General features: G+C 45.1%; 3 protein-coding genes across 7 annotated transcripts in view; 2 read left to right on the forward strand and 1 right to left on the reverse strand.

The window, feature by feature from the left end:
* camk1ga (calcium/calmodulin-dependent protein kinase IGa) overlaps window positions 1–10,298 on the reverse strand; it is a 19,101-nt gene extending 8,803 nt beyond the window's left edge. The window contains exons 1-4 of the mRNA XM_026169175.1: window positions 10,152–10,298; window positions 7,001–7,101; window positions 3,344–3,469; window positions 3,141–3,215 (exon numbers count right to left, since the gene is read on the reverse strand). Coding sequence (XP_026024960.1) covers window positions 3,141–3,215; window positions 3,344–3,469; window positions 7,001–7,101; window positions 10,152–10,283 — 434 coding nt within the window. The 5' untranslated portion in view covers window positions 10,284–10,298. The remainder of the gene's footprint in view (window positions 1–3,140; window positions 3,216–3,343; window positions 3,470–7,000; window positions 7,102–10,151) is intronic.
* Window positions 10,299–14,809: 4,511 nt separating this feature from the next.
* Window positions 14,810–45,730, forward strand: usp48 (ubiquitin specific peptidase 48). Of its 5 annotated transcripts, none has more exons than XM_026169165.1 (27): window positions 14,812–16,079; window positions 16,645–16,765; window positions 16,905–17,046; window positions 18,139–18,266; window positions 19,490–19,614; window positions 21,491–21,599; window positions 21,762–21,895; window positions 24,002–24,087; window positions 24,545–24,724; window positions 28,348–28,485; window positions 28,595–28,744; window positions 32,902–33,102; window positions 33,970–34,081; window positions 34,171–34,307; window positions 35,015–35,089; window positions 35,217–35,341; window positions 38,218–38,340; window positions 38,453–38,514; window positions 38,656–38,766; window positions 39,134–39,264; window positions 42,229–42,335; window positions 42,425–42,532; window positions 42,976–43,158; window positions 43,242–43,367; window positions 43,487–43,535; window positions 43,621–43,647; window positions 45,014–45,730. In XM_026169165.1, exons 1-27 carry the CDS (start codon window positions 15,946–15,948, stop codon window positions 45,034–45,036), a joined length of 3,147 nt encoding a protein of 1,048 aa, XP_026024950.1. In that variant the 5' UTR covers window positions 14,812–15,945; the 3' UTR covers window positions 45,037–45,730. The 5 variants fall into 5 exon arrangements, with proteins under 5 accessions (XP_026024951.1, XP_026024950.1, XP_026024947.1 ...); XM_026169163.1 differs by having other exon boundaries at window positions 14,813–16,079; window positions 34,171–34,313; XM_026169162.1 differs by lacking the exon at window positions 45,014–45,730 and having other exon boundaries at window positions 34,171–34,313; window positions 43,621–43,939.
* Window positions 45,731–47,448: 1,718 nt separating this feature from the next.
* Window positions 47,449–60,468, forward strand: zbtb40 (zinc finger and BTB domain containing 40). Its single transcript, XM_026169172.1, is given in 13 exon segments — window positions 47,449–47,580; window positions 48,004–48,186; window positions 48,499–48,923; window positions 49,269–49,411; window positions 50,564–50,777; window positions 50,951–51,322; window positions 52,020–52,226; window positions 54,142–54,306; window positions 54,958–55,172; window positions 56,389–56,545; window positions 58,505–58,616; window positions 58,618–58,687; window positions 59,748–60,468. Coding segments are annotated over 12 exon segments (2,445 nt in total). The 5' UTR covers window positions 47,449–47,580; window positions 48,004–48,034; the 3' UTR covers window positions 59,961–60,468.
* The last annotated feature ends 480 nt before the right edge of the window (window positions 60,469–60,948 follow it).

Below are 60,948 nucleotides of genomic sequence, written 5' to 3' on the forward strand. Positions count from 1 at the left end.
TTTTAATCATACAACACTGTCAAAAGTGTTCATTTAACACTCAAAAGAGTGGACACATATAGACACTCTCCAGTGTTAATGTAACACTGGAGATTTTGCGGTGTAGCTTGTGCAAACCGAGCTGGCTGAATGCCCAACACACACACACCGGTGCGTCCTAACAATCTGGAGGGTCCCACCCAGCACTGTTACAACCCCAGTCTGCAGTGGGACCTGTCTTCTTTGCTGAGAGATCCAGAATGCCTCAAGGGTCCATGGCTCCCCCTGTGTCTGTGCCTGAGCGCCCTGAATCCATGGTTCCTGCTCCACCAGTGCCTGTGGATCCCTCACCACCCAACCGAGACCTGAGTGGTCCCGTCACTTTCTTTGCCAGTGCCAGGCCTGGTCCCCTGCAAGCCACTGAAGACATCCCGTCTCCTTCGCCTCTCCTTTTGCTGCTGGTGATGCGGCCAGCCCCCTGTTCATGAGTGGATGACTGGTCCACTTCAGGGGATATTTTGTGAGGCTCAGTAGTGCAGAGTGACCTGAGGCCCCTCTCATGGAACCATGTCTACATTCAGAAGTCCTCCATACTGAGACATTAAACATGAAGAGGACAGAATGAAAGACAGAGAGGGGGCTGAGGGAAAATATGTGCATTATAATTATACTATTAACCTTACCAGCAGCAGCAGCAGCAGCAAGCAATAGATTGTGAAGTACTACGTAGCTGAATTCTGTGTATGCATATTCCCATTTCCATATCCATCACATGCAGGTGCACATAGGGATTATCTATAATGATCTAATAGAAGATCATTATGCAGGTGTCCTGGGATGAACATTGTGAGGAGACGTGGTAATCTAGTATTACATACTTCACATCAGACTTTGCACAGACAGAGGTCATGTTCCAGATGTGATACGGGTATTAATGTAGTTGCACACAGTTGTGTAAATGTTGGGTTTTCTTTGGACTGGTAAGATTTAGCAGTTTTTACTGCTGCCACCTGGTCCTGCTCCACCACAGCTCTCCACGCCACTTTGTCCTGCTCTGCCAGAGGTCTTCACAATGTCTGGTCCTGTCCCACTAGAGGTCTCTGCACTGTCTGGTCAGGCTCCACCCGAGCCTGAGGTAATCTCTTACCTTCAGGTCCTGCTCTGCCCAGGTCAGAGGTCACCGTGTGGCCGTCTGGCCCTGCTCCACCCGTACCAGGGCACCTCCGTCTGTGTCGGGTCCCTGCCTCTGCCGCCTTCGTCAGCCTCCAGTTCTGTCCTCCGAGGGTCTCCGCCACCATCACCAGCCTCCAGCCAAGCCATCTGAGGGTCTCTGCCTCCACCCATGCCTGCCACGCAGGGTTCTACATCTGCTCTGCTTTCGTCGCTCAGACTTGGTAGTCGACCATGACAACAGAAACCTTATAGGTGCTCCACGTTCCACGTTTAGTCGGCCTTCTCCTCATGTCTATTTCTGTCCTGTCCCAGCATCTTAGTGTTTGTCTCTGTGTTTATTGTACTTTCTGTTTTATTTTGAGTCTCTTGTCCAGTCTTCACTTTTGCTTCTCCTGTCCTGTTAGTCTGTATAAGTTCCAGCTGTGCTCCCACCTGTTGCCCATCCTCTCGTTACCCTGTGTGCATTGATGTCCTTAGTCTCCGTCTACTTGTTGTTGCATTGTCATGCTGCGTATTCTGCAGTTCTGTGGTTCACCTGTAGGTGCTAGATTCCACATTTCTATGTTTTCCTGTTCTTTAGCTCAAAGTTTTCTTTTCTTGTGTGTTTATGAGTTTCCTTAGCACAGCAATAAAGCTGAGTAATTCCTTTGATTTTTCCAAGACGTGAAGCTTAATGTTTTATTGTTGATGATGAAGTCTGAGGAGGCTGAAGCTGTAGAGCAATGAAAGCAGTGGTGTTTGTGGATAGATGGGCTGATAAAGTGCACGTCTCACTTTCTAACCACAGTGAATTGGACTGAGGGTAAACAATGTGTTTTAAGGTGTTTGACTCTATGTTCGTGCTTGTAGACCTCCTTGAGATTTGGGGTTTTGTAAAGTGTAACGTTGAATGCACAGTGTCACGGTGGTTAGCAGTGCCTCGCAACAACAAGGTCCTGGGTACAAATCCTTTCTGTGTGCACTTCTCCCCATGTCTGTGTGGATCCTCTCCACATACTCCAGCTTCCTTCAACATGCAGTTAGTGAGCTCAGGTTAATTAGTGATTCTAAACTGGCTGTAGGTGTCTGTCTCTGTTTGTTAGCCCTGTGATAGACTTGTCCAGCATGTACCCAGCCCTGTGGTGGCTGAGACAGCCTCCAGCACAACTGGGATTGTTGAGATAAGATCATTGATTTTAAGAAAGCCATTTAACTGTTGCCATCCATCCACAGAGTGATATGCAGAGGCTGATCCAGCAGTTTAAATCATCTTTTCCCGACTTATGCAACAGAATAAAATTAAGGCTGAACAACTCTATCAGCTTGGAGGAAACACGGATTTCTAAATATTTAAAGTTTCTTGTGTAAAGATAGTAAAAGGTCTGCTACAACCGCCTCATCCATACAAGGTGGTAAAATATTGGATTTGGACCCGTTTATTGACGAGTTGTGGCAGCAAAGAATGGGGGTCCCTAAGGAGTAACAGCACATCATTAAGGAGAACTGGATGTTCTGGATTAAACTGCCAGCTGAAGACATCTCTGTCTTATAGCAGCCGCAGTGGTTCTGTGAACAATGCAAATAGAAATGGAAAGAGAAGAATGTGGATATTTGATTAAAGATTAAAGCCGACCTTTTTGTTTTTGATTTGAAATATAACAGCTTGGTGTATTTTGGAAAACAGCCAATAATGAGCAAAGAATGGTAATAATACAAGTTATCAGATGGTTCAATAAACTCCATTTAAAAAAATCATTTTAGCCTTTAAGGGGTTAAAGGCTTGGTGGCATGAAGGAACGACACATAGCTATATTAGTTTGTACCAATATTATTTATTCAATTTGAACAATAATTCAGCCTATTTTAGCAAAAAAGGCTGAATTGTTACTGTTCTGTACACACTGTGTACTCGCATTGTTAATGTAAGATTATACTGCAGTAATAATTGTCAGTGTTGCATTATTTCAAGGTAAACATTAATAGAAAGTCAGCTAAACAGTTCCACTTACAGCTGCATGACCAGGTAGTAGTGTGTTCGACTCTCGTAGAAATCCTCCAGCCCCACCACATTGTCGTGCTTTATCCTGAAATAGTAAGAAACAGGAGGATAACTCGTTCTTATTCTCTTTAACCTTTGACATGTTAGGCAGCAGAACTAGTCACCGCTAGACTTTATTCATTACACATTTGAATAAGTGTGTGTGTTTGTTACCTCCTCAGCACATTTATTTCATTTTCTAGGTTGCTATGGGCGAGATGTTTTTTCTTCAGACATTTCAGAGCATACATTTTCCCAGTTTTCTTCTCTCTCACCATGAAAACCTCTGAAAATGAGCCCCTGTGCAAAAACATCAAAGAGGATTAATGACAGCCTGATCAAATGCTAGAAACAACTTTATCTTGGTTAACAGTTTTATTTTGTTTGTTCTTACAATCCTCTCAGAGATCTACAGAAACATCTTCCCAGGGTGATGGATCCAGCAGTACTACAGACCCCTGGAACAAGCAGGGGCTAGCTGCTCAAACATAAGCTCCACGACTTCTTTATTACCTCATTTGAAAGCATTTATACTGGGTTTGCTTTTTAACAGGTAAAATTCAAAGGGGTGAAAGAAATACTAAGTTTAATTAGGACAGTGGCAAGCACATCATCCAAGACCAAAACCCTTTGATCATATCATTTCATAGAAAGCGATTCAGATGAGCACTAATTGACACAGTGGAGGAATGATCTACTGCACAGGTGTCCACCCCCAGGCCTGGAGGGCCGGTGTCCTGCAGGTTTTAGATGTGTCCTTGATCCAACACAGCTGATTTAAGTGGCTAAATGACCTCAACATGTCTGGTAATGAACTAATTATGTGATCAGGTGTGCTGACCCAGGGTGAGATCTCAAACCTGCAGGACACCGGCCCTCCAGGCCTGGGGTTGGACACCCCTGACCTACTGTAAAGTAAATACCATCTGGTGGTATGTTTGAGAAACTAACATTAAAGCAACAATTACCTCCTTACGTTCACACTGATGCCAACCCCCCACCACCACCAGACTGAACTTTAACAGCAGCAAAGTTCTGGTTTCGAACCGTTCCTGCGTTTCCTGTGTGGTTTTTATCCTGGCTCCACCATCCAAACATGTTTGTTACCTGCTGATTCTAAATCAGCTGTCGCTGTGGCTATGAGATAAACACTGTTTAATGTGTGTGTGTATGAATCAATAAACACGTCTCATACAACGCGGTGCTTTGAATGATGACCGAGGCTAGAAGAATGATGTATAAACACCACTTCATTTGACTTTGTGTACAACAAATCTGCTCTACATTTCCTGAGGAACAGCACGTGTTGACCTGCACACAGACGCCGACACCTGTTCATAACACCTGCCTTTAAGTACATTCAGCACATCCATTCACAAGTGTAGGCAGCCAGACACTTAATCCTGTAATGAAGCAGTGCTAGGATGTTCTCAGACTGACGTCTCACACACAGGAGCCTTACTCATGCACTCTGTGACGGGTTTATTAACTCGCTCTTAAACAGCTCCTAACGTTAATTTAATACGTTGCTGCTCTTCACTGATTTAGTGAAGCCAGTATCCAGTGTTGGGGAGTAACGGAATACATGTACCACCGTTACGTATTTAAAATACAAAATATGAGTAACTGTATTCCGTTACAGTTACCGTTTAAAAAGGTGGTATTCAGAATACAGTTACTTTGTTGAAATAAATGGATTACACTGCGGTACTTGTTTCATTTTGTCGCGGGTCAGGACTGTTTGGGTTTTGTTTGACAGCTACGTTCTTTCGTTCCAGGCGGCAGCGTTACGGTTGCCATGGTTACAGGGCGACGCTCTCTCTCTCTGTGACTGTGTGTTTCCTGGGTGAGAGAGCGCCTTTTCGTTGTTGTTGTTGTTGTGCTAAGCTAACAGGCAGAATGCTACAAGCATAGCTCTAAAGAATGTAGCATCATGGGCAGTGTAGTCCGTGCTGCAGGGAGAATGGACTGCCATACACGTTATGGGTCTGTGAGCGCGAGGAGGGAGAAAAAGGGGAGTGGAAAGGTACGAGTTGTCATCGAGGAAAAACGGGAGCTGGAAGCATGTAAATATAATAATAACCACTTCAGCCAAGAAGAGAGCCTGACGAGCCCAGCTGTAAGTAAGCTGTTAAGACTCGACTGTACACCGTGTTCGTGTTTTCCTCCGAAACAATAAGTTTCGTTGGAGCAGCCTTTCAACGCCTCTCTCTGTCTCTCGCAAGAAAAGTTGACCCAGACAACAAAGTAAAGCTATTTTTCGGCTACGAGCCGACAGGGACCCCGCCGTATTAGTCAGAGGTCCCTTTACTACAGTTCGGAGTCGCGGACCTTCAGTAATAGTAATAAATCACACAGCAATAGTACATTCACATTGTTGTAAAAAGCATGATAATATATTAAGCAATCCAAAGTATTCAGAATACGTTACTGTCATTGAGTAACGTAACGGAATACGTTACAGAATACATTTTGGGGCATGTAATCTGTAATCTGTAATGGAATACATTTTAAAAGTAACCTTCCCAACACTGCCAGTATCTCCCAGGTTAGCAGCCAAAACACTTTTAAACAGTATGAGAAACCTTTACAACCAGCTGTCTTGTATCCATTTATAACTTTTCCATTCGGGTTTGTCTATGAAGTAACCATTTCAGAGTGTGGAAACAGTAGCCTCAGCCTAACCAGTAAATACTGGGCATGTGGAAAGCATTCTGCCTGCTTCCTGCACTGAGGCAGCGCTGTCAGAGCTTACAACTATCCACCAGTTGCCCTCAGATCACATGAAGGTGATACAGAGATGTGGCCTATGTGGAACAAGGGGAAAACAGTCTTCACTCTCTGCACACCAAATCTGGGAGTGGGTGACACAATTATCTGCATTCTGCAGACAGCATACTCCCATCTGGATAGTAACAGCAGCACAGCAAGGATCACCTTCTTTCATTTCCCATAACATTGTGTTAACATTGTGTATTATTCACAGAGAACTGTGGAACTGAGGCACATTATAGCGCTGTTCTGGTCCTAATGATGACCAAAGTTACATTTCATTTACTGCATACATATTCAACACTTTATCAACCTTACAGACAATTTGAAATCACCAGTAAATGTAACATGCTCACCTTTGTACCAAAAGGAAGCCCACACAGGTGTGTGGAACATACACACTCCACACATAAAGGCCACAGCCAATCCAAATGTCCCAACCCAGAAGCTGCATATCTAACAGTACAATAGTAACAGGTTCACACATGCACTGCAGCCCTGAGCATGACTGGGATGTACCTGAGAGAGGTTAATGAAAGCAAATGCATCCTGTCTCCTGTCAGCTCCACGGCTCAGCCTGTTTCCACTGGTGACATCAGACCAGTTCCTACATCATCATTCTCTGTTCATGTGTTTGTGTGGAAAACCAACTTTGGATTTATTAGCTCCTGTTACTAAACAACAATATAGAACTTTTTCAACTGAGAAGGAAGTGAAAATATATATCGTCTTCACATAGATTACTGATTGGCAGAGCTAGCTCGAAATTTCAAGTTAATAAGCGGAAATTTTGAGAAAGATAACTCAAAGTTTCGAGTTATGGATGCTTTTTTGTGGCAGAAACGGCTTCCGTAGTCTGGGGTGCCTGCAGCTCAGCAGATAGAGCAGGTCTTCTGCTAGGCAAGATACTTTGAATATGTGAGAATGTTAGCTAGAAAGCTAGTTAGCTAGAAACACAGAAGCAGGGCTTGTGTGAATGTTGCATAAAGTGTGTTGAGTGCTCCGGGAGGCTTAGAGGTTCCTCACACAGAAGCATCACCATGAGTGAAAAGTACTCACGAGCCCATCTTCCCCTTGAAGTCAAACACGTCCTTGATGTTACTGGTGCTTTTCTTCCAGCTGCAAACAATCTCCTTCTGGCCCATCTTAGCCGTAGTTTCCTGAACAACCACAAATCACATCAGTTATTCATGCTGACAGTGGAAACATGTACTTATACATTACACCACGCAACACATGTGAAAGTGCTGCTGAGCCAAAGTTTGCAGCATTCCAGTTTACTCCGGTGTCTACATATAACTAAGTGACTGTAGTTACTGTGTGCACTGATGCACTGTGCCTCAGTACACAGAGTCAGGTTTGAGTCGATATGATGCTGAAATAAATCATTACAGTAAGTGAGGTTTCATTTATTCAGCTATACAAAGGAAAAATACCAAACGTCTGCGTTTTCATTTGATGCACTGTAGCATCAAAGCACATGAAACCTATGTGTATAAAGGACAGTTCTTGTGTGTCCTTGTGTCCGTCTGTCCTCTGTGTGTGTCCTTGTGTCTCTGTCCTCTGTGTGTGTCCTTGTGTCTGTCTGTCCTCTTTGTGTGTCCTTGTGTCTCTGTCCTCTGTGTGTGTGTCCTTGTGTCCGTCTGTCCTCTTTGTGTGTGTCCTTGCATCCCTCTGTCCTCTGTGTGTGTCCTTGTGTCCGTCTGTCCTCTGTGTGTGTCCTTGTGTCCGTCTGTCCTCTGTGTGTGTCCTTGTGTCCGTCTGTCCTCTTTGTGTGTGTCCTTGTGTCTCTGTCCTCTGTGTGTGTGTCCTTGTGTCCGTCTGTCCTCTTTGTGTGTGTCCTTGTGTCCGTCTGTCCTCTGTGTGTGTCCTTGTGTCCGTCTGTCCTCTGTGTGTGTCCTTGCATCCCTCTGTCCTCTGTGTGTGTCCTTGTGTCCGTCTGTCCTCTGTGTGTGTCCTTGTGTCTCTGTCCTCTGTGTGTGTCTTGTGTCTCTCTGTCCTCTGTGTGTGTCCTTGTGTCTCTGTCCTCTGTGTGTGTGTGTCCTTGTGTCTCTGTCCTCTGTGTGTGTCTTGTGTCCTTCTGTCCTCTGTGTGTGTCCTTGTCTCTCTGTCCTTCTCTGTGTGTCCTTGTGTCCCTCTGTCCTCTGTTTGTGTCCTTGAGTCTCTCTGTCCTCTGTGTGTGTCCTTGTGTCTCTGTCCTCTGTGTGTGTGTCCTTGTGTCTCTCTGTCCTCTGTGTGTGTACTTGTCTGTCTGTCCTCTGTGTGTGTCCGTCTGTCCATCTGTCCTCTGTGTGTCCTTGTGTCCCTGTCCTCTGTGTGTGTCCTTGTGTCCCTCTGTCCTCTGTGTGTGTACTTGTCTCTCTGTCCTCTGTGTGTGCTTGTGTCCCTCTGTCCTCTGTGTGTGTCCGTCTGTCCCTCTGTCCTCTGTGTGTGTCCGTCTGTCCATCTGTCCTCTGTGTGTGCTTGTGTCCCTCTGTCCTCTGTGTGTGTCCGTCTGTCCCTCTGTCCTCTGTGTGTGTCCTTGTGTCTCTCTGTCCTCTGTGTGTTCTTGTGTCCCTCTGTCCTCTGTGTGTGTCCGTCTGTCCCTCTGTCCTCTGTGTGTGTGTCCGTCTGTCCATCTGTCCTCTGTGTGTGCTTGTGTCCCTCTGTCCTCTGTGTGTGTCTGTCTGTCCCGCTGTCCTCTGTGTGTGTGTCCGTCTGTCCATCTGTCCTCTGTGTGTGCTTGTGTCCCTCTGTCCTCTGTGTGTGTCCGTCTGTCCCTCTGTCCTCTGTGTGTGTGTCCGTCTGTCCATCTGTCCTCTGTGTGTGCTTGTGTCTCTCTGTCCTCTGTGTGTGTCCGTCTGTCCCTCTGTCCTCTGTGTGTGTCCTTGTGTCTCTCTGTCCTCTGTGTGTGTCCTTGTGTCTCTCTGTCCTCTGTGTGTGTCCTTGTGTCTCTCTGTCCTCTGTGTGTGTCCTTGTCTCTCTGTCGTCTGTGTCCCTCCCTTGTGTCCTGCCCCGTCTCCCTATGTCTGCGTGTTCCACGTCTCTTGTTGTCACAGTCTACATCTTTGTGTGTGTTCATGTGTGTCAGCTGTGTCTCCCTCTGCTCATCATCTGTTAACTTCCCAAGTCTCAACTGTTCTTGTATTTTCTAGTGTTCCTGGTTTTCGTCTATTTCGTTTTCCAAGTTTAGGATCTTGTGATTAGTTTCTCATTTAGTTGGTTTTCATGTTTGGTTAATGTTTTGTTTTCGGCCATAATAAAAGGCACGCTTTTAGTTCCAATCTAGTTCTGTTTCCACGTTTCGTTCGTCTGCCTTTGGGTCCACTCCTGTCCACTCCACGCCGTCTGTCAGTGATGTGTATTTGTCAGTCCTTCTCTGCTTTGTATTACCTGCAGCAAATTTTATTTAAGACACTCAGGTGTATGTCCTGTGTCTTCTTCCAGGTGTGTTTCTGTTATTTTGTGTTTAAAGGTTTATTTCAATATGTTGTTTATTCTTTTTGAAATAGTATATTGGTAAGATTGACTAGTTCTTGTCTAACTGAGAAATTTTATTATCAGCATGTAAATATGCACATTTAAACAACACATCTACTCGATTATGAGAGAGTGGTCTGAAAAGTTCATTTCTTAGCCTGGGGATGGGGATGTACATAGAGTTTATACACATCTGATGCTTTGGAGAATGGAGGACTGAACCCTAAGCCTATCTAGTCCTTTGCAACCCTTAAGATGTCACCCCAGTTCCCCCGTGTTACATAAACAGTTGCATGTCCAAGCCTGAGCTCACTTCTCACTGGCAAAGCCCATTTCTACTTATCAGGGCCACAGGATTCAAAAAGGCAGAGGATTAGAGCGATAAATACCTGTGCTTACTTAATCTCCCCGTCCAGCCTGCCTTCTCCTGCACTCCTGCCATATCCCCTGACAAACACTGCTTGTTTTATTATGTGGACTTGAAACTGAGCTTCCTTGAATATTGGCAGTGCATACTAAACGTCATATGTTAAATTATGACATGTGTATATTTCATTAGTTTTCTTGTGTGGAAAATTTGATAACATACAATAACTTAACATTTCACAAGTGCTAATTATCTATGCTGGAGACAAGAGTGTTTTATTAAATGTAAAGTTACATTTGTTTTCCTATTTACAGGATAATTCTTTTGTCCAGTTATTAAACGATTTGTAAACAGAGAGAGAGGATAACTGAAATGAACGCTTACCTTAATCACAGACGTGAAATAAACGGAGCATTTGCCAGAGGACCTGTGCGCAGTTGGTTGAGGTATCCCGGTGGTGACCCGACTGTTTCTGGTGGCTCCTCCTCTTCTTGAGCAGGGGCGGGGCCTCCCCATTCATCTCTTCCACAGTGCTGCATTCACAGAGCCATGGGGCTTACATTACAGCGCCAGGATTGAGAAGATGATGAGACTGCATAATTAAAGTGATAGTTCCAAACGAATGAAACTGCTGCATCCAGAAAAATCACACTTTACCTGTTTTATTCAGTACAGTGCACGAATGCAGGGAGGCAAGTTCTCCCACCCTTCCCTCCCCTCAGGGTAAGAGTTTGGGTGTCATACTTGATAATACTCTTTCATTCCAGTCTCACATTAATTCCATAACCCGGTCTGCTTACTTCCGCTTGCGTAATATTAACCGACTCCGCCCCTTCCTTCCTCCCCATGCTGCTGCCGTCCTTGTCCATAGTCTTATTACGTCCCGCATTGATTACTGCAATTCCCTCTTATTTGGTCTCCTTAAAAGGTCCCTTCATAAACTCCAACTTCTCCAAAACTCTGCAGCTCGGGTCGTAACTCCTACTCTGTCAAGAGCTCATATTACAACAGTTCTTCAGCAGCTTCATGGTTGCCCGTAGAAACCAGGATAAACTTTAAAATCGTACTTCTCACGTGTCCATAAATCTGCTCCTTCATATTTGTGTGAGCTGCTCCAGATCAACACTGTTTCCCGCCCTCTCAGATCCTCATCTGCTGTTCATCTTACTGTTCCATCCTCACGTCTCATCACTGTGGGGAGCAGAGCTTTCAGTCGCTCTGCTCCTCGCTCTGGGACTCTCTTCCTCCTGCACTAAGAAATATTGACTCTCTTTCCATATTTAAGTCACAGCTCAAAACACATCTGTTCAAACTGGCTTATTCGCTTTAGTGCTGATTTTATCTGTTGTCAAGCTCTGCAATTTTAACTTATGTATTTTATGACTATTGCTCCTTTTATTAATGTTGTTCTTTTCTAAGGTGACCTTGGGTTTCTGAAAGGTGCCCTCAAATAAAATTTATTATTATTATTATTATTAGTATTATTTCCTAAAACAAATGTTTTCAAAAATCGTAGCAGTTTGAAATAATAGCCAAATATGTATGTTTTGTGTTAATGTCTGGTTATTTACCCCAAACCAATGCAATTTACTGAATTTACTGCATCCAGTTTCTTCATTCATCCACTGCTTATCAGGGTCACGACTGCAGCTGCCATGGAGCAAGAGGCAGGCTCCACCCACAGCAGGGCGCTAATCTGTCACAGAGCTAACTCATAGGCTGCGTTCACTCTGCAGGTCTTGATGCTCAATTCCGATTTTTTGATCAAATCCGATGTTTTTGTCTGCTCGTTCACACCACAAATAAAATGTGACAGCAAACGCGCTCTAGTGTGAACGCTCAGAGCGCCCGCATGCGCAAAAGAAGACGTCACACACAACGCGCTCTGCTTAGACCCAGAGCAGCAGTATGTTTGACTGATGGCCCTTAATATAAAGACTTCGGACTTTACGTTTCCCAATTTTTGCTTTATTTTGTTATTTACATAATAATGTGAATAACCTAATAATGATCCGTACTGCTGCTTCAGAGGATAGCTGCAGATTTCTGTCAGAATCTGCAGATTATACAGTACAAAGAAAATGTTCACGTTGTCTTCCCAACAGTTTCACCGGATGGCCAGGAAGCCTTCACGATGTCTCCTCCGGCGCTGATAATTGGTGTCTGTCTTGTGTCAGTGACGTAAAAGACCTGACCGTAAACCAGCAGTCGCTTTCTAAAACATCGGATATGTATCGGATTCAGCACCACATACGAAAGTGACCCAGATCGGATTTGAAAATATTGGATTTGTGCCGTTCACACTGTCACACCATGATCGGATATGGGTCGCAGAGGGTCAAAAACATTTTCGGATTTGAAAAATTGGGATTTGATGCGCTTTCGCCTGCAGTGTGAACGCAGCCTAAGAGACTGAAAGCTCGTTAGACAAAGGTTAAATGTGAGCATAAAAGATATGCGTTACCCGTTAAAGGGGGCGAAGAAACCAGGACTGAGTTTAACGAAGAAACGAGGTAACTTTTTAAAGAGGAAACAGGTTAACTTTATAGAGGCTGTTTCCAAACCAGTGACAAAAGTAAAGTAGGACCTTTTACCAGCAAAAGCTCATTTCATCTTTTTGGAGTTACAGTGTGCGCTGAGGGAAGTCAGTTTTAAACTGGGATTGAAAGAAAATTAAACTGGGATTCTAGTTGAAAAGGGGGTGAAGGACATGGGTTTAGGGCAGATCACAGCCTTGTGTAAATGCAAGGTGCTGTCTCACAATGTGATTTATTTGTTTCATTTATTAATTGTGGATAGAAGTAATTATGACAAACTAATGAGGAAACATTGAAAACATACAACCCGTTGAGGGGACAGGTAGGGTTGGGCAATTGAAAGGCTTTGTTTTGTTTAGCAGAATCACTTATGTTATATTCTAGGCTTTTAACATGTAAGTAAATGTAATGGATAAATAAGGGATTAGTTCATTTCTCAGGGGAGAAATGAAAAAGGGGGACTGTTAAGAGATAGATAGATGTTTTTAATGCGTATCTGCTCGTTAGATTGTTTTATGAGAGGCCCAGGGCTGGTTCCAGGGCTTGAATGAGACCTAACCAACATTGACACACATTGCACTTGTTGTGTTTCATGTTTGTCCTTTAGTTTGTCACATGTCTGTATATTCTGACATGACAAAGGTCTACCCACACATCTGGAGATTTGCACACAATTCCCCTTCTCCACGTATGTTTCAGCTGTGTCAACATCTCAGCTCTGCTGGGTCATGGTTACTTCAGCAGTGAGAGACGCAGCTCAACACAATGTTTCTCAGAGGCAGGATATTGATAGCACAGATAAGCAGATTATGTATGTGTGAATAGCTAATGCAAAGAGCTGCCCAGTAAGCTATTTTACTGCATTATTATAGTTATCCTAATTAGATGAATATTCACAGAGACAACAAGAGAAGGCATAAACGAAAACAACTTAACACAAGAGACTGCTGCTGTTACACAGTGTTGTGGTTTAAGTTAACAGGCCAGGTCCAAAGAGATCACTGTGACCAGCCAAGTCTCCGGAAAATAGCATCGCTATTCCTCGAAGATGAGATGATGAGATGGCCTTTATTTGTCAGTTGCAGGTCTTTTGCCCACAACCGAGATGACAGACCTCCGACCGTACATACAACACAAACATCACATTGGGGAGACAGGTCAGGCCAGGTAGCGAGGAAAAAAAACATTGAAATGTGTAACACAGAAGGATAATACAGGAATGCACAGATATCAACACATCACAGCACAATAAACACAGACAGCAACATGGGAAAGAGTTCCAGTGTGTACATCTGATCTGGGACCGCTGCAATCTTTCGACTGCGCCTCCAGCTGACCCGATGTCCACATCATGGGGGAGGTAAGCGTTGGAGGTGGCGTTGGATCCGGGGTAGGGAGGGTGACGCGTCAGTGAGTGCTTATCAGTATCAGTATATGTCTGTGTGTGCGTGTCCAGAGTTCAGCTGAGACAGTGTCCTTCGCCCTGCCAGGCTAAGTAAACAGTCTTCCAGCCAACCCAGGTGGCCTTGCATGGAATGGGAAGGAACAGACTCAACACAGTCGTTATCAGGGAGTTGTTGTTCGGCTCCAGCCTTGAGCTGGCGCCGAAGGTAATTGAGAATTTCAAGCTGTTTTTTAACACTCGACACTGGTCTCTCAGTCTCCCGTTAATAGCTGCGAGCTTCTCCGTGATGTTATTAGCCGTCGATTCTGTGGTCAGACAGCAAGATCCCTGGGAGGATTCTAAGTGTCGTTAATACGGAAGCTCTTTTCTGGCCTTATTAACCAAACTGCACGTATGAAGCACTATTGATACTAAATTATCCTTTGCAAAGCCGCAGTTCACTGTGATTGGTCAGATGTTGCCAATGCCACGCCCATCACGACTAAGAACCATTAACCAGCTTCGTGTTCCTGACTACTGATGTTAGGGTGAGCCAATCAAATGACAGTAAGAAACCCTGGCTTTGTAGCACAGGCCCAGGTCACATGAACACCGTCTGTACACAAAGGAGAATCCCGTTCACTACTTTGTTACTGTCAAGAGAATTTTCAAATACTTGTAAATCTGATTGTGAGTTTTCCCTAAATCACCGTCTACGGTGTAGGCAACAAAAACTGTTTGCTTTACATTCGCCTTCTTTATCTGTGCTCATGTTCTACATAACTGATTCACAACAGGGGTAATTAGACAGAGGTACAGTTTCTATCAGGTCACTTTTATTGTCACATCACATTACTGGTACACTGGTGCAGCACATGTCAGTGAGATTCTTGTGTGCAAGCTTCACAAACAACAGTGGTGTCCAAAATATAAGAAACATAAAAAATAAATAAATAAAATATAAGAAATATATTTAAAAAAAAGCAATGAATGGCATGAATGTATGTACAAATAAAAAGAATGCATGCACATATATACATACACATGTGTATATGTGTGTATATACATAAGTATAACACAAGAGGAAGTGGTGTGAACAGAGTGTGACTGGATGATCCTCCCTGCTTTCCTCAGGCTCACCTCCAGTTATCCTTTTGGAACACAGCACCATATACTAATATCATTTTATTAGATTAATACAGCACAAGGTTCCGTTTTGCACAGAAACGTCCTACTTTTTACTTTCTTTGACTATTTTTCACAACCTGCACTTTCAGTTTTACTTGAGTAAAAAAGTTAAATCAATACTTTTACCAGAATGTTTTAATAAGCATGTCACCTCCTACTGAAGTATATAATGTCTCTTTTTGGCCACCTCTAACACACACAGACACACACGTATCCCACATTAGCCCCAGGCTAAATAACATCAGTGCCAAACACGTATCGCAGGCTTGACAGGCTTCGGTCCAACTATATTTACAGCGCGTTTCCATCCGGCTGGCTTTTCTATTACATTCAGACAGACAGCGAGAAATTTCAGAATTACAGTATCCGAGGAGTAAACACCGCGTCGACAACACAGGCAGCAGCTTATTGAAGTGAAACTCATAACTGACGCTTTCCCATCATTTGTGCAGAGAGCAGGCCCCTCCTCCTCCGAAGAGTAGCGACGTCACATTTTGACGTCGTGTTGATTTTGAGCGGAGAAGTAATTTATTTATAAACTGACGCAAGGGCGCTAAATCTAAAATAAACCGTGAATAAAATGTGAAAATACATAAATACTTTTGGTGAAGCAGCTGCACGTATGAACGGTTCGAGAAATTTGACCTTAACACAATAAACTTGCTACGTTAGCGTTAGAGAGCGTTAAATAGAAAGTACAGAGGAAAATGACTTGCTAGCACAGCCGGTCGGGCTACATTTTAGCTAGCTAGCTAGCTAACCGTAGTAAGAGTGTTGTTTTTCTGGCGTTACCCTGCAAATACTGTTAGTGGTAGTTTGTCGTCTTTTATTAACCCTTCCGTTGTTACGTTGTGGACTCATGGACTTACAACTATGTTCAACAGGGTTATGAGAGAACGCTAGCATTAGCTGGCTACCTGGAGGTTGCTCAAGAAACAAGCCACGGCCAGCGATAACTCCGGCTAGCCGACAGTTTTAGCATTCCTGTTTCCACTTTAGTTAACTTGAGTCTTTTGGGGGGTTTTTCGTGTCGTATGTGTGGCAGAGGTTAACGTTACTCCATAGAATTATGGCGCCTCGCGTACAGCTGGAGAAAGCGGCTTGGCGTTGGGTGGAAACTGTGAAACCAGAAGAAATCAGGCAGGAGCATATAGAGCTAGCATATCGAATCAACCTCCCGGCCTGCAAAAGAGGTGCCTGCAGGTACAGTATCAACATTTCTAAACAATGTTTGTTGTGATAGCGCATGTTAGTGAAAATACCCCATTTGTTGAACTACATTATATTCAGATTAGTTAAAGGCTTAATGGTCGGCTGTTCCCTCGCTTGCGGACAAGCATCAAGTCTGTGGAGCAGTTTTATAGACTGTAGGAAAGCTAATGAAGACCCACTCTCGAATTTGACATTGCACAACTTAGCTCAGCCTAGCACACAGACACTTTGCTAGTGTCTTGTTAAGGTCCGCACTGTTTGCTATGGTTGCGCTACAAAAACCATTATTGGTCTCACCCCGTGGCCCCTACCTGGATACAAATATATCTATATTATTGCTAATATATGTGTAATATATCTATATCGTGGCTAAAGCGCTTCTGGATGGATGCAAACTGCATTTCGTTGCCTTGTACCTGTGACATGTGCAATGACAATAAAGTTGAATTCTATTCTAAATGTGTGGGTGGCTGTGTTTGTCAGCTGTGCGTTGTTTAAGAGCCATGTAGCCAAAGTGTGAACCAGTAAAGTTAATAGTATTCATTTGCTTTTCCAGGAGGAACTGCAAAGGGAATCCCAACTGCCTGGTTGGTATTGGTGAACAGGCATGGCTTGGAGAAATTGATGAAAGTGCTTTTCACAGTATCGATGACCCAAATTCAGAACGTCGAGAAAAGGTACTGCAAATGATTTTCTCACATGGCCTTTTTTTGGCTGCCTTGCTTGATGATTGACAGTCCAAGTCCTGGCCACATGTAGAAACAGTATATGTAAAGATAAGGTTATGTCTCTCTGTCTGTCTCTGCCCCTTTCTAGAACACATTTGTTGGGTTGACCAACCTTGGTGCAACATGTTACGTCAACACATTTCTGCAAGTATGGTTCCACAACCTGGAGCTGCGTAGGAGTCTCTATCAGTGCCAAAATTCAAGAGCAGAGGAACATGACACTGAGTCTGGTATAAGTCAAAACTAAATCCTGGGCTGCTTCTGTGTTTTTATTTGTTTTCCAAGTAAACTCGGCAGGTTTTAGCCAGATTTGGAAAGGTGTTGTTGCTTGTTGTACATATAAATAACATAGTACACACGTCGGTATGCAGTAGTTGGCACTTGTTCTTGTGCTTTCATAGATTCCTACTGATACTGGTGGCTGTAGCTCAGGTGGTAGAGCAGGCAGGTCACCTACCAACTGGAAGGTTGGTGGTTCGATCGATCCCAGTCTGTTCCAGTCTGCATGCCAAATATCCTTGGGCGAGATACTACCCCCATGTTGTTCTCCGATGCGTCCATCGGAGTATTAATGTTGTGCGAACGTTAGTTAGAAAGCACTTAGTAACCTATTAGGGAAAAGTGCTTGTGTGATTGGGTGAATGAACAAGTTGTGTAAAGCACTTTGAGTGCTCAGAGTAGAAAAATGCTGTATAAGAACCAGTCCATTTCCCATACTGGTTCCTACCCAAAGTACAAACACAGGGTTGGTTGTTAGATTCTAAATTGGCCGTGTGTGTGATGCAAAAGTGTCCAGAATCAAGCTGTTTGTGAATGTATGAGTAAATGTAACTTTTCTTGTAAAGCACCTGGGTCTTCTACCAATCCCAGTGTTGGAGGATCAATCCCTGGTCCTGCAGTCCTGGTTTCTCTGGTCTGTGTGGTCTGTATCTCGGTCCTTGGGCGAGATACTGAACCCTGAGTTGCCCCAGTTGCACCTCGCGGTGTGAGTGTGTGACAAAAAGACTGATCATTACATGCACCATCACTTCACGGAACAACCAAAACGGAGGAGAATACAGTCATCTCACTCACATTCAGTCTGATGGATGCATTGGAGAGCAGCTTGGGGTATTTGGCAAGCGCACAGCAAAATTCAAACTTTCTTGTGTGAAATGTGAAAGGCCCAATGCTCTGCTGGACTAGTACTCATTTCTACTGTTTTGAATGTATTTTCAAGTAACTGACATAATTTGCTTAAAGCAAAAGTTGACTTTTTATGTTAGCTACTGTGACAGTGCATATACAGTATACTGTGAAGGCTTATCCTCTGTCTATTTCAGATTACGAGCCCCAGTCCATCTGTGAGCATCTACAGTATCTGTTCGCTCTCCTGCAGAATAGCAACAGAAAGTACATCGACCCTTCAGGGCTAGTGAAAGCACTTGGTCTGGACACAGGACAGCAACAGGTACATTCAGTCCCATTTATCTATGTGTCCAAGGAGCCAGGCAAAATGATCTCACAATATCTTTTGAGACAATCTGAAGTTCTTTGTTGCACACTGCTTTTGTTTCAGTCCAGTCTTTGTACCTGAACATTTTCAAAGGAATGTTTGTTAAGCCACTAAACACTGATCTGTGAATCACTCGAGCATTAAAAAGCACACGTAACTTACAGGATGAATCGCTGTTCTGTACACATAACAGAAACTTGGCAAAACTGTATTTTTAGCCATTTTGTTACTAGAAGCCACAGTTGGTTCCCATAAGAGGCATGTACAAATGACATTATAATTGAATAATATCAACACTTAGCAGTAAATCAGGAAGAAAAACCCAGATATAGTCAATTATTGTGCTGTACTTTATGTTTTTAGGTGTTTGGGGTTTTTTAAGGTTTTTTTGTTTTCAAGGTAAGTCACCTCGAGAACTGTGGGCTGTATTACAAAGTCAGGTCAACCAGTGTGTGGCCTGGATTAACTCCCTAACACTGCCAAACTGGATAAACAGTCAAATGAAGCTACGGTAGTTATCAGCTAGTTAACCGAAGGTTTCCCCTGTGTGTGGCGTTGACATCATGTGACCAATCTAAAACAGCTACTTCATGGGTCATTGGAGGCTTCCTCCACAGAAAATGTGTCACCTACTCCAGTCAGACATTTTCAGAGAACCGAGGTCACAAAATACAATACTGCTGCAACAAAGCCCGTGCAATTAATGCTGCAGAAAGTGGCTGTTCTGTTGATTTAGCAGACAAAATGGTCAGATAAACATTTTAATTCCAGTGAACTAGTTCATGGCCGAGTGTGTATTTTGGTGCTGCTGTTGGCTGCTCATGGCTGCACATCTGAGCTCCACACTTTAAACTGGATCCATTCAAACATTAAAGCGCACTGTTCCATAGATGTGGCCATCGCGTTGGTTTGTTGCAGGTCAAAGTGAAATGAATTTTACTCGTTGAACATTCTTAGTGGGTGTTCTGTGTTTCAGTAGCTGCAGCTCTAGCAGTGCAAAAACGACGAGCAGCCGATTACAAACACGTATACAAATGACACTCAGAGAAAATTTGCCTAAGAGTTGAGAATGTGTTGAAGAATAAAGGTGCTCATAGCAAATATTGGCTTTCAAGCTTGTTAGGAACGTGCACACACTCTGCTTTTTGTCCTACTGACTTCAGAGCCTTTATTTTCAGGATGCCCAGGAGTTCTCGAAGCTGTTCCTGTCCCTGCTGGAGGACACACTGTCCAAACAGAAGAACCCGAACCTGCGGAACGTCATTCAGCAGCAGTTCTGTGGACAGTTCTCCTATGTTACTGTGTAAGGCTTCTTATTACTTACACTTGTTTCAATAGACTACTGCTGTGTGTGGATTTGTTTTTCACATGTGACATAGTACTAACACGTGTAAATGCTCACCTCAGAGCTCTGCTGTCAAAGCCTGACGCAGATGGAGCTCTGTCTGTGAAGCTGAAGCTCTAAGTGCTTAACGTTTGGAGAACATGTTCTTAGAACATGTTTAGTGTCAGTACAGAACATTACATCACGTTACATTGGTTGGTAGAAACTCAGCATACATACACTTCTTTGCTGAAGATTAAGTTTTCCATCAGTCTGTATCCCTGCTAACCCTTACAGAACTGTAGTTTGAACCCCAACTGTGAGTGAGTTGTTGGGCCTTGGCTCATAAGAACGGTATACAATGGCTTTTCTGACTTTGACACAAAACTACACAGTGATTTGGACATGGCACATTTGTGTGTCAGGCTGGTTCCTGTCAGAATGCAGTGATGAGGAAGACAGGAAGGTCTCCTGTTCCACACAGATGTGCTGCTTGTTTATGTTTACAGTTCTTGGAAAATAGTTCTTTATCTTATGTTTCTGCCGTTTGCTACATAGGAGGGGTTTCACAGGTGTGGCTTAGTGTGTGTGCATATTTATTTCATATTAGAGTTAGCATTTGGACTGCAACATGAATCATTCAAATGTGCTGAGTAGGGATGGGGATTGATGAGATTTTCACGATTCCGATTCCATTTTCGATTCTGTTTAACGATTCGATTCTTTATCGATTCTCTTTAAAAAAGGAGAACACTTGGAACTGTGTTTTATATCTTCTCTTTGAACAAGATAGAAATTTAGGAGTAACATGGCCTTACAAACCCAACACTGAGAGCTTCAGAGATCCAGCCTACGGCTCTTCAATGGGGTGTCACAGGGTCCCCAGGAAAAAAAATTGTAAATGTAAAATAATAAAATAAATATTCTCCTGTAGCAATAACAAAGTTTAACATAAATTATTCTGTAGCAATTACACAAGAATACCCAGTAATGTCCTGCCTACAATTAAACACATTCACTTACCGAAAATCATCTGCTGTGGCAAACGGGTGCAAGCCTTTGACCACAAACTGAGTCACTGCTCGGTGACATTCGTCTATCCTGCCTGAAAGGAGACGCTGCCGGTAGACTGCAGCGAGAGCTGCCAGCATCTGAGCCAGACTCTGTCTGTCTCATCATGGTCACCTAAACGCACAGTAATGGCAGGTTTGTAATAAGGCAGATCGCGCTAACATAATATGCACTGTTAGTTGATTATTTACCTGCCGCATTAACGGGAGAGGACGTGCAAACGTTACCGCTGCTGCAGGTTGAGATTCACGAGTCCGGAGCGAATTAAAAACACGACATTCATTTAAGGTCATCGCGTGTTTTGTGAGCAAATGCTTTTGCATATTCGCAGTGTTTCCTCCCTTAAATTAAATCTCTACTTTGCAAGTATTGCAAGTTGCCCTGTTGTCATCCGTTCTCGTAAAGTGTAACCAAACTTTTGAGCGTTTGAGCCGCCGTGTTTCCTGCCAGGTAAATGACGCTCCGCAACGTGGTGACGTCATTCGGGGCGACTGGAATCGATAAGGGAATTGTTTGCCATTTTTGCAAACGATTCCAAGGAACTGAAACAGTGGGAACCGGTTCTTGTTGAGAACCGGGTTTCGATACCCATCCCTAGTGCTCAGCAGTTTTATGGTTTTGGTTTGAAGAAGAATGGGATGCTTAGTAAGTATTTAAAAAAAACTGAAAAACTTCAGGACTTTCCCCCCAAACTTTAAAACATTCATCTCAAAAATGACCCAGCTGGCGTTTTTGAGAGTGCATAAAGCAGAGGTGGAAATCTGTTGTTTTGGCTGTTCATCAGGTGTAACCAGTGTGGACGATCATCTGCTCTTCCATCGCGGTTTTACGAGCTAGAGCTGAACATCCAGGGCCACAAGAGCCTGACTGAGTGTGTCACCGAGTTCTTAAAGGTATCTGTCATTCAGCTACACGCAGTTTGTAGATGACATTAGTGAATTAGTTTATTTCAAATCAGAATCAGTCACATGTTAGCATATATTAGATCTGTCCAGTTTGAATTGAATTGCCTTTTAAATGCTCTGACTTTATTTTCCTTGCTCCTCACTCTGCAGGAGGAGAAGCTGGATGGGGAAAACCGCTACTTCTGTGAGACGTGTCAGAGTAAGCAGAATGCCACCCGAAGGATCAAGCTGCACAGCCTTCCTCCAACCCTCAACCTGCAGCTCATGCGCTTTGTCTTCGATAGGTCAGCCATCACTCTGCATTTCTCTGATCTGTAATTTTTATGGTGGTTTCATTTAAATGGGGGCAGGATATCAACTAAATATTAATATTACATAAAAGTAATCAATTGATTTGGATGTCATTGAATGAATTAAGTACTTAATCTCCTACAACCCAGCTAGAATAGAAGGCAGCAAAGAAGTGGGTAAAGAGAAGCACGGTCGTGGAGTGCACTCGCCAGCCTAAAGAACTCAGTCCTATAGACGATCTGTGATCTGAAGCTTTGAGTTGACAAGGGGCAGCCAAGAAACCTAAAGGATTTAGAGTTTCTATAAAGAGAAGGCTGAGGAAAATGTTTGTGTGCTGCTCACTCATTTTGGATCGCAACAAATGAAAACTTAAGTTTGGTAGATCCTGATCACATTATGCTTTAACAAGTAGGATTATCCATGAAATGCTGAACACAGTTTCACAGGCCGGCCCACTCTTCCACGTTACATCTGTTATGTGTTTTAAACCAAGATGGCACTCACTCACCTTGAGACTTCAGAGTCGAATGGATGATGCTGGAGTAGCTGTGTTCACCTTTTGTACTGTCTCAACTAGAGCTGGGCGATATGAGATTTTTTCATATCACGATATGTTTTTTTCATTTCAGACGATAACGATATCTATCACGATATCAGCCAAATAACTATATTTGTAAGATTTAAATGTGCCGTTGCTCACAAGTAAAATGTGAAATAATCAGCAGCTTGTTTTTATTTAAATATTTATTTCCCATAATAAGTTCAACAGGGTAGATGTACTTAAGGAACATGAGACTTTTTCAGATAGATAAAGGCAAATATTGCAAACTACACAAAAGGCAGCCGCTAAAGCGTTTAAGTTTCAAAATAGAACAAACAAAACAGACTAAACTGTCAATTCCACTTAGAAACAAAATATTAATTCTAAAAATAAATCTTAGTTTGTTTTACAGAAGAACAGACAAAACTGACTAACTTTTGTCAATATCAAATAAACTGAGAACTAAAAGGAAATTCTCAATCTCTCCTTGTTGTATAGCTGAGCTTTTCAAACAGTTGTAACAGTTACGTTAGTCTGACAAAAGCCGAATGACGAATTAGCGCTTCCAGTCAGAGACTGAGGCTACGTCCACACGTACACGGGTATTTTTGAAAACGGAGATTTTCCGTTTTCGTTTTAAAAAAGAATCCCGTCCACACATAAAGGCAGAAATGAAGGAAAACGCTGCTATGAACATGCCAAAGCAGCAGGTGGCGCTAGATTCCTAACCGTGCAGAAATGTTGGCCAATCAGAAGTCTAGAAGCCTCGGTGGGAAAAAGTAAACAAAGCTGGGGCATAGAAGCAGAACCGAGTCGTATGTGTGGAGGGACAGTAACTGTGTGTATATGTAAGCATTTAAACACTGCAGAGAGTAGAATTAACAGTATTGTAGAAATTCATTTCACCGAAACAATAACGTGGCGCACAGTGTGACGCATGCACCAGTTTATTGTATTTCCAGACTTGCTTTCGGCACAATTTACAGTGCACGCTACTCTGTTTTTAGTCAGACTTGAAATAGCCGAAATACCTTCACACTACGGAACTTCTGTGGCTCTTCCGTTCGACAATCTCTCCGGCGTTGGAACCATCATCTGTTTTCTCTTCGGTCACGCTCGGTTGATTTTTCTAGTCGGCACACTCATTTCCTCCATTACCCGCTGGCTGCTTCCCAAACAAACACACGTGCGGCTTGGCACTTGTGCTGTACGTAACAAGTCACGCTACGTGACGCTGCGGCTGTGATTGGTTCGGCTCTGCGCTACTTAATTTGGATTGGCTGACCTTTTTTTTTTTTTTTTTGAGGACAAGAGCGGCGAGCTCTATCGCGATAGCTTAATTTCACTATCGAGTAAAAGTTATATCGCGATACATATCGTTATCGTTCTGTCGCCCAGCTCTAGTCTCAACTAAAATACATAGCAGTATTAAAATTAATCTTTTTTTTAAATCTCTTAAAGTCACTTTTTTAAGGAAACTAGCTGGAATTAATTAATTAAACTATTTATGTCATTGGTTTCTTCTGCCTTGAGGTCAGACATGTGTTTTCTCCTCCAGACAAACAGGCCACAAGAAGAAGCTCAACTCTTTCATCAGCTTTCCAGAGCAGTTGGACATGGGGCCTTTCCTAGAAGAAAAGCAAGGTATGAGCAGTTTCTCCGTGTGCCACAGAAAGTAGCCGCACCGATTCAACAGCTTGCACTGGCTTGTGGCAGCTATACAACAGGAATGTGGTCCAGCTTATAGATACAACTGTGTCTTGAGGGATTCAGTTACACGTTGACAGCTACATTAGTTCACACCTAGTCATAGCATAGCTCAAATGTGGATTGCACCTATGTATTTGAGGTACCGAAATAAATACATCATCTGTTGTCTGCCAGTTGTTGCACTTTAACAAAGTGACATGTGAAAAAGTTCACTTGCAGCCTGTCTCTAAAGTGGCCCCAGACTCATTGTGTATGTAGACACTGGTAAACTAAAGGGGCCCAGCACAGACCATCTCTGAATCTGGGCTGAGTGATTACATCTCCTGTATGGTTGAGGACGGTCTTACTACCCAGTAACATGAGTTATAATGTTATGTCTCCGTCTCGCCAGATGAGAAATGTGTCTATGAACTGAGCGCAGTGCTGATTCATCGGGGAATCAGTGCCTACTCCGGCCACTACATCGCCCACGTGAAAGATGCTCGTACTGGCGACTGGTACAAATTCAACGATGAGGAAATTGAAAAGATGGAAGGCAAAAAGCTACAGCTTGGTATTGAGGAGGACATTGGTACGTAGTAAGTAGCATGGAAATGGGGGCACTTCAGTAGTACCTTTGTGAAATCCCCATGTAACGTTGTGTTATTGTTGCCAAATATTATTTCTAATGTATAATGTTCTTCCATCCGTCCATTTTCTTCTGCTTACCTGGGTCTGGGCAGAGAAGCCCAGACCTAACCACCTTCTCCAGCTTGTCTGGGGGAGCACCGTGGCATTCCTCGGTAAGCGATTATATCTTACCGAGATTATATATATATATATAAGAGATTATATCTCTCCAGCGTGTCCTGGATCTGCCTCGTGGTCTCCTCCCAGTGGGACATGTCTGAAACACTTCACCCAGGAGGCATCCTTTTGGTGTGGAGCAGTAGCTGCTCTACTCTGAGCCCTTTTGGATGGCCAAACTCCTGACTCTGTCCCTAAGGGAGAGGCCAGACACCCTTCAGAGGAAGCTCATTTCTGCTTTTTGTATCCACAATCTCGTTCTTCCAGCCACAGCTCATGACCACAGCTGAGGGTAGGGACATAGATCGACCTTTTACACTCAGCTCTCTCTTTATTGTGACGAGCCAGTACAGCATCTGCATCACTGCAGCTGCAGCACCAGTCTGTCGATCTCCCACTCCTCTCTCCCTGTACTTGTGAACAAGACCGCGCGATACTTAAACTCCTCCACTTGGGGCAGCAACTCATGTCTGACACAGAGTGGGCACTCCACCCTTTTGAGGAGCCTCTATCAATCTTGGAGGTGCCGATTCTCATTCCCGCCGCTTCACACTCGGCTGTGAGCCGCTCCAGTGCGAGCCAGAGGCCATTATGAAAAAAATCCTTGACAAATATTTTTAGTGCTGTCAGCGTTAATGTGACTAACGCAGTTAACAGTTAACCCAACCCATCTGGAGCGCAGACTGAGTCAAAATCCCTGAAAAGTCTCTGTCAACGCATTTCAGACAGTTGGTCCAAAGTTTGTTCATTCTGCGCTCCAGATGGGTTGAGCGCGTTAAAAACTTTAATCATGATGACGGCATTAACGCTGACAGCCCTAACTTTGGAGGGAAATTAGTTTGTCCAGGTGTGGACTTCTGTCTTGTAGACGCCCAAATCAGTCCGTGCATGATTACATTACTCCGCCATTCAAAAGGTCTGCGCATGCGTGAATGTATCACTCATCATCGATTATTGGACTGACGATTGTCGGTTGGAAAGTTTTTACATATCGCCCCACTCTAGTCCAGTGATCTGTGACCAGGAAGATAACAGAACCTGGGATGCTCCTGTGTCCGAGGTTCAACTAGGGGAGGGAGTCTCCTTTCCAGCATCCTGGCATAGACTTGCACGGGAGGCTGAGGAGAATGATCCCCCCTATAGCTGAAGCTTCTGGTCCCCCTTCTTAAAGATGGGAACCACCACGCAGGTCTGCCAATCCAAATGTACCGCCCCTTATCTCCACGCAACATAAGATAAGATAAGATAGAACTTTATTAATCCCTCGGGTGGGTTCCTCTGGGAAATTCGATTTCCAAAAAAGCACAGCACCGACAGAAGTTACAGAGTTATACACACACACATATATATAAATATAGAGACAATATAAATAAAATATACAAAGGGGATAAATAGAATAAATAGGAATAAAAAATAAAAATACAAGTGAATTGCACATTTCAAGTATTGAGTCTATTGCACTGTTGACTATTTACAAAAGTATTGCACAAAAGGTATTGTACAGTGAGGTGAAGAGGCACTACAGCTTAGTTGTTCCCCCCTCCTTTGTCCTCCTGTTTCCCCTCCCTCTCCCCTCCAGAGAGGAGTTAAACAGTCTGATGGCGTGTGGGACAAAGGAGTTTTTAAGTCTGTTAGTTCTTGTCTTTGGGAGAAGCAACCTGTCACTGAACAGACTCTTCTGGTTGTTTATGGCCGTGTGCAGAGGATGCCCAGCATTGTCCATAATGTCCATCAGTTTCTTTAATGTCCTTTTCTCTGCCACTGTCACCAGAGTGTCCAGCTTCATGCTGACCACAGAGCTAGCCCTCCTGATCAGTTTCTCCAGCCTGGATGAGTCCTTCTTTGCTGTGCTGCTCCCCCAGCACACCACAGCATAGAAAAGTACTCCAGCAACCACCGACTGGTAAAACATCCTCAGGAGCTTCCTGCAGATGTTAAAAGACCTCAGCCTCCTGAGGAAGTACAGTCGGCTTTGGGCTTTTTTATACAGGTGCTCTGTGTTGCATGACCAGTCCAGTTTATTGTCCACCCACAGCCCGAGGTACTTGTACTTGTTGACCACCTCCACCTCCTCCCCCTCTATCTGAACCGGCAGTGGACCTGCTCTAGACCTCCCGAAGTCCACAACCAGTTCCTTAGTCTTTGAGGTGTTGAGTTGCAGGTGGTTTGTGTGACTCCATGCGACAAAGTTCCTCACCAGACTTCTGTACTCCTCTTCCTGATCATCCCAGATACACCCCATGATGGCCGTGTCATCTGCAAACTTCTGAATGTGGCATAATTCAGAGTTGTAGCAGAAGTCAGAGGTGTACAGGGTGAAGAGAAGAGGGGACAGCACAGTTCCCTGTGGTGCTCCTGTGCTGCTGACCACTGTGTCAGACGTGATGTCCTTCAGCCTGACGTACTGTGGTCTGTCGGTGAGGTAGTCGGAGATCCAAGCCACCAGGCAGGGGTCCACCTCCATCCTGTTCAGTTTTTCCTGAAGCATACAGGGCCGGATGGTATTAAAGGCACTGGAAAAGTCAAGAAACAGGATCCTGACCGTGCCTTTTCCCCCATCCAGGTGTGAGTGGGCTCTGTGTAGGAGGTACAGGATGGCATCCTCCACTCCGACACCCGCCTTGTATGCAAACTGTAGTGGGTCCTGGGCATGTTGTACCTGTGGTCGGAGGAGGTTGAGGAAGAGCCGCTCTAGAGTCTTCATAAGATGTGACGTCAGTGCCACCGGTCGGAAGTCATTCATTCAACAGTCAACATTGTGGAGTTGTCAGCCAAGACAGTCCTATAACATCCAGCGCCTTAAGGAGCTCAGGGTGAACGTCATCCAGCCCAGGAACTCTGTTAAACTTGTTTAACAGTGACCTCGCCCCCGGAGATAGTCAAATCGTCCCTCTCGTCCCCAGACTCTGCTTCCACTACAGAAGACATGTCAGTCGGATTAAAGAGCTCCTCGATGTATTCCTTCCACTGCCCAAGAATATCCTCAGTTGAAGCCAGCAGAGCTCCACCCACTCTATACACAATGTGGGTTGAGCACCACTCCTGAGTCGCCTGATGGTTTCCCAGAAACTCTTCAAGGCAGTCAAAGTGTTTTTTCCATGCCCTCTGCGCCACCCAGTGCCACTGCGCCCAGCCGGGCCCATGGCACTGGCCTCCGGGTACCCCAGGCCTGGCTTCAGGGCGGGGCCCCAGACAGAGTGAGCTGTTCACTAGAGTTGTCACTTATAGGGGTGTATAATGTTCTTTACTATTAAAAATGTAAACACAAGGTTCCTAACAACAGTGGACCAGCTTTTTTGTTTGTTTGTTTGTTTGTTTGTTTTGCAAATGTATTGTCAATTTTACCACCTGAGGGACGTATACACTTTCTTATAGTTGTTTTTCTTCTTTACTCCACTTGTTTCCTAGCTGAGACGGTAAAATCCCAGACAAAAAAACCAAAGTGCAGTAAAGGCTATCACTGCTCCAGAAATGCATACATGCTGGTGTATAAGGTCCAGCAGGAGGAAAGCTCAGGTCCAATCAGGACTAATGTGGAGGTGCCAGGTGTGTCGATTTTGAATTGGTTTTTGCATGACCTCTACAATTGGTAAAAACAAATGGAGACCTCTGGGTGATGCATGTCTGATTGTCTTTTCTCTTTTCTGACCAACAGCCTTTCTTCAGAGGTTGGTAGACCAAGACAACCATAAGTTTGAGGAATGGTGCAGTGAGATGACTGACATGAGAAAACAGAGTGTGGATAAGGGCAAGGCTAAGCATGAAGAGGTGAAGGAGCTCTACAAGCTTTTACCCGCAAGAGACGGTCGGTAAAATCATGCCTTAATCATCCACAGTCCACTTAACAGAAACACTTAGAGTGTGCACATGTTTGTTACAGTTCAAAGTATTCTTACATGCACACAGTGTAAACTCTACTTCGTCAGGCTGTTGAGGTATATTATTGGCTCCTCGAGCATCTTCATCCTCTGAAACAACACGATGGAGTCACAAAAAACCATACCACCTTTAGTCTCTGGTGCCACTGTTGGACATATTCCAGCTCTACTGTGTCAGACTGCAGCTGTCAGTATTAGTCTTTATGTTCTGTGTCTATTGCCTAGAAGGTCAACAAAGAAACTCAAGCAGGTGGAGAACTTGTGCTGTGCTGCTAAACAAGGTTTGCTCTTGATAGCTGCAGTCCAAGGCAGTGGAACTGCCTGATTATTTTTGCATCCTTGTTACACAGTGCATGTGACGTGTGAATAATTATTTATGCGTACATGCACACACACAAACACGGCCATGTCAGGCCACGAATAGGATGTGATTTGTTGATCTCACAGTTATTAGTACAACAGATTCCCTCCCTGTACTGTTAAGACACACATGTCTTGGGATATAGCAATGGGTGGTCTGGACGTTGGCATGCTTTATGCGATGGAGCCAATGCAGCGGGCTGTGATCCAAACACAGTGTGAAAGGGTGGCCCAGGAGGTAATAACAGAGTCAACCACCCACCAGCTTGTCAGCACTCCTTTTCAGTCGTGCTGTCCCAGGGTTCCTGCTCTGACAGCTTCTGGCTGATTTAACCGGGCGGACCCACCCCCTCCCCACCCTCAGGAGCAAAACTGCCTACGGCGCTCTATTTGAGGTGTCAGTCTGCAGAATAAAAGGGAAGGAAAAGTTAGGAGTGTGGAGCAGGGGCTTCCCACAGAGAGCCTTCTTCCCCTGCACAAATGCCACCTGGCACCGCTCTGTCCACTGGACCAGATCTGTGGCATCCTTTCGGGTGAGACTGGGGGCTGGTCTGGTCCGTGAAGTTCAGCACGAACCAGCAGTTGTAATCAGCCAGGAACCGTCTCACCTCTTTTTAGGTCTTGTGACATGGTCAGGATGCGACAGTTGTTGTTTTCGCACCTGTGGGTACAACTGCACACCTCCCAAGTGGTTACCCCAGATACTGTACCTTCTTCCATTCAACTTCAAAACTTCTTCGGGTTGCTGGTGAGCCCCGCCTGCCTCAAGTACTCCAGGACTGTGGGCACCTGCTGTACATGCTCCCCCCAGGTGTCACTATGGATGTTAATGTCATTCGCATAGGCAGAATATGCAGCGAGCGGTCCATGAGACATTGGAAGAAGCCTGGCCTCCAAACAAGCCGAATGGAAGTGTGACAAACTGGCCCAGGAGCTTGTTGAGCCAGGGCATGGGATAAGCGTGCGACTCTTCTATCACTCCTATCTTCAGCATTTCAGTTAATTCCTTCTGAACAATTTAACTGTTATGTTCAGGCAGCCTGTAGGGTTATGAACACACCTTCACACCAGGGCACATTACAGAATAGTGCTCTATGAAACTGGCATATCTGGGCATGGGGGAGAATATATCTGCAAAACACTGTTGCAATGAAAAACACATCCGCTATCTGATCATCACAATGGAGGGAGGAGGTAATGGTGGAAATTGGCATCTCCGGCTCCAGGGCTGGCAAAACAGAACATCTCCCCCACCTTCGTCCCTGGGCACTGTTGACGAACGTCTCCTGGTCGCCCGCACCTGCGACATTCCTGCCCCGATGTACGTGCAGCTCCCGGTGAGTGGGGTCCAGTGTCTGTAGCCGCTGAGACCAATAAAGAAACAGCAGAGAGAGACGGGGTATTCTGTGCAGGCAGTGGTGACCACAGTGGTGTTATCTCCCGGAGCCACCTCCTTGGCACTGGATCCTGACGATGTCCTGCCACCTGTTGTGGCTCCCTAACCGATTGTCTCGCCCGTTACCACGATGTTCCAGTTGGCTGGTCGACATCAGTGGACGCACTCCAATGTGTCTGCCAGGAGTAGGGCTGCTCAATTAATCGAATTTTAATCACGATTACGATCTGGGCTTTCAACGATCATTAAAAATGACTGAGCCGATTATTAGCCCCTCCCTCATTTATCCGCGACACCTTAAAGGCCGGTCCGTGAAAATATTGTCGGGCATAAACCGTCCGTGGCGCAAAAAAGGGTGGAGACCGCTGATTAAGAGGACCCGAGGGAAGCTCGGAAAGCTAAGCAGAAGTTATTTGGAGAGTGACTGCTGTTGGTTGAAAAGAGTTTAAAAAAAAAAAACTTCAGTGGTGTTGCACACTATGTTATATTATTTTTTTAAAGTCATTGTTAACCCTTTAAAGCCGGTCAGAGCAGCACGCTCCGTTTTGCGTAACTATTTTTAAATCCCTGTAGAACCTGAACCGTGTAAGCTAGCGCAATAATTTGTTTTGCATATGAAACCGGAGGAGTTGTACTTACATCTGATGCCATCAGCTTGTCCTCGGTCACGGTTTCCTTCCACATTTAGCTTTGCAAAAATTGCATAAAAAGCGCTTGCAGGAACAAAAACATAGTATTCCAGAAACATGCTTTGCCGATCCATCAGCTGTTCGTAACACTTCCCACAGTGAAATGATGCACATGCTGTTTTCTTTGCAAATTTGCATCATAGGATTGTTTTTTGTTTTTCCTGCAGTATATAAAAATTGGTGTATCTCCAAAATAAAACTATGAAGACACTCAAAATAAATTTCCTGTTGTTGTAAACTATTTTTTGCAACTTTATTGTATTTAAAGTTTTGAGGGATAAACCTCTTAAATTTCTCCAAGTAGAAATATATGTAAACAAAACAAAAGCGATTTTCAATTTTTTTTGTAGTTTATTGCACTTTTTTGCAATTTATGTAATTACTATGCACTTAATGCATACATATTATTAAAATATGGGCTATAACAGTTGTATTGATGTATAGCAACTTGAAATGCTCCCACAAATGGCTCTATAACATGTAAAAAAATAATATAAGCTCTGGTGGACTTGGTTCTATAGTAGGTCTTAAAGGGTTAAATAAATATCGTCAAATAATCGTGATCTCAATTTCAGTGAAAATAATCGTGATTATCATTTTTGCCATAATCGAGCAGCCCTAGCCAGGAGCCCCTCCATGAACTGCTCAAGCACAGTCCAACTGCCTAGCTTGCCAAGTCGTGCAGCCACCTGGAATAGGCCGGTTCCTCCGGCCACATTAGCGCCTTCCGGAAGCATCAATGGTGGTCCTCTGGGAAGAGCCACAGCCAATCCACTATTGCTCATTGGACGTCTTAGAAGCTGACTTTCGCCGCTGCGGATAGGCTGAGAGCCAAGGCTTGGGCTTTCCCAAAAGGAGTGACAGCAGCCGCAGGACCCACTCCACCTCGGGCTACTAACACACCTCCACTGTGACTCAACAAACCAGAAAGCCTGGGGGTCACCCCCCTCCCTGATCCAGTAGAGTCCCACCGGAGCCAGGGGGAGCAGCAGCGGTGCCAAAGGAGGCAGGCCAAGCAGCTAGCCTCTGCAGAAACTGCGTCCAGGATTGGTAAATGGTAAATGGCCTGCATTTGTATAGCGCTTTCTCTAGTCCCCCCTAGGGAGGACTAGGCAACCTTCCGATTACAAGGCGAACTCCCAACTCTTGAACCACGATTCAGCCTGGTCTTGCAGCTTCTCCGTTTGCATCTGCCACATCACCACTTGCTCTTGCTGCAACGTTGCTAGGTCCACCACCGTCTGCACCAGTAATAGGACTGGGTGTGCAGGCTGTGTTCCCACATGCCTGCCTGGGTTTTGGCACCACTGAGACACATGTGTTCTGGGACCCCAGCATCACACACATACAGTCAGGTTTACAGGCCAGTGATCATTTATTTGCAAAGGTGATCTCTGGTGATCTCTTGCAACTTTCCAGCTGCAACGGTGCCAGCCTGCCTTCCCTGGCACTGTGCCTCTGAGCCTGTCGGTTTTTGGTTTTGTTTGTTTACGAAACTGAAAGAGTAATTTTGCATGTGTAACATGATAATGTTAACACATGTATGTCTGGGATAAGGTACAGGGAACCTGCTGTTACCACAATAGAAGCCTGGATTTTTCTCCTTATGGTTGTGTCCCTCTGCTTTCTCTGTGTACAGGTGAGCCGTATGAGTTTATCCCCCTTGACTGGCTTAAGAAGTGGCTTGATGACTCCACTGCCACTAAAGAAATTGACAGCTCCCGCTTCTTGTGTTCTCATGACAAACTTCACCCAGACAAAGTGGGAGACTCCAGGAAGGTTTCCATGCAAGCTGCACAACTCCTGTATGAACGCTATGGTGGAGGGCCTAGACTGAATGGTTAGACTTTTCAAATCATGAGCTTCTGCACCCGTCATAGTTTCATTTCTTCAAGTTACACATCCATCGTTGTCATATTTAACCATGTCAGACTAATGACAAAGTGAACTAAGAGTTTCAAATTACACTCAAAATGATCTTGTTTCAGCACAAACTGTGTCATTGCAACACATTTACCACTGGTAAGGATGACAAGTGCAGACAGCTGTCAGATTCACCTGTTCACTTTGAAAAAGGTTTATTAAATGTGTTTTAACAGTTTTTGATAGGGTGTGCCTGAGAATGCAGCAAACCGATAACATTTGTTTAAAAAAGTTTGTTAGAATAGAATTCAACTTTATTGTCATTGCACATGCACAGGTACAGGGCAACGAAATGCAGTTTGCATCCATCCAGAAGTGCTTTAGTGATATAGATATATTACAATATATATTAGCAATAATATAGATATGTAAGTATATTACAGAAATGGGTCTATTATGGTATGTTATAATGTACACGGTATGAAGTATGTTGTGAATATTCTATAACTGTAAGTATGTACAGGCTGTAGTGAGTACAAGCTATGAACAGGCTATGAACAGGATATAAATATGAAAAACTATACAGAATATGAAATAAATAACTTTACAGAATCTGGGATATACAGCTATACAGAAATGGGAACTATGCAAGTTGTAAACAGTTGTAGGATTAAATATCATTGAATGTGCAGACTGATTATTTACACAGAGCTATACAGTAGTGCAGTTATTGCAGAGGTCAGTAACCTCACGAGTATGCTAGAATATGAAAATACTGCAGATTAGCTCTGTCTATAGTGTATGTTCCGTACAACAGTATAGGTCACTTTGTGTGTTTGTTTAGAGTCGTCTTTGTGCAGAGAGTGTGTTAGCCAACGATGCAGAGTGCTTCGGCTGAAGAACCAGCTCAGTGAAGATTACAAGGAAATCTCAAACCTGGTGAAGCGCACATTCAGGTAAGCACACTCTGGCTAAGCGTAGGTTGGCGAATCAATGTCCTGACTTAAGTCCATATAAAAGTACATTTTATTGCACTGTGTATCAGTGGTGCAGGTTTCTGGGTAGGCAAAGCATCTCTGCGGAGCTGGAGGCAACTGGCTTTGGAACAGCTGGAGGAGGATGAACATGAAACCGCACACAACAACAGCCAGACCAATGGACAGGGACCACACACCAACAACAGTAAAGGTTCCAATAACCCTTACAATTGTATTTTTTCTTCTGCCCTCCACTTCCATTATTGTGTTTTTGTACCTGTCAGCCAAGCTGAAAATAACAGACATTTACTGTGTTTCATTCAGTCATCATTTGCAGATTTGCTGCACATAATATTCCTCATATTAATTACATAATAAGTATTGATTTTGACCTGATTCTGATGCTTGTCCTGTTTTTGTTTTCCCTAAAGAGACCTCCCCAGGGTTGTTGAGGCATTCTTTTGTTTACTTGTTCATAAAATCTTTTTCAAGTGGCCAGAAAAGCCAATAACATTCATAGATTTTTGTTCACAACTGTAGACAGACTCTTGAATATACTCAAAGGCCATTTTATTAGGTACATCTGTTCAGCTGCTTGTTGACACAAATGTGTAATCAGCCAGTTCCTTGGCAGACACTCGTGGATTTAGCCATGTGGACGTGGCCGAGACAACCTGCTGACGTGCAAACCAAACATCAGAATGAGGGAGAAAGATGAATTTACTTTGAGCGTGGCATGTGCACAGGGGCTAGCCACGCTGTTCTGAGTATTTCAGAAAAAGAGAAGCTTTTATTGTAACCAGCAAAGTGTCCAGTGACTATGTGTGTGCACCAGTCATGCTTTGCATGTGCAGCCACGTTTGGCATCTGCGACCATGGTTTTGGATATGAACATTACCTGTTTGTTTGCAGAGTTCAGCTCAGAGCTGTCGGAGTGCACTGAGGATGAGATGAAGACTTTTAATGAAGATATCGCCTGCAGTCACGGTATTTGCCACCATCAGCAGTAATTATTAGATATGCAGATGTTTTAAACACTTTAAAAACAAAACAACGTTCGCTGTTATGGCTGTGCTAACATCCATAATATAATTCTTATGTGCCTACTGTGTAGGGGGTCTGAGTATTCTGGAAACTGAACGGAAGTTGGTGTCGCCTGAAGTTTGGACCAAGTTTCGGGAATACTTCCCCAAAGCCCCAGAATTCACCCAGGACCAAGAGGCCTGTCAGCAGTGCCTGGTTAGTGCACAGCAGTGCGTCACTGCAGCTACATTATGTTTGAAGTATATTTTCTTTAAGCCTGCATCACAATTTGTCAGACACAGTTCATGTTGTGTAGATGGATGGTTCATTAACCTCCTCAGACCCGAACTCTTCCACGGCAGCATTTTAAATTTCTCTTTGATATCTGGGCTGATTGGGACCTGATGAATGTAAAAACAAAGAATTACCTGATTTTTGTTTCTAAAAAATGAGAGCCACATATGAGGCTATTCATGTAAAATTTCAACAGAACAGTAGCAGTTTAACGTCCTCGTAAGTGGATATCAGGCCCTTGCAGAGCAAACTTGAGCATGTTGGTCTAAATAACCCAAAATGTGACGTCCACATATACGCAGGTCCTAGGAGGTTACACATGAACATTTGTTTACAGTAAATGAAATGGTTTGGTGTTACTAATCCACACAGCTCCAGATGAAACTGGCATTGATGTGACCCTTAAATTAAAATCAGCTGGACAGCCTTCATGATTAATGCACAGAAATACTGATGGTTTCCACCAGTGTATTGGTATTCTATATTCAATACGGCAGCATGGTGGCACAGTGGTTCGAGTCTTTGTGTGTGGAGTTTGCCGGTTCTCCCCGTGTCTCTGTGGGTTCTCTCCGGGTACTCCGGCTTCCTCCCACAGTCCAAAGACGTGGAGTTAGTGGGATAGGTTGAGTGGTAACTCTAACTGTGAGTGCGAGTGGTTGCCTGTCTCTGGGTGTTGGCCCTGCGACAGACTGGTGACCTGTCCAAGGTGTACCCTGCCTCTCACCCCAGGACAGCTGGGATAGGCTCCCCAACAGCCCCTGGAAAAGAATGGATGGATATATTCAATACGTATGATATAATCATATTGAAAAATGAATATGTTGTCCCTCTGATGATAACCACAGCTGACAAACTTCCGTCTGTTAATATTGAGCTACAAATGAATAGAGCTTGGTATCACATTCAATTTCTAGATTTGATTCCATTTAGACTCAGTCAGTCAGAAATATTTCTGATCACTTATCAGTACAGCTTCATATTTTTACATCTACGTATAAACCAAAGCTGACACTGTGAGAGCGTCACAGCAGGCGCCTCTGTGTCAAAGTATCGAGGGTAAAACACAGAAGCAGGAAGCAGATTTGCCTGGCCTTTTATAGCACATAACCTTAAAAATATTCTGCATTCGATCAAAAACTGAAGAGAACCAGGAATCAGCACCTGAACATTAGCTGATGCTGCTGAAGCAGAGCAAAGTTACAGAGGTTTGATTGCAGACACGGGTAAGTGTCTTGCAATTTGTGATCATTTTCAAAAGTTTAGATCTCTTCGTTATTGAACAACAGAAATGAGGCTTTAGTGTGAGAGGTCAGTTTTGAAAAGAAAAAGACAACGGCAGACTGGTGTGTAATAAGCAAGCGAACAATGCAGAAAACAGAGTTGAAACTGGTCTCTGAGCACAGAGCTGTGCAGGAAGTGTGATTTTATCATGGTGGAAACAAAACAGGCAAAGTCAGAGTCATGATGATGTTGTGTAACGGGATGAAACCTGCAGCGTCAGCTGTCGGCTTTCAGCCCGACGCCGTGCCTGTGTGCCATCCACACTCTGAGTTTACGTCTTTGTGTGGAACTCGTGTACCTGCTCTCATTTACTGTTTCAGCTGTTTGGAGGTTGTTGAAATAGTTTTGTGAGCTTTAAGCTGAGAATCTGGCAAAATACATTTTTATTCACTAATCATTTGAGGATTTAATGAATTGATATCACTTTATTAGTGTGAATGCTTGAAAAGCACAGTGTTGTTCTTCTACATCTGTATTATTGCCACAAAGGCATCCACACTATTGAGTTCCTGTTTCTCTTTATTATTCTGGTTGCTTGCGCACGTTTTACTCCCTCAGCTTTGGTGCTATTTACACCGTTCAAATTCTGCTCTTTCTGCTATGACTTTTGGTGCTCCGCACTTCTATGCTTTTTGAGATATTGAATTTTTTATGCAATATTTTTTGCCCGTTTCTTCCACATTATCCATGGGGTGACTGATTTTGCTTGCCGGGATGAGCTGTGTTTTAGCTCAGTGAGATGAGCAGCCGTTCTCAGACTGGGAGGCCCGGGTTCAAATCCCGCTTAAGGCAACAATTTTTTCAGTTATCAGTTCAACTTATTTAACTCTTATCCACCCCAGCACCTTTGCCTTCACCCCTTTTCAGCACAAATCCCATCTTTTTCAGGTGTTTTCAGCAGAAACCTTTTTTCAGCAGAAATTCTGCTGATTCACCTCTTTTCTGCAGAATTTTTAGCCCTTTTGCCTCTTATCAGCACAACTTCCAACAACTTCTGCTAATTTCAGAAGCATTGTCAGTCTCTCAGTGAGATGAGTAACGGTCTTGAGATCAGAAGGGCCAGGTTCGAATCCTGCTCCTGGCAACATGTGTTTTCACCTCTTTTTAGTACAAATTTCAGCTTCTTTACCCATTTTCAGTAGAATTTTTTTGCTTTTCACCACTTTTCAGCAAAAATTTCTGCTTCTGCACCTTTTTTATAGCAGAATTTTCGGTTTCTTCACCACCATACAACTTTTTGCACCTTTTTTTAAATCTTTTTCAGCTTTTTTCAGCAGACAGCTTCAGCGTTGAGGCATCCACACAGCATTTTCGCAGGAAATGAACATTTTTCTAGTTGTGTGGATGCTTCAAAGGCATCCACAGTTTCTTCAGAAAATGCACTTTCTAGTTCAAACTGAAATACATTTTTAAACCCACCCCTACAAATGAACATGGACCTCTGCACCATTACCAGGCGGTGGTAGATGTGCCATTTGGTCAGCTGAGGAACTGAAAGATTTGTTTTCTCTTTCCAGACGATGGAGCAGGAGGAAAAGGACAATGAGGCCGTCAGTAAGATGATGGCCCTAGACCAGAAGAACCAGCTGCTCAACCTCTTCCATGAGAAAAATCGACCAGCGCTCACCAAATGGCCTCAGGTAAGCCGAGCAGCGCGTACTCAACACCAATCCCTCTTCATATGAGTAATACTGTTTGAATGATGATGACAGAAGGTAAATACAGACGCTGTTTTCTGGTTTGTGTACCCAGGGCACAGATGTGCTTTATGTAGTTCCTCTGTTTTTTGTGGATGAGTGGAGAAAATTTATCAGGTATGTTTGTTTTGACAGTAAAGTGATTATATGATGATACAGTTTGACTGTATGCACCATTCACAGCTGATTTTGAATCCTTGCCATTCTGCAGTTTCACTTTTACTTTCTGTTTTTCTCTCTTCTGTGTGTTTTACACAGGAGACCTACGAAATCCTCCCCCGTGTCCAATGTTAGCAACACGTTGCTGCTCTGTCCACACGGAGGCTTCATGTTCACCTACGACTCGCTCATTAACGGAGAGGCACAACAGTGAGTTCTGCCTACATGTCCCAAAGTTGTCCTGTGTCTTGCTTTTAAATTTGGGTGTGTGTCGTTCTTACCGAGGTGTTCATTGCATTACCTTCCCAGCAGTATATTCATGGCCAAAGTGTGTTGTGGTTTTTCTGTTTGGAAACGTCCGTGAGCTCCACACGATCAGCACTTTGATTGGCAGTCGAGATCAAAGAAGTTTTAGATTGTCTCTGCAGGATGGCCAATTAGAAGTCAGCATGCAGCTAACGAATCATAATGCTTGGTTAATGGCTCAGGCCTTACCCTGCTGCCATTCTTCAGCTGTTGGGCTGTTTGTTTTTCATGGTGTGTTGACAAAAATGATTTTGTTGGTTGTTTCGCACAGTGTAGCTCTGCTGTGGCCAAGCGAATGGGATGTGATCAGCAGACTCTTCATCGTGGACCAGCCAATCTCCATCCACTGCTTGAAACGGACTACACCAAGTGGCTCCACCACCCAGTACACCACTCAACCTGGTAAAAGTCCAAAGTGGGGTGAAGTATGTGGAGAAGAGGGTCGAGCAAATTGAAGAGAAGAATTAAATTCCACTGTAATTTTTCTAATGATCATATAGAGCTGTGGATACTGCATGTGGACAAACATCTGAGGTAGAGCTGGGCGATAGAATGATAACGATATGTATCGCGATATAACTTTTACTCGATAGAGAAATTAAGCTATCGCGATAGACCTCGCCGCTCTTGTCCTCAAAAAAAAAAAAAAAAAAAAGGTCAGCCAATCCAAATTAAGTAGCGCAGAGCCGAACCAATCACAGCCGCAGCGTCACGTCGCGTGACTTGTTACGTACAGCACAAGTGCCAAGCCGCACGTGTGTTTGTTTGGGAAGCAGCCAGCGGGTAATGGAGGAAATGAGTGTGCCGACTAGAAAAATCAACCGAGCGTGACCGAAGAGAAAACAGATGATGGTTCCAACGCCGGAGAGATTGTCGAACGGAAGAGCCATAGAAGCTCCGTAGTGTGAAGGTATTTCGGCTATTTCAAGTCTGACAAAAAACAGAGTAGCTGCACTGTAAATTGTGCCGAAAGCAAGTCTGGAAATACAATAAACTGGTGCATGCGTCACACTGTGCGCCACGTTATTGTTTCGGTGAAATGAATTTCTACAATACTGTTAATTCCACTCTCTGCAGTGTTTAAATGCTTACATATACACACAGTTACTGTCCGTCCACTAGGGCTGGGCGATATGACCCAAAATTCATATCTCGATATTTTTTAGCTGGATGGCGATATAAGATATATATCTCGATATTTTTTTTTTAAAGCCATAAAGTTAGAACAAAAGGGGAGTTCTTAGTCAAAGCTGTGTCCCAGATGTCACACAGGCACTTTTATTAACATAGAGCAGATGTACATAAAATTTACTCAAAAATAAATTATGAGCATTTATTAAATAATAATGCTTCATAAATAAAAGAAAACAATGTTGTTTTTGTGCATAACAAAAAGCTCACAAATGTGCAGTCAAAATGTAAACTAAAAGACGAGCACAATAACAAAGACAGATTTCACAGCTGCTCTGTTCCCAACTTCTACTCTGTGACTGACAGCATTGAGTTTGTAATCCGCTTCGCAACCACGTCTCTTGGTGCCATTTATGGTCCTTATACACAGTAAGGTAATATTACGTTGAAGCACAGTACGTATCACTCCGCGAGGCTCAGCCGTAATGCTCCGACAATCCATCAAGCGGTGCAGCTCCGTAGCTTACCAAAGTCGTACTAAAACATTTTTGACAGATTGCTGAGCGCCGTGTTCCACATAAAATCGGTTCGCGGCCATCAAGCACAACCAGAATTCATACATAAGGCGCGCTGTCAACTTTTGAGAAAATGAAAGGATTTCAGTCCGTGCAGCACCTCTGGGCTGCATGGCGTTAGCGTGGTTAGCTCGTTAGCGTGGTTAGCTAGCTAACACGTTGACGCCGTCCAGCCCCACGCACGGGGCGATGCGCAGTAACTCATTAACGGAGATTTTCCGTGTCCATCTTGTCGCTTCCTGCAGGTGAAGCGATGGGGGAGGAGGGGGAGTTGTGTTCAGTGAAGGAGAGGCGAGGCCGAGTAACGTTGCGTAAAGACGAAAGTGGACAAAAGAGAGGCAAACTTGCGGCTCCACAAGTATAATTATAACGTAACATAGACTATATCGATATAAAGGATATGGTCACATCTTATATCTCGTATAAAAATATATCGATATTTTTTAAAAACTCGATATATCGCCCAGCTCTACCGTCCACACAGACGACTCGGTTCTGCTTCTATGCCCCAGCTTTGTTTACTTTTTCCCACCGAGGCTTCTAGACTTCTGATTGGCCAACATTTCTGCACGGTTAGGAATCTAGCGCCACCTGCTGCTTTGGCATGTTCATAGCAGCGTTTTCCTTCATTTCTGCCTTTATGTGTGGACGGGATTATTTTTTAAAACGAAAACGGAAAATCTCCGTTTTCAAAAATACCCGTGTACGTGTGGACGTAGCCTCAGTCTCTGACTGGAAGCGCTAATTCGTCATTCGGCTTTTGTCAGACTAAAGTAACTGTTAAAACTGTTTGAAAAGCTCAGCTATACAACAAGGAGAGATTGAGAATTTCCTTTTAGTTCTCAGTTTATTTGATATTGACAAAAGTTAGTCAGTTTTGTCTGTTCTTCTGTAAAACAAACTAAGATTTATTTTTAGAATTAATATTTTGTTTCTAAGTGGAATTGACAGTTTAGTCTGTTTTGTTTGTTCTATTTTAAAACTTAAACGCTTTAGCGGCTGCCTTTTGTGTAGTTTGCAATATTTGCCTTTATTTATCTGAAAAAGTCTCATGTTCCTTAAGTACATCTACCCTGTTGAACTTATTATGGGAAATAAATATTTAAATAAAAACAAGCTGCTGATTATTTCACATTTTACTTGTGAGCAACGGCACATTTAAATCTTACAAATATAGTTATTTGGCTGATATCGTGATAGATATCGTTATCGCCTGAAATGAAAAAAACATATCGTGATATGAAAAAATCTCATATCGCCCAGCTCTAGCCTGAGGTTTTCACAAACTGTGGATGCGTTACTCCAGATGCCCGATCTTTATCCAAGTTATCACATATTAGGTCACAAAAACGTGCATGAAAATGAGATCATTGAGGCAGTTTCATGTACAGAGTGCACCTCACATCTGGTTCATTCCACAGCACCTTAAATAAGGCAGGGCAGGCTATAATACAGGAACAGTTTAACCAGCTCATTCAGCTAAAGGACCAGTGAGCACTCGTGGTTGTCTGCCCGTCCAAAAATCACGACCCAAACTGTGCTGAAGGTCACATTGGTTGGTTCGTAGGCACAGTTCACCCGTGAGCCCGATCAGATACTTCATCAGTGATGCTCTGACTTTTGTCCTCGATTTATTTCAAATGGATGTGTTTGTGTGCAGATCTGTGTTGGGAATGCAGAGAGAGCTTCCTTTTCCAGCAGCAGAGGGACCTCAGAGAGTATACCCAAGCCACCATCTATATACGCAAAGTTATTGAAGACAAAAGAGTAAAGACCTTTTACCTCAAACTTTTCACAGCTGCTGCGCTGACTGTGTCTAACAGCCTCTCCTGTCACATTTATTTACCTGTGCGTAGATGATAAAGGAGGCTGCTCCAGAGCTGAGCGTCAGCAGCTCTGAAGCAGAGGAGGAGAAGGAAGAACATCCCAAACTGGATGGTGAGAAAGACCCCGACTTCAGCCAGGTAACCACACAAGCACCACGCGTCTGCAAGAGAAAGGTCTCAGTAATTACATTCAGTGGCAGGACGTCTCGGCTCAACAACGAGCGATGTCGTCAAAGCTGTCAGCAGAGAAAGGCTACAGCAGGTTCTCTGCACTAACACGACTGAGAAATATGAATGAACCCAGACAAAAATATCTCATTATAGTGCAAGTCTGCTAAGCAGCTACAAGAAATGTCTGAGTAATGATGCTGCTGCTAAATCTAGGAGTTTGTTTTTACAGTCACTTCTGCTGTGACGGCTCTAAAACCTCACGTGACCTTGAAGAAACCCATTTAGTTTGCTAGTCCTTTGCTAGCAGCACGCACAGATGTCCCTGAGTCTTTTGGGGGGGTTTCCCCTAAGACTTGTATCTTTGACTCAAATTCATCATCTGTTACAAATGAAGACTTTGTTTCTTTCAGTCACAGGACGGTGCAAAACGGCTAAAGTTGAGTGACAGCAGTGTGTCCACAGCTGCTGCTGGTGTTGTGACCAACGTGGCCAAACCAGGTGGAATCAGGAGGAGCACCCGACACAGGAAACTCCGAGGAGAGAAAGCGCTCATCGTTTCAGCTAATCAGACTCTGAAAGAGCTGAAAATACAAGTGAGGAATTCAGATTATTGAACACAAAGTAGTGAGTGGGCCAGTTTGACCAGACTAAATCCACTGTGCCTGTCATTGTCCAGATCATGCACGCCTTCTCTGTGGCTCCATTTGACCAAAATCTCTTCATTGATGGAAAAAGTCTGACAGATGACTCAGCCACACTGGGTAGCCTGGGAATCATCCCGGAGAGCATCATCTGTCTGAAGGTACACATCACAGTTTCCTCATCCTGACACAACAATCGCTAGAGCGATAATCTGACGTCTACAGTGGGATCCCGTACGTTTTCCTTTTCCTCCAAATATGTTCTGTTGTTTGGCTGCAGGCTGATGAGCCAATAGCAGATTACGCTGCAATGGATGATGTCTATCAAGGTAAGTAGGCCTGTGTTTGCTTCCACTACAGCTGGATTAAAAGAAGGACTGCTTTCTTAAATTGGCTGTTCCTCTTTGTTCACAGTGAGAATGCCTGAGGAGGGATTTAAAGGTGAGCATGTTTTACTTCAAACATAATAGTGGTGGGTCACAGTGTAGGGCACAGAGCCACTGCAGCTGGGATATGGAGCAGGTGAAGGAAAAAAGTGAAATACGTTAGTTGGAATGACACCAGTAAACTCTTTCTTACTAACAAGCCCAAATGTTGGGAATAGGAACCACATGTGGGCTGTCCCAAGTTCTTTGTGTCTGAAACAGGCTGTATATACGTCCTCTGTCTAATAGCTGCAGGAGAGCCACAGGTAGTGCTGGCTGTAGGTCAGGGGTGGGCAACTCCAGGCCTGGAGCGCCGGTGTCCTGCAGGTTTGAGATCTCACCCTGGGTCAGCACACCTGAAGCACATGATTAGTTCATCACCAGGCCTCTGGAGAACTTCAGGACATGTTGAGGAGGTCAGGGACACGTCTAAAACCTGCAGGACACCGGCCCTCCAGGCCTGGAGTTGGACACCCCTGCACTGACTGGATCCCTGGCTGCTCCAGTCTGCATGCCAAAGTATCCTTGGATACTGAACCAGCTGATCGGAGTATGAATGTGTGTGAATGCATAAGCGCTGCTGCTGTATAACGAGAGACGACGTGTTTGTTTTCTAATGATGAGCGCTGTTACAATCCCAGCCTAACCCAGCGTGTTATTAAAGACAGGCCTACCCGCCTCAGCAGGCAGCCAGTGTCCTTGTTTTCCCAGTCCCATCCACAAGTTGGCAGCAGCAGAAAGCATAAAGTCAAGTCTAATGAGCTTGGAAAGCTCGTTGAAGACGAGAAGCTTCCTCAGAACTGAAGAAGCTTCTCGGATGAGATCTTAAAAACGTCTTTGAGAAACTTAAAGAAGTCCAGACGCTTTTCTCTCCAAGCTCCTTGGACTATGAGGACGTGGACGACTGAGATCCTTCACAGACATAAACCCAAGGACTCACAAACAGCTGGTGTTAGGGCTGTGCAATGTGACCAAACTCTCATATAAGACATTTCTCATCCTGATAACCACACGTCACAAAGTAGTGCTTTCACTGTAAACTCTGTGATCTCGACCTGTGTGAAGTGTTTCCAGCTGGGCGTCGAGTGTGTTGGCCCACGCATGAAGCTAACATGTTTAGATGTGAGTGTTTATTACACGGCGTGCTGCGGGGGAAAGCCTGTTCTAACGTTTGAGTCTGAGCTTTATTTGGAGCAGCTGACGGCTCTTTCTCGTACTGTCACGTGATTCTTGTGGGGGCGGTAGAAGAGAAAGAAATATTGCCATAAACTGTATTTTGCCACGATGTGTAGTTCATCATATCACTCGTCATACAGACCTGTGACACAGCGTGTGACCGGACAGTGTTTGTATTTCTTTCTAATCACTGTGACCTCCTCTAGGCACCGGGCTGCTCGGCCACTGAGGACAGCTGTTTGTAGCTGTGCTTGAACTGGAACGATGACGGATGGAAAGTTTAAAAAAGCTTGAATATGTTGTGTCCATATAAATAAGCTCTTAAATTTGTTCTGTACTTTGTTTTTCTACCTTTTGAGTAGGCTTTCTTTGATAAAACTGTGACTATGTTGCAAAGTTCCTCTACATGAGGTTGTCTGGCCTGTGATACGAACGTTTGTAAAGAAAGCAGGTTGGAGACGCTGCACTCTGAGACCTGGCTTCAGCTCAGATCTGCTGTGGGTCAAGAAAATGTTTTATTTTTCAATCTTTTAAATTATGACAGAAGACAAATTGAAGATGATGCTCTTTCTTTCTGTTGTGTGTAAGCTTATCTTGTAACTGCAGCGTTTTCAGGTTTGTCAGAAGAATGCACTAGTTACTGTTAATTATTGCAAATATACTGGCTCATAAATCTTAGAACATGTATTACCTCCACACAGTCATTTTATATATACATATATAAATGTATATGTATGTGTATATATAAGCATATGTGTGTGTTTGTACACACACACTCGATGTGGCATTTGCAGTTACATAGCTACAAAGTATGGAAATCATACGCTGGAGAGAATGAAATGGTGAGAAACAAATGTAAGCAGTGACACGTTGTCTTCTTTTCACTGTTATTTCTTATAAACAATAAAGTTATTTTCAAAGCACCCTGCCTTCATAATGTTGAGTTCATTCAGGGCCTGACACGTCTGTGTCAGTTCATGGGATACTTGCTGATCAGTGTTCACTAACAGCAAATGAATGAACTTGCTCCAGGTTGCAGCAGCAGGTCGTCTGCGATCATATCGTCCTGTTCCGAGCATGGTCTGTTGTTACCTGGCTGGACTGCATCCCTGTGGTCTTCCTCTGTGGTCTTCCTCTCCTCCTGCCTGGCAGCAGGTCATGTATAAACCATGCCAGCCGCGCCTCTGTCTCCAAACTCCCGCCTGTGCTGTCCCTTTCATATCTTCATCACTCACTACAAGCATCTCACGCCCTGCAGCTCCGCCTCTCGTCAGTGCTGCGTCTCGGGCCCAAACATCAGAGCGGCTCTCGCTGCCATCTTGTAAACCTTCCCTCTCAGATATTACACCAACACCTCTCCACCCTACCTGCACCTTCACCTCCTCTCTTGTGCACTGTGCCAGCGTTGGGCTTTTGACACCAGGAATTTAAGCCTGCCCACATTCACTACTTCCAGTTTCACCTTTCCACCCGCCTCATGTTCTTTTACCCATTTTCATTGGTCTTTCTGTACAGACACTGTAGCTCAGTGTAGCTCAGTGTCTGTGGGTATCACAGGCCATACAGACTTCATCTGTTACTCCCACCCTCACTTTTCTGTGCTTCCTAACTTCCTCACACAGCATCACGGGTCTTGCCTCAGCTCTATTGTATATTTTCTGTAGATGAGACGGTGCAGCAGCTTTTTGTTTTCTTGATACTTCTGCATGAATAGAAAGCAAATATCACATTTACTACAGATGTCCAATAAGTCATCTACTACGGCTGCTCATTGGATCAGACATGGTCTCAGTAGTTGAAACCTGCACCGTTATTTTCCTGTCAAAATGTTCTTGTTATCTCAATTCTAGTGAACCACTGAACTAATGAGTTCTTGAACTTGGGCCGAAGATAACTGAAGGACTCTTTGTTAAACTGTTGTTGTCCTAGTCATGCTTTGGTTTGCATCGAGTGCTCTCTGAAACATCCCACAAATGCAGTGAACTGAGAGGAAGTCAGAAATGTTCAAAGCAACAGTCGCTGTGGTGAACATCGAAACCAGCGGTGCGCAGCCTCTTGTGCTCCCCGGACGGTTTAACGTCAGACCGTCACGGAGCGGCCTTTAAGGTGTGGCGGACAAATGCAACAACAAAACGATACGACCGAGAGAACCGCGGCGGTATTTTGTAAATATAACAGTAAACGTGAATTCACTGTCTGTTAGCAGCGTGCTGCTGAAACGCGCCAACACTGACGGTAACGTCCTCTCTGCCCCTTAATGCTCTCTGGTCGCTATAGTAACGGGTACGTATTTCTTTCAAAATAAGACGCACCCACAACACGACAAACCCCCTGGAAACCAGACATTTCACACCCGAGCTTCAACTCTCGCGGCCCGGTGCCAAACGACTCACGGACCGGTACCGGTCCAGTGCCCGGGGAACATCCGCTGTATTACGAATATATAACAGATTCTTGTTCCAGGCAAAAGCTTTTATGTATTTGTCGTTAATTTAATAATTTTGAGAGAATATATTTGTAATGAACTGTGGAGCTGTTGTTTGACACGAGCCCACACCGCACGTCCCTGAATGACTGCTCCGGTGAAGGCCCAACGGTCATACAAACAGATTTAAAGCGAACCGCTCGCTGTGATGACACTTCTTCAACCGGAAGTGTCGCAATTTGTTCACGTACTGCGTGTCGCCATTTTCAAAACAGTTGAGCTTTATTGCGCACGGCAGAATTGTTCAGCAGAGAAGTTTAAATAAAGACTCGGATTGAATAATTCAAGGTACAGCCCTTAGTGATGGTCTGGGGTTTATTCTACTGGGAGCGCTCCTGTATCGCAGCGTGCTTCACTAATATTACAGGAACTAGTTAGCTTCTCTGGAGCACATTAGCAACCTTAGCTAGGCTACAGCTAGTTACATTCCGGTAAACACTGTTTAAGAAGACTGAACGTTAGTTGCTGATAAGACACCACGCGTTACCGTGTCCGGCATCACGTGGTGCTTCATACACTAGTTGATGTTGTAATAAAAACATTAGCTTTTTACACAGTAGTCGGATAAACTGCAGCTTTGTGTGAGTCTTTCTCGTGCTGCCGGCGCACAGAGTGAGTACGCTATAAACGCAGTTTTAGTGAAAAGTACCAGTGATGAGTTGTGATAATGCTGCAGGCCTGATTGTGTGTTTGGACATGAAACGATTACAGCTGTGGTTGGTGCAGTCGCCCTGAAACCAACATGATGGAGCTACCCAACTACAGCAGCCAGCTGATGCAGCAGCTGTGGGCCTTGAGGAAGGACGAGCACTTCTGCGACTGCACCATCTTGGTGGGAGAGGGTCGTCATCGCGCACATAAACTGGTGCTGGCTGCCTCCAGCATGCTTTTCAGGTAGACCTGGTGACTCTTCTGCAGTCACATATTTGGACCTTACAGTCGTTCATCTAATCTCAGCAGCGCTCCTGTGGAGTCAAATTCAGCTCATGAACTTTTAGTTTGGCTTTTTTAAAAATGTGTTTATTGAGGACCATGAAATCTAACACGTGAGTAAAGTTTATGAGCAGCTGTTACAGATGTGCTCTTTGTGTTTGCTCCCGTCATACTTTAATATTGATGCCAGCACGGTGTACAGGTGGCTGCTGCAGTCGCTGTTCGCTTTTATTACACTGCAGCTTAAAAGCAGAACGGTGCTGTCTCCGTCAGGTCTCTCCTGGATGGCTCCGACACCATCTCCATCGACACAGCTGTGGTTTCCTCGCAGGAGTTTGGCTGCCTCCTGGACATGGTCTACACTGGTAAACTGCCTCCAGGTAAACACAACGTCAGTCGCATAGTCGCCGCTGCAGACAGCCTGCAGATGTATGACGTGGCCGTTGGCTTTAAGCAAGTCCTCACCAGCCTGGTGAACCAGAAGCCCCCGGTATCAGTGAGCTCCGCTGTGCCACACCTCACCGTGACCGACAAAGCCCCGAATATGAAGCCTGAAGGCTCAGCCTCGCCCAGCAAGCACAACCCGTCTTCAGACGAGGCGGAGGTGACGGACGAGCTGAAAAAAGAATCGTTTGAGCATGACCGCGATGACGAGCCGGCGATTAAAAGGGCCCGCGTGGAGCTCCCTGACACATCAGGTCATTCTTATGTTTAAACCCGTAGTTTGGGGAATTTAATAGTGTGAGTCGATCTAGGAATAATTCAAATCACACGTTACTGGAAATAGAGTCTAAAACAGGCCTGGAGGGCCGGTGTCCTGCTGGTTTTAGGTGTGTCCCTGATCCGACACAGCTGATTGACCTCCAGATGTTCTCCAGAAGCCTGCTAATGAGCTCATCATGAGATTCAGGAGTGTTGACCCAGGATGAGATCTTAAACCTGCAGGACACCGGCCCTCCAGGCCTGGAGTTGCCCACGCCTGGTCTAAAATAGTCTCCCTACAATAAACAAGATAACAACTAGACTTTATTTTCTGTCCACAGGGCCCGAAGACATCAAATCCTCAGAAGGTGGCGACACGTCGGCAGCCAGGCTGTCCAGCGAGTCTGGTCTCCTCGCCAACACGTCGTCTGTTGTGGAACTGCTGAGCCAAGCAGCAGAGAGCCTGACAGAAAGAGAGCGACAGGTACAACAGGAAGCCCTGGTTCTTCTACAGTTTGACTCCATCTAATACCACCTTAGCTCACGGCTCGGCTACCTTTAACACCCAAAGAGCCGTTTGGACCCGGTTTCATAAAAAAGCCACCGAGCTGCAAACACATCCAAAATGAAGATGCCCCTGTAAATACTGACCTTTGACCTTCATGCTTTGTAGAAACAACGACATACAAAGTGTTGCTTATGAAACACATGAAGTGCTACAGAGAAAACTACATTTTCTTTATGTACTAAAATACTAACAAGAAACCAACACAATAACAAGCTGGAAGGATTCACGTAGCAAACTAACGGTCATCTCGCCTCTGAGCCTCCTGAGCCTCTGAGCCTCGAGCTGAATTTAAGAAATACATTGGAAACAAATCTCTGTGTCACTGAAAAATATCTGCATCATCATAAATATTAATCTTACCTGGTTAACGGGACGATGGGAAGTTCCCGCTGTCGTCTGTGAGGCGTGGGTGGAGAGCAGCTGCTCACCTCCGTCTGTGGAGCTGAGGATCCACACGTTCGTGTCGGGATGCCGTTGCACGTCTCGGTTACCTCAGCATCACTGCAGTTATTCTCAGTGACAGTGGCCTCCTGAGGTGAAGTGTGGCGCTCGTTTGACCGACGAAAAATAATCAAATATCATTTAAATTTCATATTTCAAGATCACAGTAATCTCCCAGTGTAGAAGTCACTAACACTAATAAACACGTTTCAATTAAACACTATTCATTTATTTAATGTATTCATTGTCCCAGGCCCCGCGTGGCTCCAGAGCCGCGGGTTGAGAACCCCTCCCTTGCACGTTGTTTAACATGTTTGAGCCCTGAACAGTAGCTCTCCAGGCTGTCCCCCTTTGTTGGACAGTGTCAGGAATCACTCGAGCACAGTTGTGGCTCCACATAGAAGACGACCACAGTAACCGTGTATCTCTACGTACTGGAGCCAAAAGCACATTTCTGTTCCCATTTCGCTGACCGCACCACCTCATGGTCAGCGTACTGTGAGCGCACAACTCGCTCTGAGCTACAGCTGTGACGGCTCCTGGCTGTAGCTCGAGGGCGCCATCTACTGACTGGAAGGTTGCTGCTGCTCCACAATTTCATTTTGTTTGCACTTTGTGCTCTCTCAGGTTGTGTGTCGGTGCTGTGAGGAGGCTGATCCCAGCTCCGTGTCGGAGAAGCTGATGAGTAAAGTGAAAGAGGGTCAGATCGGAGAGGAGGGGCTTATCAAGCTGCTGCGCACCGCCAAGCAGAAAGCTTCATCGTCCTGTCCCACACAGCTGCTCCCTCTGCTGGAGGAGCTGGAGAGGAGCGTACGGCAGCCCGATGGCAGCCACACTGGAGGTAAAGACGAGCACCGGGAGTAACATGAAAGACGATGTGTAGGTCTGTCTTCATTAAGGACAGCTCGGTATTTATATACATTTGTGTCCGTCCAGCAAATGGACAGGATGTGATAGGAAGCTTTTTTAGTGGATGTCTTCTACGTATTTTGAGTCTGTCGTCCATGTTTGCAGCTGACTCAGAGCAGGAGAACAGGAGTGAAGATCGTGTCCAGGAAGAAGATGAAAACGGTGACGAGGAGGAGCAGGAAGATGCAGCTGTAGCAACCGAGTGTTCCCCTCCCTGCTCCTCTCCTGCTTCCTGTCACGCCAAACCTTACTGCTGTCACTGGTGTAAGAAGAGCTTTGATTACAAGTGTCGAATGCTAGCACACATGAAGCGCTGCTCCATGTCCCAGGAGTGTGAGCAGCAGTGTCCCGAGTGTCCTGAGAAGCTGTCTAAGCGGGCCCTGCAGCGCCACCGGGCCGAGGCTCACCGCAGCGCCACGCGGGTCAAGAAGAAGGCGGCCTGTGACCTCTGCGGCCGCACCTTCGCCCACCCGTCGGGTAAAGTCACGTGACATTAAAGCAAGATTATTGATGTGATCAGTGTCTGTGCTGGAGCAAACGGCGTGCTGATCTCACAGCTGTTCTCAGGCTGCATCCACAGTGTTGGTGTTTGATAATGATCAGAGCAGGAACCGTCGATGAGGTACTGACGTGTTTCTTATTATGGCTTCTGGTTTCAGCATTTACTATACAGAAGCGTCACAAGCAGTAACACTACCTGAATTATCAGGTAAATATGAATGTAATGAAAACATGGGGCTGCTGGTTTAATCCCAGTCAGAGATGGAAGCTGCGAGCTGGCAGCCAGCACTGCTAGCTGCTGCTGTGCTTCTGTTTCTTTTGTTGAGTGGAGTATAACTTTGTGCTGCTTTACATTTGATGTTGCTGCTAGGCTACAGTCTAAATCTCAAAAGGACCTGAAACAGGTCATTTCACCAGCAAAGAAACCTTCTAAGGCAGGAACACCGTACCTGACAGATGTGTGGTTTCCCCGCTGTGCACTCGACTCTGGTCAGCACAGCTGCAGTGCGTACAGCGTAGGCAGCAAACATGTGCTGCCGTGTACAAAAGGACCGTGGGAAAGATCACATGTGTCGTAACATGAACTCTGAGCTCAGTTTGGGGCCAGCTCGCGCGTCACAGCACAGCGATCGTTTCACTTTGTTCCATTTAATGAGTGCTTCTCATTTCTTAGGTATGATTTACCACAAGCGCACTGAGCACTTTGAAGAGAAGCCGTTTGCTTGTGATGAATGCGGCGCGAAGTTTGGTGCAAACTCATCTCTGAAGAATCACATGAGGCTGCACACAGGGGAGAAACCCTACCACTGCAAGCACTGTGACATGAGCTTCAGCGTGGCTGCTGCACTTGCATACCACACCAAAAAGAGACACTCTGAGGGTAAGACACACACACACACACACACACACACACACACACACACACACACACACACACACACACACACACACACACACACACACACATTTGGGGTTGTGTGATATACAAGTGGTGATATGTGTCTTTCACGTGTAACAGCTTGTCACTGATACAAGAACAAAACAAAGGTTCAACATCCAGGACAAACCAGAGAGATAAAGTGTTGAGACTTCAAACCCACAGAGTTATGATGATGATGATGTTATTGATAGGTGACACACCTATCACCAAGGAAACCAAGGGGAGAAAGAGAGAGGAAGGAGGGATGGCACAAAGCGTGGAGGTTGAAAAGCTCCGTTTGGCTGGCTGTGATATCCACCTTAGTGGTGTCAGTGTGGAGCTGTAGAGTCCCGCGCATCATCACAGTGCACCAGTATGGTTCTTTTGTTCCAGTTGAGGTGACTGTGCTGTTGTAGTGGGCAGGGCTGTGGTCATTACTTTTAGGTCTGTGTTTATTAAAGACAGTGGGCGACCACTGCAGGGTTAGACTGGGTTTTAGGAGAGTGTTACTGGGAGACAGAGCTCAAAGAGCAGCTTTAAGCCTGAAGCCTTTTCCAAAAGCATGAATCAAGGCTGAGCTGGACCCAAGGACCTGTGCTACACAGCTCGTTTGCTTCATCTGGATTCACCCTGACATGTCCATCAGGTTCTGACTCTGTAAACCAACCCGGGGTTTCCCCTTCACGTCCACATGAAGGTGTGCTGTCGGCAGGATCGGGCTAATCTAAGAGATCCCGTGTCACAGATCATGTGACTCAACTGGTGATTCAAATCTATAAGGAACATAGGAATATAACAGTAAACTACAAGGTTGTATAATTATCACATTAAAAAGTCTGCTGTGATGCTGCTGCTGGAGGTTTGTGTTGCTAGAGAACAGCAGGAAACAAGGATAGGCTTGGAGACACTGGTTCCCACTGGAGACACTGGTTCCCACTGGAGACACTGGTTCCCACTGGAGACACTGGTTCCCACACAGTGGGAGGACGTCACTGCCTTCAAAGATGAAGCTGAAGGATCACGCTTCAGATGAATCTTGGATGGATTTGTGGAAATTTGTTGAATAAAGTTGAATATAAAGTTAGAAATAAGAAACACACCAGCACACATGACAAAAGAAGAGGAATCTAGTGGTGGTGGAATAGCTGAGGAACATGGAGCGCTTCATCGGCAGTCACACTACCTGGAACAAGCCTTTCCCAGCAGAAACACAGGCTGAAGACTGAAATGCTTTCAGATGTTTGTAGAATTTGATGAATGAGCTTAATGGTATAAGATCAGCAACCAGCCAGCTGAAGTGTAAAAAGCAGCAGTGGTGAAAAATGTGCTAAATGAAGCCGACAAAGTACCTAAACAGAGCTTCATTTGGTGAAATGTGCAAAACATGACAAGCAGAAGGTGCTGCGGTTCATCCAAACGCAGAGAGGCAGCTGAGCAGGCAGCTTATAACCTCCCGTGTGACACAAACACACAGGAGGCTGATGTGCGTCGCAGCCGCGCTGAAGACTCGAGCGTACAATGCTTTTTAAAAGCAGCATTTCAATAATAATCCTGCAGAGAAGCTGAGAGTCGCACAGACGCACAGAGGTTTGTGCGACTCAGCTCGAGTCTGTGGACAACAAAACACAACAGCGCAGCCAAACTGGGCAGTTTCCAGTCTGGCTGTGCTGTTTTGTACTTTTCTGCCCACCTTTAAGGCCTTTGGGTCTCACTGCATCTGTGTGATGACGGCGCGGCGGCGAGCCAATCAGAGGGTGTCCTGGCTCCTCCAGGCTGTTTGCTGTGCAACACCCAGAAACCAACAGCGTGCACAGATGCAGTATTTCTATCATGCAGCATGTACAGACAACATTTGTGTGCTTCTTTGATTTTCCAGGGAAGATGTATGTGTGCCAGTACTGCAAGGCTGTCTTCGCCCAGTCCATAGAGCTGACGCGTCACGTGCGGACGCACACGGGAGACCGGCCCTACGTATGCCGAGAGTGTGGCAAAGGCTACAGCCAGGCCAGCGGGCTCACTGTGCACCTGCACACCTTCCACCGTAAGAACGTTTTTGCAGTAAAGTTTGGAAATCTGCGTTTACATACTGGCTTCTCTGACATATGAAGGACTGGCACTGATGATCCATACATGCAGCTGTTTTTGGGGTGGGGCACTTTTCATTTAACAGCCATGTTGTCAAAGGCGGACGTGTTCCTGTAGCAGCTTCAGGCCGACTGCACCTGTACGTCCCAGCTGATCGCTGCCCTGTGACTATTACTGACACGTCAGACGTCGTGTCTTCAGCCTCGCAGACGACCTCTCAGGTCCTGCCGGGGCCTCACATCTCACCAATGCCAGTAACAGTCTCATATGTACTAATGGTGTGAAACCCAGTAGAAGCATGGATCAGATCTGCTGCCTGGGTCTTCACAAATCACCTTCATCATCACACTGCAGCCGTGTTTCCCCACCTGATGGAGCCACGGCACGTAGGTGCGCCGTGGCTCCATCAGGTGGGGAAACACGGGTGTAGCTGCAGCCCGACTTAAACTCGTGCCAGTTATCAGAACACATCATGAAGGGGTTGCACCAAGGTTCAGTTTCCTTTCCTTACTGGGAGCAATGGGATTCTTCAGGGAATGCACCAAACACTGTGGTAGCTTGTGTGTGCTGGTCAGGTTTCAGTGACGGTGTGTTTGCTCTGTGTCAGACCTGTCGGAGCCCCACGACTGTCAGAAGTGCTGTCTCAGCTTCTCGTCGCTGGACGAGCATCGGCAGCACATCCAGGAGTTTCACCCCAAGGAGTTCCACAAGTGTCCCACCTGCAGTAAGCTGTTTACCAGCGCCGCCCTCCTGGACAAACACAAGCCCACGCACACTGGGACAAAACCCTTCAGCTGTGATCTCTGCAACAAGTCATACCAGGTACACCGAGCCAGTTGGACACCGTGACGACTCCATGTTTGTAAAATGGTAAATGGTCTGTATTTATATCTGGTTGTTCAGTGATGACGTGACGAATCCTACTTCCGGGCCTAAAGTAGTCTGTGTTTAATATGGCTTTTGTGTTGTTAACATGTTTAATGTTATGTATTTTCTTCTATTTAATCTCAAAAAGCTCCTAAAACAGTCAGTGATCACTGTTGACCTCCCTCGGCTTTTATTACCGCTAATCATTTATTTAAGCTCAGTTTTTAAAACCTTAGGATGTAACTACAGCCCAGCCCATGCAGCAGTATATGAATCACTAACCTCGTATTGTGGATGGATTATCTCAGTTGTTCTCCTGGCTGAAGTTTGGTCCTTTTACAGCATCCTGCCATGCGATTACATTTGTTCCTGACCACCGAGAACACTCACGTTAACTTTTATCGAGTGGAAAAAAAGTTAGCTTGTTTATATTATGCTAACATAGCTGTGTCGCTAGCGGTCACGTAGCACATCATTATATACCAGCTAGCCCAACTTCAGTAACCCTACAAACGTCACTGCTGTTTAGTTTTCTGTCTTCATTTATGCTGGAAGTGATAGCAGAGCTGTACGTTTTAATTTGTTTCCAAAACCCCGCAGTCAGGACATGCTATATTGTATTTAGATAGAAGCTAGCGAGCTAACTCCCTGCTAACTTCTAACTCCGTTAAATGTCATAAATTCCGTTTTCATGGATGCCTGGATGTTAAACTCAGTTGTTACACCTGGTAGAGCAGAACGCTGATCATTTTATTAAAGATGAAAGACTTTAGACAGTTTTTCAACTCTCAGTAATGCCATAGTGATCGTTTGATATATGGACCTGCAGCGGAGTTTAGGCCCAGACACGGCTAGTGACGTCAGACTGAACAACCGGATAGCGCTTTACTAGTCCCTAAGGACCCCAAAGCGCTTTACGCTGTCAATCGATGCGTGGCTTCACCAACAGTGTGTTACAGATTGTGTTACCGTGCGTGGCTGAGGATGGGCTCAGTGCAGTGTGTTGGATTCATGTTTCAGCTGTGGAGGCCTCTTAGACCCACACAGGACAGTATTGGGCAACTTGTGACTGCACAACTAAACGCACACATTCATGTGTCATCTTCACGTGCATTCACACACATGTGTGCTACAGAGTCTGTGACATCTCTCAACCTTTCTTTTGCCATAGCAACTGTCAGGACTGTGGTACCACAACAGGACTAACCACCCTGATGTGTTTGCCAACCACACCCGGCAGCTCAAGAACCTGGTCCAGTGCGATGTCTGCTTCAAGTTCTTCCCTAGTTCTGTCAGTCTGGCCAAACACCAGGCTGCTGAGCACCAAGGTGAGCGCCAGCCCCGCACTGATGCACTGTCCTGTAACAGCCGGTCCTGGACGTGCACCGTCCTTCACTGGAGCTCCAACAAAAACACAATCTGTCTGTAATTCAAAGACACAATAATAATAATAATCTCTGCGTTTGCAAAAGATCCCAGAGAGTACACTGTACAGCTGTCAAACAGCAGAGGGCATGTCCACCATTCGTTTACAGATGTAAAAACACAAATATTAATAAAACATTTATTTCATTTGTCTTTAAAATCTTAGGCCTCCTGTTGCAGTGTTCTCTGTAATCGTCTGTGTGCAGACTGACCGCCTCTGGCCCTGTGTCAGTTTGTTCAACTTTATTTACACAGCACCAAATCACAGCCACAGCCGCCTCGAGGCGCTTTATTTTGTACAGTAGACCCCACAATAATACATACAGAGGAAACCCAACAATCATATGACCCCCTGTGAGCAGCACTTTGGCGACAGTGGGAAGGAAAAACTCCCTTTTAACAGGAAGAAACCTCCAGCAGAACCAGGCTCAGGGAGGGGCGGGGCCATCTGCTGTGATTGGTTGGGGTGAGAGAAGGAAGACAGGATAAAGACATGCTGTGGAAGAGAGACAGAGGTTAATAACAGGTATGATTCAGATAGCTGGTGCTGGGTCTGTGTTTCCACGAGCTCGCTGCTTTAGACACTTACTCCTCATGAAGAAAACAAGACAGTCGGTGTCTGCCACAAAATGACCCGACGACGGCCTCACAATATACAATAGTACCTCCCCTCGTGACCCCCCCTACAAAGACAAGGCTGTGCGTGTGTGTGTGTGTGTCTCTGTGTGTGTGTGTGTGTGTGTCTCTGTGTGTGTGTGTGTGTGTGTGTGTGTGTCTCTGTGTGTGTGTGTGTGTGTGTGTGTGTGTGTCTCTGTGTGTGTGTGTGTGTGTGTGTGTGTGTGTGTGTGTGTGTGTGTGTCTCTGTGTGTGTGTGTGTGTGTGTGTCTGTGTGTGTGTGTCTCTGTGTGTGTGTGTGTGTGTGTGTGTGTGCTTCACCACAGATAACACAGTGAGGCCATACAAAGGGCAGGAACCAAACAGGGGAGGTGTGATCATGCTCCCCCTGCACAGAGAGGCTGCAGAGGTGGTCCGGGACAAAGGAACGTCTTGATCCTACAGCTTGAACTCAGACCTTACAAACTTAAGAAGCACAAGGACAACATTCAACAATTAGACTGAACAGCTGGGGTGGGCAGTGAGGCGGATATACTCGATGCTTTCCACGTACGATGGTTAAAATGATCATAACCATCGAGTAGAAGTTGCCATGGCAATATTAAGCTGTCTGCATGCAATGCGAGTTGATTTTCTCCCACACTCTGTGAATGCATCATTTATTCCCCCCTCCCTACCGGAACGTTTCCTCATTTTCTGCAGGACAAATGCAGTGTTTTAAACGTGTGAACGTCTCCCCACAGAACAGGATGAATCCACCAGCTGTGACACCTGTGACTGTTCCACGCATACCTCTGGTTTCTGTACCTGAGGTCATCTCATGTTATGAGCACCTTATTATTTCAGTAGTTTGGTCTCATGAATCCTTGCTGTGATTGTAGTTAAAGCTCAGTGTTGCCCACAGAGTCACAGTACAGTCACTGTGGAAAACCTCTGTGTGCACCTGGTGGTTAAAACAACACACGTCAGTTCATATAACGGCGTGGTCGAGTGAGTGTACCACTGCGGTTGTAGGCCCTGTGTGGTTGAATAAACACTTGTTTGTGGAGGTTATGGTGTACTGTGAAATGGCCAAAGAAATACTGTGATATCAGTGTCACCCAGGCCTGGCTCCAGTCCCCCGTGACCTGGGTAAGTGGATGGTTGGGATTTCCTGTGTTAGGTCTTAGAGAGGCAGCTGGTGGTTTAATGAATCACAGCAGCAGCTCCTGTGCTGTTGTCACTGACCCCGAGTGTCTGTGCTGCAGGCTCTGTGGCTGTGCTGGGTGGAGATGAGGACATGCAGGAGAACATCTGCACGCAGCATATCAGCAGCGAGGCATTCAGGTGCTCCTCTCAGCTTAAGCTGCAGGAGCACCTGCTCCTGCCATGTGGAGACACGGCAGGAGCAGGAGAGCCGGGAGGAAGAGCAGGCCTCCACCTCCGACACGGTAACAAGCACATCACACAGACGTACAGATGAAGATGAAATAATAATGTCCCGTTCCTGGCTGACAGCATGTGGAGTGAAGAGTGTCCTGTATTTGTCGAGCTTTGAGGCTCATCAGGATGATGGTGGAGTACAGTTTGTTCAGCTCAGGTGCATCCTGGGAGAATTTGCAGCATTTACTTTTCAAACCAAGCTGAATCAGCGTATCTGACCAACCACATCGCTGCATTTGGCTCAAGTGAGATAGTCAAATAATGCTGTTTTACCTCAGACACACAGCGGGACGCCGCTCTGGGCCATGATGTCACTGCCGCCTCAGTGTGGTCCCAACACGACATCCTGAAATACGTAAGCAGCCGTGATCCAGCTGAAACTCCTCCCTGCATGCAACGGGACTCTGTTGCTCTTCCTGTGTACAAACATGCTGACTCGATGTTTCTGCAGCAATGAGTCGACTGGTTGATCCATGTGCGCTGACGTTTGTGTGGCTGATGAACGGATGACCCGATCATGCAGTCACACTGCTCCACTGTGCTGTGTGTTTAGCTTTCTAATATTAATAACAACAGTAACACAAAACTGTGATTGGTTACAAGTTTGATATGATGCTTTCCATTCATGTGTTTCCTGCACACTGTAACCAGAATGTGCCACAGACCAGTGCCCCAGAGTACAGGGGGGCCGTTTCTATGGATACAGCGTAACAACATGGGGACGGTTGGTGATAGTAACGCCTGTTTGTGGCACATTAGTACATGTGAGGGGCAAACTCCTCCAGGTGGGCGGTGACCATGGCCGTTTAGAAGTCGGCCATCTTGGATACAACTTTAGTTTTTCAGTAGGAAGAGGGTCATGTGACACATCAGACTTATTGGTAATGTCACAAGAACAACAATGGTGTGCTTGGTTTCAGCTTTCAGAGCCTTTCCTGAGTGTGCGTGAGACGAGCGCTGGTTTGTCACTTCAGACGTACACAACTAAAACAAGTTGTGGGTTTACTGCGTGCAGAAAAGCTGGAAACAGTTTAACCTTTACAAAACTATCTCTGTCTGACCCCACAGGTGATACCAGCCAATCCAACAGGGAGCAGACAGGAAGGGGCGGAGTCTGAGGAGCCAAGGCAGCAGGGGGTTGGTCAGCAGGTGTTTCTAGCTCTGGCAGATGGGCGAGAGGTGAAATCATCAGCAGAGCTGGTGGAGGTGAACATGTACGACCTTCTGAACAACTCTGTGGCCTTCATCTGCGAGGACAAGCCAGCAGGCGGCGACTCTTAGCCGACCCTTTGGTTCCCAGCGCCACAAACACGCCTGCAGAAAACATCAGCAACACTGGCTGCTGCGCTCGTCTGTCCCACAGTCCCAGCTGATGACAGCCCGACGTTTTCAGTCTGCTCATGATTCACGGACACGGTGCAAGCATAGGTTTGTGTTGCTTTAAAGACATGACAGCAGTGCTGCTCTGTGGCTCTCAGCACTCAGATCTCTGCATGTACAGGTCTGCATTGTCCCTTAAGCAGTGGGAGCATTTGTTAGACTCCAGGCGTGGGACTAAATCACCAAACCGTGAAAGTTTATGGTCACTGTGGACTGGTACCTGTGAACGCTAATAAACACGAAATACCTGACGCTGCTCTGTGGAATGGTTCCTGCTGTTGCACGAATAAAACGACTGCATTTAAGATTTCTCACATCAAATAGTTCTCACCTGTTTATCCTGTTCAGCGGTCAGTATTAGCTCACAAACGATCGTTAACTGCAAATAAAGAGAGATGTGGCTTTATTACAGATGTGTTCCCTTATTTATTACAGGTCCACAGAAGCAAAGAGCTGAGAGGGTCACATAAATACAAACACCCACTGTGGTCAGCTCATGAACAGCAACCCTGAGACAAATCCACGCCCAGCTAGTTATCCTCACCCGCTCTTTGAGCTCGAAATGAATAAAATCCATGTTTTAGGATAGACTGTGCCGGGAAAGGATCGTCTCTAGACTAGATGTGATCTTTGGTTTGTCCTTCACTGAAACTGGAGTTCTCACAAATAGAAGACGAGTCTGTATTTGACAGGTTGTGTTGTTGTATCAGACACAGTAAGAAAGACCTGCCTGCTGTCTCAATCACTGCAATCAGCTTTTTATGTTGCACTTTATATTTGCATAAGCCAGCAGCTAACATGGATGAAGAATCTGGAAGCAGACGTCTTCCTCCCCTCACCCAGATGGCCCCGCCCCTCCCTCAGCCTTGTCTGCATCGTTTCTTCCTGT

The sequence above is a fragment of the Astatotilapia calliptera genome, chromosome 5 (genome assembly GCF_900246225.1).
Source record: "Astatotilapia calliptera chromosome 5, fAstCal1.2, whole genome shotgun sequence".
In the NCBI taxonomy this organism is placed as follows: domain Eukaryota; kingdom Metazoa; phylum Chordata; class Actinopteri; order Cichliformes; family Cichlidae; genus Astatotilapia; species Astatotilapia calliptera.

Coding starts and splice junctions, on each gene's coding strand:
- usp48 (XM_026169162.1), top strand. CDS start 15,946: ATGGCGCCTCGCGTACAGCTGGAGAAAGCGGCTTGGCGTTGGGTGGAA. Junction 17,047..18,138: donor GGAACATGACACTGAGTCTG/GTATAAGTCAAA, acceptor TGTCTATTTCAG/ATTACGAGCCCCAGTCCATC. Junction 42,533..42,975: donor AAGACCCCGACTTCAGCCAG/GTAACCACACAA, acceptor TGTTTCTTTCAG/TCACAGGACGGTGCAAAACG.